The sequence below is a fragment of the Enhydra lutris genome, unplaced genomic scaffold (assembly GCF_002288905.1).
Source record: "Enhydra lutris kenyoni isolate GAN:26980312 unplaced genomic scaffold, ASM228890v2 scaffoldscaffold61, whole genome shotgun sequence".
Taxonomy (NCBI): Eukaryota; Metazoa; Chordata; class Mammalia; order Carnivora; family Mustelidae; genus Enhydra; species Enhydra lutris.
Genome location: NW_019154145.1, coordinates 4,617,053 through 4,687,977, shown reverse-complemented (window position 1 = coordinate 4,687,977; position 70,925 = coordinate 4,617,053). Strand labels below are relative to the sequence as shown.

At 50.4% G+C, this 70,925-nt stretch overlaps 1 protein-coding gene across 2 annotated transcripts; it reads left to right on the top strand.

The window, feature by feature from the left end:
* Positions 1–18,729: 18,729 nt before the first annotated feature.
* On the top strand, positions 18,730–36,637 carry LOC111158626 (ankyrin repeat and SOCS box containing 13). 2 transcript variants are annotated; one of them, XM_022520773.1, is made up of 6 exons: positions 18,733–18,812; positions 23,563–23,750; positions 24,874–25,024; positions 27,240–27,374; positions 32,956–33,147; positions 34,759–36,637. In XM_022520773.1, exons 1-6 carry the CDS (start codon positions 18,770–18,772, stop codon positions 34,884–34,886), a joined length of 837 nt encoding a protein of 278 aa, XP_022376481.1. In that variant the 5' UTR covers positions 18,733–18,769; the 3' UTR covers positions 34,887–36,637. The 2 variants fall into 2 exon arrangements, with proteins under 2 accessions (XP_022376483.1, XP_022376481.1); XM_022520775.1 differs by lacking the exon at positions 27,240–27,374 and having other exon boundaries at positions 18,730–18,812.
* Positions 36,638–70,925: the final 34,288 nt, after the last annotated feature.

The window sequence follows — 70,925 nt, the reverse complement described above, 5'->3', positions numbered from 1 at the left end:
TGGCCCCAAAACACTTGGGAGATGAAAGGAAGTCACAGTGATAATTATTCTGGGACAAGAGGCTGAAACCATGAGTTTCCCAAATAAGCCTTAGGTATGTGCATCTTCAAATTTACTAGGCTTGGTTCAAGTGGTGAGGTCATTTTGCCTTAAGACTAGTTGTGTGTAAGGGTTCATATTTCATCACATCATCACCAACCCTCTTATTGTGAGACTTCATACTTTCTGCCAATCTAATGGGTATAAAATGGCATCTCCTGGCATATCAAAGGTTTTATTTTCTTCCTCTGTGAAATGTCCATCCATATACTTTGCTTAATTTTTTTTCTATTGGTTTATCTTTTTCTCACACATTTGTAGAACATCACATTATACCAGAGATCAATCTTTGGTTGACTACGTGGACTGCAACTATATTCTTTCTGTCTGTGGTTTATCTTCTCAGTTTGTTTATGGGGTCTTCTGTCATACAAAAGCTTTTTATTTTAGTGTAAATTGACCCATATTTTCCTTTATGCTTTGTCCTTTTCATGTCTTAAGAAATTCTTCCCTATCCTTGTGTCATGACAGATTTCTTCTATGTAATAGTCATATTTTTGTTTTTTACACGGGGATCTTTAAATCCATCTGGAATTAATTTTTATGTGTGATGTGAGGCAGGATGTAAATTTTATTTTATTTTAAAGATTTTATTTATTTATTTGACAGACGGAGATCACAAGTAGGCAGAGAGGCAGACAGAGAGAGATAGGGAAGCAGGCTCCCTGCTGAGCAGAGAGCCCAATGCAGGGCTCGATCCCAGGACCCTGAGATCATGACCTGAGCCGAAGGCAGAGGCTTTAACCCAGTGAGCCACCCAGGTGCTGACAGGACATAAATTTTAATAATCTTTCTTCACATAGACATTTGACTCAATACAATTTATTAAATGAGTTCCTCTTTCCCATGGATACTTCTTCTATTGAGCACCAGGTTCCCTCATGTAAGTGAATCTGTTTCTGGAGAGTTCTCTTACATTCCATGTTATCATGCTATTTTATTACTGATTTAATTGCCAACTCACAGAAAGTTACCTGGCAGACAATCTAACTCCTTAAGACCTCTCAGTTCATGATTTGTGGGAGTCCCGAATACACTGTTTTCCAAATAGCTGTCTTATCAGATTTAAAAAAATAAAGTTATGATCTTATAAAATGACATTTACTTTTAAAATGTAACATGTTAAAAATTGCCTACCTTAAATTAGGTAATCAGTAACTATTTACTAAATAGAACTTTTAATTAATATCATAGATAAGTCTTACAATGGATTTGAATGATAATTGTAAACTTGTAATGGAGTGAGTATAGAGGGAACATACCTCAACATGATGAAGGCCATATGTGACAAGCCTACAGCCAACTTCACACCCAACAGTGCAAAGCTGAAAGCTTTTTCTCTAAGATGAGAAACAACATAAGGATGTCTACTCTTGCCGCTTTTATTCAGCATAGTATTGAAAGTTCTAGCTAGAACAATCAGGCAAGAAAAATAAAAGGTATCCAAATTGGAAAGAAGGAGAGAAAACTGTCACTATTTGCAGATGACATATTATATCCTAAAGATTCCACCAAAAAAAACAACCAAACAAACAAAAAACCAGTCAGAATAAATTCAGTGGAGTTACAAGATACAAAATCAATACACAAAGATCTATTGCATTTCTCTGCACTAATAACAAACTATCAGAAAAAAGAATGTAAATGTAAATTACATTTACAACCTCATCAAAAAGGATAAAATGGGGGCACCTGGGTGGCTCAGTGGGTTAAAGCCTCTGCCTTCAGCTCAGGTCATGATCCCAGAGTCCTGGGATCAAGCCCGAATAGGGCTCTCTCTGCTCAGCAGGGAGTCTGCTTCTTCCTCTCTCTGCCTGCCTCTCTGCCTACTTGTGATCTCTGTCAAATAAATAAATAAAATCTTAAAAAAAAAAAGGATAAAATGCCAAGGAATAAATTGAAGAGGCATTTCACACTCATGGATTGAAGAATTAATATCATTAAAATGCAAATGCAGTCTATAGCTTCAACGCAGTACCTATCAAAATTCCAGTGGCATTATTTCACAGAAATAGAACAAGTCTAAAATTTGTGTGAAACCAAAAAAGACCTTGAATATCCAATGCAATCTCAAGAAACAACTACAAAGCTGGAGATCTCACACTTCTTGATTTCAAACTCTATTACAAGGCCATGGTAATTAAAACACGATGGCATTAGCATGAAAACAGACATGTAGAAGGATTGCAGGGAAGCCAGCAGAGCGGGAGGACCCTAAGCTCACCTTGTTTCAGGGATACAACTAGACAACACTCACATTAGTGTTTATAACCCAGAAAATGACCTCCAGGCCAGCAAAACAAACTCCACAACAAAATGTAGAGAAGAGGCCACATCAAAGAGGGTGGGAAGGGCTGAGACACAGTGGGGAGCTAAACAGATCTGAGGGGACTATCCGTGGGAGGGAGGGACCTGCAGGTGCACAGAGGGGAGAGAAATACATGATCACGGGGAAGATGAATCCCCATCACGTCTGTGTTTAAAAAACAGATGGGCTGAATTTCATGAGTTCTTAAAACCAGGAGGGCTTAAAAAACCCTGAATTAAAAAAAAAATAAGTACTTAAGGTGAGCCCAGAAGGCAAGAGGCAACTGAGTCCCTGCCCTTAAAGAGACAGCACGGGGAACACCCACAGAGCTGCAGCCTTTGGAAAAATGCCTGGGGCCCACGGGAGGGAGAGCTACTTACTAATCTCAGAGCAGGTCCCAGAGAGGCACAGATCCTGGGAGGCTTCTTCAGGAACAAAGGAGCTGGCGGAACTCTTTTCCTCCCCCACCTCCCACCATAAATACACAGCACCTGTGGGAACCAGTAGCACCTGACGCTCACCACCTAACTTGCTCACAGTTTCCCCGGTGCATGCTATGGCAGATCCAACCCTCCCTCTTCCCCCGCCCCCAGCCAGGTTGGGCTCAGTCCTGCTGCTGTGGGGCCTCTCCCACAGGGGACCAGCCACAAACAACCCCCCCCCCAACCAGGCTGCCTAGCCAGCCCGTGCCTATCGATGACCTATGGCTCCAAAACACTCTTGGCCAGAGCCCGTCCAGGGTGGTGCCACAGGCAAGTGGCCCCCACATGGGCCAGTGCCACTGCACAGTGGTTCCTTCCCCAGGGACAGGGAAAGATAAGCACACACAACAGTCAGACTGGGACCGGCAATGGAATCATGGCAGACCACTGGTCTGACGGGAGGCCAGCAGAAGCTTCTCTGGGGAAACACACCCTGCAGTTTAATGCCTCGACAGCTCTGGCAAATGCCTGGTTGGACTTAGCTCAAGCCCCAGGGAGCCCCAGACTGGCTCTCTAACAACAGGGACCAAACCCTGCTCACGACAGGCAAAGAGAACCACTGCCTACGACAGCAGCAGGGTGCACACAACACACACAGGAGTCGCGTGTGAAGTGCCAGGCTCTAGGGATGGGGGACACTGCACTACGGGGCACTATAGGACCTCTTTCTCCTAAGGCTGTTACTTACAAAAATTCAGATGGAACTGAATTTCCTCACACACAGAAGCAGACACAGAGAGGTAGAGAGACAGAGGACTATGCCCCAAATGAAAGAAGAAGGCAAAAATCACAGCAAGAGATTTAAGTGAAATGGAGAGAAGTAAGATGCCTGATAGAGAATTTGAAGTAATGGGCAGAAAGATAGTCACTGGACTTGAGAAAAGAGTGGAGGTCATCAAATAAGACCTTTGGCAAAGAGATGAAAAAGAACAACTTAGAGTTGAAGAACACAATAGGTGAAATTAAAATACACTAGAGGGAATAAATAGTAGCCTAGAGGAAACAGAAGAGTGAATCAGTGACCTCATGGGCAGAGTAATGGAGAGTAATGAAGCTGAGCAGGTGAGAGAAAAAAAAAATAGGCAAAATGACAACAGACTTAGGGAGCTCAGTGACGCCATCAAACATAATTCACATTATAGGGATCCCAGAGGGAAAAGAGAGGGTAAAGGGGGCAGAAAATGTATTTGATGAAATAATAGCTGAAAACTTCCTAATCTGGGGAGTGAAACAGAAATCCAGATGATAGTACATATAAGGGAAACCCCATAAACTCTCAGTGGATTTTTTCAGTAGAAACTTTGCAGGCCAGAAGGGAGTGGTGTGATAGAGTCAAAGCACTGAAAAGGGAAAATCTGCAGCCAATAATGATGTATCCAAAGGCTATCATTCAGAATAAAGGAAGAGATAAAGATTTTCCCAAAGAGAAGTTTAAAGGAATTCATCACCACTAAACCAGCTCTACAAGAAATGTTAAAGGGGACTCTTTGAGTGGAAAGGAAAGAGCATAAGCGGGAATAAGAAAAGTAGGAAGGATAAAGGCAGTAAAAATAAGTGTATCTGTAAAAATCAGTCAAGAGACTCACAAAATAAAAGGATGTTAAGTATGACACTATATACCTAAAACATGGTGGGGGTGGTAGGGAGAGGAGAAAAGAATGGATTCTCTTTTCTATCAGTTGTACCAAAACATCCACTTAACTTGTTTCATTTGTACTGTTCCTTCAAATAAAGTAACTTGGGAAGAATGCGTTCAAACTAAAGTATCGACTTAATACAGACTGCTATGCAGAAGATGCTAAATACATACTTAGTGGTATCCACAAATCAAAAACTAGAAATATATATATGAAATAAAGAGAAAAGAATCCAATTATATCACTAAAGAAAGCCAATATATCATGAAAAAAAGAGAGTAAGGGAAGAAAGAAACAGAGAAGAATTACAGAAACAACTATAAAACAAATAACAAAATGGATGGGGCGCCTGGGTGGCTCAGTCCTGCCTCCTGCTCAAGTCATGATCCCAGGGTCCTGGGATGGAGCCCTGCGTCAGGCTCCCTGCTCAGTGGAGAGCCTGCTTCTCCCACTCCCCCTGCCCACTTCCCCTACTGTGTTCCCTCTCCTGCTGTGTCTCTCTCTATCAAATAAATAAATAAAATCTTTTAAAAAATAACAAGATGGCAATAAATACACACCTGTCAATAATTATTTTGAATGTCAATGGATTAAATGCTCCCATCAAAAGACATGGGGTAATGGAATAGATAAAGAGCAAGACCCATTTTTCTGCTGCCTACAAGAGACTCAGTTCAGACCTGAAGACACACGCAGATTGAAAGGGAAGGGATGGCAAGTGTTTACCATGTAAATGGATGTGAAAAGAAATATGAGGTAACAATACTTATATCAGACACAATAGACTTTAAAACAGAGAAAGACAATTGTCATATGATCTCACTGATACGTGGAATTTAAGAAACAAAACAGAGGATCGTAGGAGAAGAGAGGAAAAAAAACAAAACAAACCAAAATGAAACCAGAGAGGGTGACAAACCATAAAAGACTCTCAAACATAAGAAACAAACTGAGGGTTGCTGGAGGGGCCGTGGGTGGGGGGATGGGGTAATTGGGTGACAGGCATTAAGGAGGACACTTGCTGTAATGAGCACTGGGTGTTATCTAAGACCCATTACAGATGTTGAATCACAGACCTGTCCCTCTGAAACCAATAACACATTATATGTTAATTAATTGAATTTAAATTGTAAAAAGTTTATAAAAAAGAAATAAAATAAAACAAAGACTATTGCAAGAAACAAAAAGGGACACTTTATAATCATAAAGGGAAAACCCCAACAAGAAGATATAACAATTATAAATAAAAAATAAAATTATAAATATTATAAATATTTATGCACCCAACATGAGAGCACCCAAATCCATAAAGCAGCTAATAACAAATATAAAGGAACTAATCGAGAGTAATACAATAATAGTAGGAGGCCACTAACCCCTCCTTACATCAAAGAACAGATCATTTAAACAGAAAGTCTAACAATTATAAATAAAAAATAAACAATTATAAATAAAAAATAAAATTATAAATATTATAAATATTTATGCACCCAACATGAGAGCACCCAAATCCATAAAGCAGCTAATAACAAATATAAAGGAACTAATGGAGAGTAATACAATAATAGTAGGAGACTGCTAACCCCTCCTTACATCAATGAACAGATCATTTAAACAGAAAGTCAAAAGAACAAAAAAGTAACAGGAAAGAGTGGCTCTGGAGGACACATGGCAGCAGATGAATCTAACAGATATATTCAGAACATGCCATCCCCAAACAGCGAATATACATTCTTTCCAAGTGCACGTGAACATTCTCCAGAGTAGATCACATGTTAGGTCACCAAACAAGCCTCAACAAATTAAAAACGTCCAAAGTCATATGATGCATCTTTTCTGACCACAATGCTATGAAACTAGAAATCAAATAGAAGGAAAAAATCTGGAAAGAGCACAAATACATGGGTATTTTTTTAAAATATTTTATTTATTCATTTGACAGAGACCACAAGTAGGCAGAGAGGCAGGCAGATAGAGAGGAAGGGAAGCAGCCTCCCCACTGAGCAGAGAGCCTGATGCGGGGCTCGATCCCAGGACCCTGAGATCATGACCTGAGCCAAAGGCAGAGGCTTTAACCCACTGAGCCACCCAGGTGCCCCAAATACATGGGTATTAAACACCATGCTACTAAACAATAAGTGAGCAAACAAAAATCAAAGAGGAAATTTCAAAATACCTGGAAACAAATGAAAATGAAAACACAACAGTCCAAAACTTTTGGGATGAAGCAAAAGTGTTTCTAAGAGGGAAGTTTATAGCAATACAGGCCTACCTCAAGAAAAATCACAAACAACTTAACCTTATACCTAAAAGAGCTAGAAAAAGAACAAAATGCAAAACTGACAGGAAGAAGAAAATACTAAGGACTAGAGCAGACATAAATGAAGTGGAAACTAAAAAGACAGAACAGATCAATGAAACCACAAGCTGGTTCTTTGAAAAGATCAACAAAACTGATAAAATTTTCACCAGACTCATTAAAAAAAAAAGGAAAGAAGACTCAAATACTCAAATATACAATATCAAAAATGGAAGAGGAGAAATAACAATAAACACCACAGAAATATAAAGGATTATAAGAGTATCATGAAAAACTATATGCCAACAAGTTGCACAACCTCGATGAAATGGATAAATTCCTAGAAACATAACCTACCAAAGCTGAAACAGGAATACAATTTGAACGGACCGATGATCAGCAATGACATTGAATCAGTAATGAAAAAATTCCCAACAAACAAAAGTCCAGGAGGAGACAGCTTCACAGTTGAATTCTACCAAACATTTAAAGAAGAATTAACATATATTCTTCTTAAACTATTCTGAAAAATTGAAGAGGTAGGAAAACTTCCAAATTTATACTGAGGCCAGGATTTTCCTGATACCAAAACTAGATAAAGACACCACCACAAAAGAGAAGTACAGGCCATTATCCCTGATGAATATAGATGCAAAAATCCTGAACAAAATACTAGCAAACTGAATCCAACAATTAAAAAAAAAAAAATCATTCACTACAATTGGGTGACATTTATTCCCAGATGCAAGGTGGCTCCATATTCACAAGTTGATCAACATGCTACATCACACCAATGAGAAGGAGAACCACATGAATATTTCAATAATGCAAAAAAACACACAATGCCCATTCATGATAAAAACCCTCAATAAGGGGCGCCTGGGTGGCTCAGTAGGTTAAAGTCTCTGCCTTCGGCTCAGGTCATGATCTCAGGATCCTGGGATCGAGTCCTGCATTGGGCTCTCTGCTCCACGGGGAGCCTGCTTCCCTATCTCTCTCTGTCTGCCTCTCTGCCTACTTGTGATCTCTGTCAAATAAATAAATAAAATTTTCAAACAAAACAAAACAAAACAAAACAAAAACCCTTAACGAAGGAGGCTTAGAGGGCACATACTTCAACATTAAGGCCATGTATGAAAACCCACAGCTAACATCATAACTCAATGGAGAAAAACTGAGAGCTTTTCCTCTATCAGGTCGAGGATGGCCACTCTTGACACTTTTATTCCCCATAGTATTGGAGGTTCTAGTCACAGCAATCAGACAAAAAAAAAAAAAAAAAGGAAAAAAGTAAAATAATTGGTAAGGAAGGAGTAAAATTTGCACTATTTGCAGATGGCAGGATACTATGCATAGGAATTTTTTTAAAGATTATTTATTTATTTATTTATTTGACAGAGAGAGAGGGGTGAGTGGAGAGGGAACACAAGCAGAAGGAGTGGGAGAGGGAGAAGCTGGCTTCCCCCTGAACAGGGAGCCCAATGCAGCACTTGATCCCAGGACCCTGGGATCATGACCTGAGCTTAAGGCAGCCACTTAACTGACTGAGCCACCCAGGCACCCCTATGTATAGGAAATTTTAAATACTCCACCAAAAAACTGCTAGAACTGGTCAATGAATCCAGTGAAGTCTCAGGATACAAAATCATGTACAGAAATTTGTTGTATTTTTATACACTAATAATGAAGCTGCAGGAAAAGAAATTAAGAAAATAATCCAATTTATTACTACACCCCAAATAATGAAATACCTAGAAATAAACTTGACCCAAGAGGTGAAAGACCTGTATTCTGAAAACTATAAAACACTGATGAAAGAAATTGAAGATGACACAAAGAAATGGAAACACATTCCATGTTCACAGGTTGGGAGAACAGATATTGTTATAATGTCCATTCCGCCCAAAGAAATCTACGGATTCAATGTAATCTTTATCAAAATACCAACAGCATTTCTCACAGAGCTAGAACAAATAATCCAGAAATTTTTATGGAACCACAAAAGACCCTGAATAGCCAAAGCAATTCTGAAAAAGAAAAAGGTGGAGATATCATAATTCCAGATTTCAAGATATACTACCAAGCTGTTATAATTAAACAGTATGGGACTGACACATAGACACATGGATCAATATAATAGAATAGAAAGCCCAGAAATGAGGTAAGACTGTGCAATAGGAAAAAGACAGTCTTTTCAAAAAATGGTGTTGGGAAAACTGCAGAGCGACATGCAAAAGAATGAATATGGACCACTTTCTTACACCATATACAAACTCAACGTGGATTAAGTACCTAAATGTGAGACCTGAAACCATAAAAATCCTAGAAGAAATCACAGGCAGTAATTTCTCTGACATTGGCCATAACAACATTTTTCTAGATATGTCTCCTTTGGCAAGGGAAACAAAAGCAAAAATAACTATTGGGGCTATGTCAAATAAAAAGGGAGATTGCTAGGACGATGGTGGAGTAGGAGTACCCTAGCTCATCTTGTCCCATTGATACAACTAGATAGCACTCACATCAGCTTACATAACGCAGAAACGATCAAAGACTGGCAGAATGAACTCTACACCCAAAGGTAGAGAAGAGGCCACACAGAAGGAGGTAGGAAATGTGAAGACAGGACTGGAGACCTAAAGGGACTGTGGCTGTCTGCAGATGGGAGGGAGAAGGGAGAGTGGTGAAGGGCAAGAAACAGATGATCCTACTAGGGACCCTGAACAGGGAAGACAGACCCAATAACATTTGGCGTTAAGAGCAAGAGGGGCTGAATTTCACAAGTTCTTACAACCAACAGGATTTAAAGCCTGGAATTCTTAAAATCAGTGTGCTCAGCTCTGGGAGAGCTCTGAAGGTATTAGAAAGCAGAGTCCTTACCCTTAAAGAGGGAGCAGGACAAGCAGCCTGAGCAGATACAGTATAGAACCAGAAGTTGGAAAAATGCCAGGAGCAGATGGGAGGGAGAGTGGTTTACTCATCACAGAGCTGTCCCAGAGAGATAGGGATCTCAGAAAGACCTCTCCATGAAGAAGGGAGCTGGCAAATGCCATTTCCCTCCCCTGCTCCCCAGCATAAACACAAGGCCACCTGTGGGAACTAATGCCAAGCCACACTTGCTTACATGATGCTCTCCCCCACTTTGGTGGATCCACCCTTTGCAGTCACATATGCCTCCGTCCAGCACAGTGGGCCCCTCCCCCCAAAGATTAAGGCAAACCTCAGCAGCACTGTGTCTCACCACTGGCACCTTTTGCAGGCCCTCAGAGGCTGGTGATTCAGAAGCCTGAAACACACTTTGTTAAAAGTTTGGGATCCACCCCACATGCCCTTTGCAGAGCTGCTTAGGATAGCTGGTACACCAGCTGCGGCTCCAGGTGTCAATTAGCAAGCAGATCAGACTGTACCTTGTTAACCCCTCCCCCATTCCCCAGGGACCAAACACTGCTCACAAGAGGCAGAGAGAGCCACTTGAGATAAATGAACTGAAAAGAGGCAAGAACACAACAGGGCACATGCAACACACACAGGAGTCACTCAATGAAGTGCCAGGTCCTGGAGAACAAGGGACACAGCACAACAGGGCATTTCAGGACCTCTTCTTCATAAGGCCATTACCTTCAAGAGCAGGAGACATACTGACTTTTCTAACAGAAACAGACATAAAGAGACAAAATGAGGAGACAGAAAAATGTATCCCAAATGACAGCAAGAGACCTAAGTGAAATGGATGTAAGTAATATGCCCGATAGAGAATTTAAAGTGATGATCATAACGACTTGAGAGAAGACTGGAGGACATGTGAGACCCTCAACAAAGAGATGATAAAGAACCAATCAGAGATGAAGAACTCAATAAATGAAATTAAAAATACACTTGACGGAATAAGCAGCAGGCTGAATGAAACGGAGGAATGAATTAGTGACCTAGAAGACAGAGAGTAACAGAAAGTAACCAAGCTGAACATATGAGAGGGAAAAAAATTATGTGATTTGAGAATAGTATTAGGGAACTCAGTGACTCCATCAAGCCTAATAACATTTGTATTATAGGATCCAGAAGAAGAGAGAAAAGCTGGCAGAAAATTTATTTGAAGAAATAATAGCCGAAAACTTCCTTAATCTGGGGGAAGAACAGAAATGCAGATCTAGGAGGCAGAGATTGTCCCCCACCCCCACCCAACCATCAACCCAAGGAAGTCCACATCAGGTCACAGTAATTAAAATGGCAGATAAAAAGTAGTTATAAAGTTAAAAGTAGTTACAAAGTAAAAAGTAGGTATAAAGAAAATCTTAAAAGCTGCAAGAGAAAAGATGACAGCTACATACAAGGGAAACCCACACAAGGCTATTGTGGATTTTTCAGCAGAAACTTTGCAGGCGAGAAGAGGTGGCAAGATATACCCTAAGTACTGAATGAGAAAAATCTACAGCCAAGAATACTTGATCCAGCAAAGCTACATTCAGAATAGAAGGAGAGAAAGTTTTTTTTTCCAGAAAAACAAAAGCTAAAGGAGTTCATGACCACTAAACCAGCCCTCCAAGAAATACTAAAGGGGACTCCGGGTGGAAAGGAAAGACCATAAATGAGAGTATGAAAAATAAGTGTATCTGTGAAAATCAGTCAAGGGAGTAGCAAAATAAAAAGATGCAAAATATGACACCAAATACCTAAAACATGGGGGAGGGGGAGAGGAGTAAAGAATGGGTTCAAATTTAAGTGACCATCAACTTAATGTAGACTGCTATACAGAAAATATTTTACACAAACCTAATGGTAACTACACATTAAAAAACAAGTCATAGATAAACAAAGAATTCAAGTATATCATTAAAAAAACCTAGGGGGGTAAAAAAACAGCAAGCCATAAAAGATAGCAAGAGAGGGATCAGGGAAAAACTACAGAAACAACCACAAAACAAGTAACAAAATAGCAATAAATACATACCCATCAATAATTACTTTGAGGGGCACCTGGGTGGCTCAGTGGGTTAAGCCTCTGCCTTTGGCTTGGGTCATGATCTTGGGGTCCTGGGATTGAGGCCCACATCGGGCTACCTGTTCAGTGGGGAGCCTGCTTTCCCCTCTCTCTCTGCCTGGCCATCTATAAGAAACTCATTTCAGACCTAAAGACATCTGCAGATTGAAAGTGAGAGGATAGAGATATATTTATCATGCAAATGGGTATCAAAAGAAAGCCAAAATAGCAATACTTACATTGAACAAACTAGACCTCAAAACAAAAATTGTAACAAGAGACAAAGACGGACTCTATTTAATAATGAAGGGGACAATCCAATAAGAAGATATAACAATTGTAAATATTTATGCACCCAACCTAGGAGCACCCAAATACATAAAAACAGTTCCTAAAAAACATAAAATAACTAACTGATAGTAATACATTAATAGTAGGGGATTTTAACACCCCATTTACATCAATGGATAGATCATTCAAGCAGAAAATCAACAGGATTGAATGGCACATTGCACCAGATGGATTTAACAGATACTTTCAAGAACATTCCACCCTAAAACAGAATAAACATTCTTTTCGAGAGCACATGAAACATTGTTTAGTTAAAACACATATTAGGTCACAAGTCTCCACAAATTAAAAAAGATTGAAGTCATACCATGCATCTTTTCTGACCATAATGCTATAAAACTAGAAATCAACCACAAGAAAAAAACTGGAAAGACCACAAATACACAGAGGTTAAATAACATGCTACTAAACAACAAATGGGTCAACAAGAAAGCAAAGGATAAATGAAAAATTACATGGAAACAATTAAAATGAAAACATAGTGGTCCAAAATCTTTGGGATACAGCAACAGTGTTTCTAAGAGGAAAGTTTATAGCAATACAGGACTACCTCATGAAGCAAGAAAACTCTTAATCTAACCTTATGCCTAAAGGAGCTAGAAAAAGAGCAATGAAACCCAAAACCAGCAGAAGGAAATAATAAAGATTACAGCAGAAATAAATGAAATAAAAACTAAGAAAAAAAAATAAGAGAACAGATCAATGAAACCAGGAGTTGGTTGTTTGAAAAAACAGAAAAAATCAACAGGATTGATAAACCTAGCTATACTCATTAAGAAAAAAAGAAAAAGGGCTCAAATAAACAAAATCACAAATGAGAGGAGAAATAACAACCAATGTTACAGAAATACAAGGAATTATAAGAGAAAATTATGAAAAATTACATGCCAACAAATTGGACAACCTAGAAGAAATAGATAAATTCCTAAAAATATATAACCTTCCAAAACTGAAATAGGAAGAAACAGAAAATTGGAACAGACCAATTATTAGCAAGGAAATTGAATTAGTAATTAAAAAATTCCCAACAAACAAATTCCAGGACCAGATAGCTGTACAGGGGAATGCTACTACAAGGATGCCCACTCTTGACACTTCTATTGACCATGGCCCTGGAAGTCCTAGCCACAGCAATCAGACAAGAAAAAGAAATAAAGTGTATCCAAAATGATAAGGAAAAAGTAAAATGCTTAATTGACTGAGTCACCTAAGTGTCCCTCTATATACGGAAATCTGTTGCATTTCTGTACACTAAATAATGAAGCAGCAGAAAGAGAAATTAAGAACCCAATCAATTTACAATTGAACCAAAAATAATAAAACATTGGGGCACCCGGGTGGTTTAATCAGTTAAGCTCTGCCTTTGGCTTGGGTTATGATTCCAGGGTCCTAGAATCGAGCTCTGCATTAGGCTTCCTGCTCAGTAGGGGTCTGCTTCTCCCTGTCCCTCCGCCCCTCCTCCCTGCTAGTGTTCTCTCTCTCTCTCTCTCAAATCAATCAATCAATCAATCAATCTTTAAAATAAATAAATAATAAATAAATGCATCTTGAAAAATAATGAAACACCTAGAAATAAACTTAACCAAACAGGTGAAAAAGCTATACTCTGAAAGCTACAAATATTGATGAAGGAAATTGAAGATGACAGAAAAATATGGTAAGATATTCATGCTCGTGGATTGGGCCAACAATATTTTAACGAATATTGGTTAAACTGCTACCCAAAGCAATCTGCAGATTCAATGCAATCTCTATTAAAACAAACAAAAAAACCCAGCAGCATTTTGCACAATTAGATTGTTAGAACAAACAATCACAATTGTTAAAACAAACAATCCTAAAGTTTGTATGGACCCAAAGAAGATGTCAAATTGCCAAAGCAATCTTGAAAAAGAAAAAGCAAAGCTGGGGGTATCACAATTCCAGACTTCAAGTCATATTACAAAGCTGTAGTAATCAAAACAGTATGATACAGTATGATACTGGCATAAAAATAAACACGTAGATCAGACAGAACAGAACAAAAAACCCAGAAATTAACCCATAACTGTATGGTCGACTAATCTTTGACAAAGCGGAAAAGAAGAGGCAGTGGGAAAAAGACAGCCTCTTCATCAAATGATGTTGGGAAAACTGGACAGTCACAAGCAGAAGAATGAACTCAACTACTTTCTTACATCAGACACAAAAATGGATTCAACATAGATTAAAGACCTAAATGTGAGACATGAAACCATAAAAATCGTAGAAGAGAGCACAGGCAGTAATGTCTCTGACAATGGCTGAAGCAACATTTTTCCGGATACGTCTCCTGAGGCAAGAGAACTAAAAGCAAAAATAAATTATTGGGACCACATGAAAATAAAACGCTTTTGCACAGCTTTTTGTTCAGCAGAACTAAAAGGCAGCCTGCAGAATGAGAGAAGATATTTGTAAATGACATATTTGATAAAGGGTAAGTACCCAAAAACCTATGAAGAAAGAATACAACTCAATACCCCCAAAACAATTAAAAAATGGGCAGAAGTATTAAAAAATATTTTTCCCCAAAGACTACATCCAGATGGCCAACAGATATATGAAAAGATGTCCAATATCACTCATCACCAAGGAAATGCAAATCAAAACTACAATGAGATATCACCTCATACCTATCAGAATGGCTAAAAGCAAAAGCACAAGAAATAACAAATGTTTGTGAGGATGTGGAGAAATAGGAACTCTCGGGCACTGTTGGTGGGAATGCAAGCTGGTACAGCTACTGTGGGAGACAGTCTGGGGATTCCTCAAAAAGTTAAAAAGTTAAAAATAGAACTACCCTATGGTCCAGCAAATGCACTACTGAATATTTACCCAGAAAATACAAAACCACTAATTCAAAGGGATATATGCTATGTTTATAGCAGCATTATTTAAAATAGTCAAGTTATGGACGCAGCCCAAGTGTCCATAGATAGATGAATTGATAAAGATGTGCTGTATATGCATGATGGGATATTATTCAGCCATAAAACAAATGAAATCTTGCCATTTGCAACAATATGGGTGGGGCTAGATAGTACAGTGCTAAGTGATATAAGCCAGAGAAAGGCAAATATCATATGATTTCACTCATATGTGGTATTTAAGAAACAAAGCAAATGAACAAAGGAAAACAAAAGACAAATCAAGAAACAGACTCTTAACTGTAGATAGCAGATGGTTACTTGAGAGGAGGTGGGTGGGGGGATGGGTGAAATAAGGGAAGGGGAGTAAAGGTATGTTTATCTTGATGAGCACTGTGTACTGTGTAGACCTGCTGAATCACTATATTCTACACATGAAACCAGTATAACACAGTATGTTAACTATACTGGAATTGAAAAAAAAAACCTAGATGCATAAATCAGTGGAACAGAATAGCATGCCCAGAAATAAGCCCATGCATGTATGGCCAATTAATTTACCACTAATGAGTCAAGAATATACCATGGGGAACGGACAGTCTCTCCAACAAATGGTGCTGGGGAAACTGGACGACTCTTATAAAATACACAAAAATCAACTCATAAATGGATTAAAGACTTGAACGTAAGATCTGAAACCATAAAACTGCAAGAAGAAAACATAGGCTGTAAGTTCCTTGTCATTGATCTCGGTGATTTTTTTTTTTATTTTGACACCAAAAGCAAAGGTAACAAAAACAAAAATAAATAATCGGAACGACTCCAAAACGAAAAACTTCTGCACTGCAAGGGAAACCATCAGCAAAACAAAAAGGCAGTGTATTGGATGAGAATAAAATATTTGCAGATCATAGATCTGATAAGGGGTTAATACCCAAAATATATAAAGAACTCCTACAATTCAATAGCAAACAAACAAGGTGATGAAAGTGGCTGAGGACCTGAATAGTCCTTTTTCCAAAGATGGCGTACAGACGGCCAATATGTGCATGGAAAGGTGCTCGACATCGTTAATCATCAGAGAAATGCAAATGAAAACCACAGTGAAATTGCACTTCACACCTGTTAGAATAGCTATTATCAAAGACAAGAATAACAAGCGTTGGTGAGGATGTGGAAAAAGGGAATCCTTGTGCACTATTGGGTCAGTCACTCTGCAAATGACTAGGGAGGTTCCTCAAAGCACAAAAAATAGAACTCCCGTATGATCCAGCAACTCCACTTCTGGGTATTTATGTGAAGAACACGAAAACGGTCACTCCATGTGGCATTTTCTTCCAGTATAAGGCTGCTCCACCTACATGGTAACCTGGGTAGACCCCTTGGTCTTCTTAGCTGGATCTTCCGGAGAACTCGCTGTAGCATCTGCTTGTGGCTTCCCTGGGGCACCTTTATGCTTGGGAAGTGGGTTCTTTCCTTAAACCTCTGCTGGTTTTTCTTCTGCAGCGTCCTCACCTGTCAGCCTTCGTGGAATTGCGGAGTCGGAGTCTTGCTCTGGAGGACATTGGGGCTTCTGGGGGTGGTGTGGCTGGTTTGCTCTTCCATGTAGACCCCTACAGTCTCACGATCAACATTACGGCTGTTTGCTTTCTTATCATTTGTGTGTTTGCTGGACTAGCACTTTCAGTTTTCTTCAAGAACTTTGCCTCTGCATTCACACTTGGCTAATTGTTTTGTACAAGAGGCCTAGCTTTCAGCCCGTCTAGGTTTTTGTTTTTAATTTTGAGAGAGCGAGACAGCATAAGCGCAAGCAGGTTGGAGGGGCAGAGGGAGAGGGAGAAGAAAACTCCCTGCTGAGCAGGGAGCCAGATGTGGGGCTCAATCCCAGGACCCTGAGATCATGACCTGAGCCAAAGGCAGACCAATTGAGCTACCCAGGCTCCCCAGCTTTTGATTTAAAGCGAGATGTGGGTGACTCTTCTTTTCACTTGTACACACAGATGCCATTGTAGTGTTATTGATTGGCCTGATTTCAACATTGTTCCATCTCAGGGAAGAGAGAGGCCTGAGGACAGGGAGAGTGATGGGAATGGCTGGTGCGTGGATCGCTCAGAGCACACGCAATATTTATCAAGTAAGTTTGAGGTCTTATGTGGGTGTGGTTCATGGTGCCCCCAAACAATTACAACAGTAACATCGAAGACTATTGATCACAAATCACCATAAATAATGGAAAAACTTTGAAAAACTGCAAAAATTACCAAAAAGTGACACCAAGACACACAATGAGCAAATGCTGTTGGAAAAATGGCACGGATAGACTTGCTCAACACACAAACCTTCAATTTCTTAAAAAAAAAAAATCTGCAAAGTAAAATCAAATGAAATGCAAAAAAGGAAATTAACGCAAAAATAAATTACTAGTTAATGATGTTTTCAGAACAACTTTATTTCAACTTGGACAAAAATTAAGTTACATCCTATAGATTAAAACAAATTCCAGACTTAAAGACTTAACAGCAGAACAGAACAAAATAATTATATACATGTTCTGGCTCTTGGTGGGGAAATACATTCTGACCGTTGGAGAAAGAAGGAACACTCTCAGAGTATATATTTCTGAATATATATGAAAAGCTAAAACTTTTCTGCAATATTGCAATCAAGCAACAGAATGGAGAAAAATTTACAAAATAAGCTAATTAGGAAATATCTGCTAATATATTTAAGAAATACATACGTGTCTATGTAGAGACATAAATACAGGATAAATGTATGTGGTTTATAAATATATATGGTATATATAAATATACAGTCTGTACTAAGATCTAGACGATGCTTTAGTCAAGGAAGAAAAATCAAAGAAAATACGAACTATGATTCAAGGCATTGTTATAGAAAAAAATAACATCCCACAGCAACTAGATTTTAAAAATGTACATTGAATATAGAATGCAAGAAACTCACAAGAAAAATGCAGGAGCCTAGTTTTGTTGAACAAGTGGCAGTGAGGGGGCGAACACACGGCAAACAGGCTTGAAGTGTCCTTTGCAGGTCCGGGGCTGGGACTCCTCAGGGGCTTTGGTCAGACAAGCTTCAAACTCCCTTTCCATGCAAAGCCCGCGGTCTGGACGGGAGGAAAAGGTTCGAGTCGTCCAGGGGAGAGAGAACCCTTCTGCTCTCCACGGGTCCTCGCACCGGGTACGTCCTGATACTGTTACTTTCCAGTCCAAACTAACGTCTCCGCGTAGGCTCGGGGTGGGAGAGGCGACAAGGAACCTGGACGAAGTGAGACTTGCCGAACCGTGCAACCCGCGTTGCACAAGCAAAGCAAAGCGCACCTCACTACGCAGCCGTCCACCAGGACTTAGGCGGAAACCCGTGCTTCCATCCCGCCGCGGGCCCGGGGAAGGCATGTCTGCTCTGCCCTCGCCCCCCGAAGGGCGCGGGTGGAAAGTGCGGGGCTGGTCTTCCCGGACCCAGAGCAGAGCAGCTCCGCAGCGCCGCCCAGCCGCAGCGCCGCCCAGCCAGCAGCGCGAGGCACCGCCGAGAGCCCCGCGCTCAGGGCCGAGTCCCGGGCGTCCCGCCGCGGCCGAACTACAACTCCCGCGGCCCCTCGGGCGGCCGCGCCGCGCCCCCATCGGCCCGCCCAGCCCGCGGAGCTCCGCCCAGGTCGCGGGCGCCGGTGTCGCCGGGAGTGCGGACGCGCGGCGGTGAGCGGGCGGGCGGCATGGAGGCCCGCGGGCCGGACGGCTGCTTCCTGGGCGACGTGGGTAGGTGCGGGCGCGGACCGCGCCGGGAAGCAGGGGCCGCCGGGCTGCTCCCGGGCGGGACAGGTGCGTCCGAGGACGCGCGCCCGGCGATCGTGACGCGCGCTGCCCCCGGGGCGCCGGCGGGGCGCTTTGGTGGGCCGAGGCTGGAGCGCCGCGGTTCCCTTTCCCGAGCAGCCTCGGGGATCCCCGGGCATCTCCGGCGCGCTCTGCGTCCGGCTCCTCGACCCCCGCCAGCGAGTCGCGGAGCCAGTCATGGTCGTGACGCGTCAGTCGTGGGACTTCCCGACTGCAGACCCACCGAGGCGCCGCGCCGCGCACCTTGGGCAAGGCGCGGGGAGGGGGTGGGCATAGTCATGGCCAAGCTCAGCGCACCGGGGAGGTGCCCGGTGTGAGAAGGTCGTGGCGCACTGTCATGAGCATCCTACAGGTACACCCAATTGTCACAGAAGGCATCTGCTCCGGGAGGAGGAGATGCCCTTGCGACAGGTCACCCTGTGTTTAAAAAAAAAAAAAAAGAAAGAAAGAAAGAAAAGAAAAAGAAAAAAACCATCTCGGTTCTTCCCCGAATCTCGCTTACCATCTGGGCTACGGAAGAATAAAATGAATTCGAGGGCAAAGGGACATTCCCAGGGGGAAGCAAACATCTTTGCCAATGAAGTAATACTACAGCAGATGAAATGTGCCCAGAACTCACTTTGAAAACCTAGAAGCAAAAAAGAAAAAAAAAAAGAAAAAAATTGTCTAAAATACCTTTACCTTAGTAAAAATAGCATTGCCAATAAACGTGGGAAGTCCTAAGAGTCAGTTTCGAGTGTGAGGAGTTACAGTCCTAGCAAGGCAGGTGTTTGGTCTTGCAAAACAGCCACCTTCAACCAGATCAAAGGCATTTAATAAGCATCTGGTTTGACCCGGCATTCCACCCCAGGCAGGCACAAGACTTTGACCCCACCAGTGTGATCTGTGTTTGGTTCAGTTAAATAAGCAATGAACAGCTAACCAGGGCAGCCAAAACTAGTTGGCATATTTTTGTTCATGTAGAGTGCTTAATGACAGAGCATTTACTTCTGAGTGCTTTTGTTTTCTTTTTGTGTCGTTTAAGGAATCTGGAAGAGAAAAGCATACTCCAACAATGGATTTACGGCTTCTGAGGTTCATGGATATTTTTGACTGTCATTGTTTTATTTCCCTTAAAAAATATGCCCTGCCACTTTCATTCTCAACGCTAATGAATCAGCTGAATGTATTGGATCTGGGGACCTGCTATCCCAGCAGAAGCAGAGGTCCACTGTAGGAACTGTAACCCATTTTAACATTCTGATCTGAAATTCTAGATGCATAGTATACTTCCAAGCATTACATTTTTCATTTTTTAATAGAACACCTCAGAGAGGTAAAGACTGTACTTATTGAGGCCATATTGTAAGGCTCTGCAGAGAATTTAGGGCAAGTCATCTCCTAAGTGAATCCAGTATTCATAACTTTGCAAACATAATACAGGATGTTATGGACCCAACGTAAGTGTGCATTTTCAAAGTTGAAAAAGTGATCCTATATTCAAGATCTATACTCAAGAGCTGTACTTGAGAGGCTGCCAGAAGACGACAAAAGTGTTCCTTAAGGATTTGGGGGCTCTAAGCCAGATGAACCAATTTTTCAGTCATTCTTGGCCAAGAACTCCAAACTCAGCTCACTACTGTCTGGGGTAATCAGAAGGTCTGATGGAGAGGGAAAGGAGAGTTTCTGGGACCACCGTAAGAGCCCGGATCTGCTAGGTTATGTGCCAGCATTCGTCACCTGTCCTGGGGGAGCTGCAGTGGGTCCCTATGTCTGATGATTTAAAGGTACAACTGAGTTCACACAACGAGAAAAAAGCAAGGCTGAAGTTAAACACAGGAGGATTTTTTCTGGGTTCCTTGTTTTATGCTCAAAGGCTCACCCCTGTCCCATCAAATACATTCATCTCTAATCAATTTGTAGGGTTACTTGAGTGCTTCCCCCCCCCCACCCCCACCACCCCCAGTAGTAAGTCTCAAGACTGGGCTTAAAATACTCTGTAAACTGTGTTGTAAACATATACTTTCTCACCTAGGCTTGGTCGTTCCATTTATAGAGCATGGGAAGAGTTGATTTAGCAGAATTCCTAAGGGCTTAGGATTTTTGAAATGTTCAGTGACCACTGGCTTCAACTTAAAGTCCCCAGATTCATTAACCCCTCTCCAGAGAGCCCGTCTGTCCCCTGAAGCCATGCTCTGACTTCTTCTCTCTAGCTATGAAAGTCCTAGATGGCATCTTCGTCCCGTAGAAACCCGTTTCATCTGCACTGATAATGTTTGCTGTAGTCACCCTGGTTCGTTTTCTCAGTTAGATCTTCTGGACCACATGCCGCTTCACTTGGCATTTTTATGATTTGGAGATGGCTTCTTTCCTTACACCTCACAAACCAGCCTTCTAGCTTCTGTCTTTCTTTTACAGCTTCCTCGCCTCTCACCTTCCATGGAACTAAAGAGAGGTAGGGCCTCGCCCTAGATTGGGTTTTGGCTCAAGGCAATGCTGTGGCTGTTTTGATCTTCTGTTCAAACCACCTAAACTTTCTCCGCATCGGCAGTAAGGCTGTTTCCTTGTCGTATCATTCGTGTGTTCACTGGAGTAGCACTTCCCGTTTTCTTCAAGAACTTTTTCTTTGCACCCACAACTTGGCTGTTTAGTGCAAGGGACTTAGCTTTCAGCCTGTCTTAGCCTTCCACATGCCCCCGTTCCTGAGCTTAATCATTTCTCGTTGTTTTTAAAAACATTTTTTTGAAGATTTATTTTAGAGAGAGTGCCGGTGCATGTGTGCGAGTTGGGAGGAAGGGAGACGAGAGAGAATCTCAAGCAGCCTCCCTGCGGGGTGCAGAGCCCAACGTGGGGCTCTGTCTCATGACCCTGAGACCATGCATAACCTGAGCTGAAATTAAGAGTCAGGAGTTTAACTGCCTGAGCCACCCACGGGCCCCTCATTTCTAGCTTTTGATTTAAAGCGAGAGACATGGGACCCTTCCTTTCACTTGAACAGAGAGGCCGGCGTGGGGTTATTAGTTGGTCTTAATTTCACTGTGTGGTCTTAGGGAATAGGGAGGCCTGACAAGAGGGGGACGGGGGAACAGTTGGCTGGGGAAGGCAGGACACCCACATTTGTCGATTAAGCTCCCCATCTCCTATGAGCATGGTTTGGGGCATCCCCAGACAGGTAAGTAACACCAAAGGTTATGGATCACAGGTCACGACAACAAAGGTAATCAAGTGTGAAATACTGCAGCAATGACCGAAGTGTGACAGGCACAAAGTGAGGTAAAAACCGTTGGAAAAATTGCAACACAGGATTGCCACAGGCCTTCATTGTGTAAAAAAAATAAAAAAATAAAAAAATTAAAAAAACAAAAAACTGAATTACCTGCGAAGTGCAAGAAATCGAAGGCCTCCCTCGCCTTCCTGAGCTGCAGCCCCATCCTGCTGCGACGCTGGTGGTCCCACCCGGCTTTCACCTTCGTGGGGTTGCAACCCCTCACCCTGCCCACGGGTTTGGCTCCTTCCAGACCGACTTCATGGTGGTAGCTGCTTTTTACTAGCCCCCAAGGCAGGTGTGCCGGTGACTGGTCATTACCAAGGGGGAAGCAAACATCCTGGGGTCCCTTTCTTGAGGGAGTAGAAAGTCCCACAAGCTTGGCTTGTCTATTTTGTGACATGGGGAGAAGGAGAGGAGAAGTGAGTTGGGGAAATCGGAGGGGGAGATGAACCATGAGAGACTGTGGACTCTGAGAAACAAACTGAGGGTTTTGGAGGGGAGAGGGGTGGGGGGTTGGGAGAGTCTGGTGGTGGGTATTATGGAGGAGCATGGAGCACTAGGTGTTGTGCATAAACAGTGAGTCTTGGAACACTGAAAAAATTAAAAAAAAAAAGCTGTTCTAGGGGAATGTAGTGATAAGATGTGCAGTGTAAGGAGTGGGAACTGGTGTCATGAAGAGGTGTGTGACGTGATCTCGTCTTTTGAAGTGGTGTGATGGTAAGAATAGGTCGGTATTAACCCAGCATGGTCATTTAGCACTTTTTTTTTTTTTTTTTAAAGCTGAGTGTCTGGAAGATGCCACTGTACCCTGGGTTATGGACACTGAGGAAACACAGCTATAGTGGGTGCTTTCAGGTGGTTCACGGTCTCAGCTAGTTAGTGCCTTTTTGTCTGCACTTGGCCCAGACGGGAACCCTCATTCCCACATAGTAGGGAGGCCAGTGGGCAGCAGGGCACCAGGCTCCCCGTGACCCCAGACTCACCACGTTCAAGGCTCCAGAGCTCCGTCCCACTGCTCGTGCGGGCTCAGGAGGCAGCTGGATGGCTCCAGCACCACTGTGTTCGGGCCCAGGCCGCATGGAGGTGAAGAAGGGAGAGGGTCTTCTGGAAGTCCTTGGGAGAGAGGGGAGTTTTGAAGCTGTGAAACCACTGCCAGTCTCCCCCTCCCTTCCTGGGAGCTACAGTTGGGTCAGCTGTGCAGCAGGGACCAGGGTTCCTGTGATTGGCTTAGATCACTCACAGGGTGAGTCAGAAACTCAACGGGCTGAACCGTCCTGGCGCCCATCCCCCAGGGAGTCTGGGGGTGTTTGGACCAACTCTGATCACACGTGGTGTCTTGGGTTGCGTAAGGGTCCTTGGGGTTGCATGGGGTTCTCTGGCCCTGGAGGCGGCGGCGTGGCCCCAGCGCTCGTGTGCTCTCCCGCGCAGGTTTCTGGGTGGAGCGCACCCCTGTGCACGAGGCGGCCCAGCGCGGCGAGACCCTCCAGCTGCAGCGGCTGATCGAGAGCGGCGCGTGTGTCAACCAGGTCACGGTGGACTCCATCACGCCCCTGCACACGGCCAGTCTGCAGGGCCAGGCGCAGTGTGTGCAGCTGCTGCTGGCTGCTGGGGCCCAGGTGAGGGCCCTGTGGGACAGAGCCCTGAGATGGGAGGGATGGCACCTGCTCCCCAGAACCTAGGGAGGGAGGGAAAAGAATACAAGGCCCGGGATTAGCCTTGTGCTGTGCAAATGCACAGAAAGGAGAGAAACCCCTGGACGGGAAGGAGGAAGCCAGCAGGGGCCTTCTCTAGGTCCGAGGCACGCTGAGGCCCAGTGTGGTCATGGCTCGGCTTCAGGAGTGCACTGGTGGCCAGAGAGAGGCAGTCGTAGGCAGGGAGAGGCAGGGGGGTGCTTTGCATGGATGTGGGGGCAGGAGCAGGCCTGCACATCACACAGGCCCGGGAGCTGCTGCTTGGGTCCGGGAGCAAGGTTGTGGTCTCAGATAACTGAGTGCGTTGCTGCTCTCCATGGAAGGTAGGGGTGGGCTGGCCCAGAACACAAGGCTCGGGTTTGTTTCCCCCGTGTAAACACTCCTGCCAGGGCGCGCCGGGAGCCGGTGTTGTCTGGCTGGCGGAGCAGGGGGCTGCGGGGCACTGGGAGGGGCCGACTGGACACCTACAACCTGCAGCCGCTTGAACCCAGGCCCCAGTGTGCGTCCTGAGCCGCACCGGTCCCACCGCCACACGAGCTCCCCAGAGCCTCGCCTCTGATGGTGGCCCCCGAGGAACCGGAACACAGTGTAGTGTGTCCCCGAATAACAGCGGAGTTCTAGACAGACCCTGCCGGCTGATGGAGTTGCCTTCTTCCTTCCCGATGGTGTTCGGCTGGAGGGGCCTCGTGAAGCAGACGGCACTCTGAGCAGGAGTTCGGACTCACTCTCCTCCTGCGTCCTTAGCTTGCAGTCTGGGGCAGGGGGCAGGTGGCAAAAGGGAAGCAGAATTGAGCCTGTCTCAAGAGAAGAGCCCCAAAGAGGATGCCTCCCACGCTTGCCAGGCTGACGGGCACTCCCGACCCCCATTCCTTTGTCTTTGAACGCCCTTGCCTGGCGCAGTACCTTAGCGCACACTCGGACGCTGGTGCTCCCAACAAGGGCCTTTGCAAAGATGAATGTGCATCAGGGGAGAGAGCGGGTCCCGTGGGCTTCCCCTCTGCCCTGATGCCCACCCTGACGCTCCCCACTCCTTTCTCCCTCCCACCAGGTGGATGCCCGCAACATCGATGGCAGCACGCCCCTGTGTGATGCCTGTGCCTCAGGCAGTGTCGAGTGCGTGAAGCTCCTGCTCGCCTATGGGGCCAAGGTCAACCCGCCCCTGTACACGGCATCCCCGCTGCACGAGGCCTGTATGAGCGGTGAGTCCATGTGAGCAAGCAGTGTAGACGGGAAGCCACAGGTTGGCTAAGGAGTGTGCCCAGACTGCTTCTGGCTCCTGGTCGGGGGGTTGCCCGACTGTCAGAACCTCCGCGTTTTCTCCTGAAGATGGTTTTCACCCAGGAGTTGGAGGGCTGTGGTTTCCAGGGCGGGGTTCTGTTTCTCAGGGTGCCCTCCAGTGCCTTTCAGATGTTAACACTGCAAGTCCCTCCCCCTGCCATGCCTCCTCTGTCTCCCCAGCCTTTTGCCCTGTGGCTCCCTGTTCTGGTTGGGAGAGGAGACCCAACATATGCACGAGGACAGGTGCTGGTGGGGGAGGAGGTGCACCCTGGAGGTTCGGAACAGGTGGGATTTCATCTGCTCCTCGGGAATGGATAGGTTTCAATGGAGGGTAAGAGGAAGGCCACTCCGTGCACAGAGAAGGTGACTTGTCCAGGCTTACTGGGCCCAAAGTTCCCAGTGGAGGGTCAACAGAGAAGAGTGGAAATTTAGGGCAACACCGGCAGATGGGAACTCATTAAATGACAGACTACGGAGTTTGGATTCTACTCTTCTGAGCGAAGGTTGTGAGCCCCTGGCCGGTATTTGGATCGATGGGCTCCGTGCTGGTCTTGGTTACGGGGGGTGGGGTGCGGGGCTGTGGGGGTGAGGCGTGCTCTTCCACGGCTCTTCACGGAGCCACTGTCCTCTGTGGCTTCCCACCCCGCTGCCCAATGAGGTTGGCTTTTGTCACCCGGACCTAGTGCTGAGACCATGCCACTGCCATCCAGGTCAAAGGAACATTGTACAGTTCCAAGGACACTTTATGAAACCCGCGACACTACGTGTGATTGTGTCGTTGGTCCAGTCACTCCTCGAAGTCCTTGGGGGACCCCCATGGCCAGAGGGTGGAAGCCAGAGTCTTCGGCCCAGCCTGTGAGGGGGTGGCGGCCTGGGTCTCACTCAGAAGCTCTCCCCGCCCTCTCCCACCACTGCCCCACACCACCCCATTCCCCCAGTACCACCTAGAGCTGCACAGTGCCCCCTGCCATTTCACACCTGCGTCTCTCTGCATGTGGCCTGAAATCCCCACTTTGCAGAATGACAGCTGGGACAGGAGTCATCTCCTGCTTCTGTGTTACCTACCCACTGTCATATGCACTCTCTGGGGCTCTCTCTGGGCTGATACGTGTCTGGATTGTTTCTGGTCATTGATTTGTCCTTCTGCGTGGAGGGCAAAAGGGACACCTTTATAAATTTATGTTCCGCTCTTGGGCAGATGGGGGAGGGGGGAGAGCTGGTCTTGTATCTGCTTAATTGCCTCAAACTCAGAATGATCCTTCCGCTAAAGTAGCGTAGTTTGGGGTGGCACATCTGCTGCTCCTCGGTAGAGGCATGAAGGGGTGGGTGTGTCCTGACATGGAGAGGGGAGCCGGGAGTGCAAGGCCCTGGGAGCCCAAGGGGGACGGATTCACTTAGAAGGCTTGGGAGAAGGATCGGCAGGGTTTATAGTACGAGGGAGAGCAGGGCACAGGGTCAGAGCCGACTCAGGAGCAATGCTGATGACGAGATGGACTGGCCAGGCACAGGGGCCCCCAGGAGGGGAGGGAGAGGACTGTGCCACAGTCAGGACATCCCCAAGAGCATGGCCGGCAGAGGGCTGGAGCTGCCAATGATAGAGCAGGAGACAGTGAGGAGGGAGGATGCAGCCTGGGGCAGAATGGACCCCCACGCAAACCGAGTTGGAGATGCTGGGGAAGAGGCAGGAGAAACCCCGGTGGGGACAAGGGCAGGGGACCTACGAGGTGGGGAGGCTTAGGGAGGTTCATCCAGGAGCCGTGGCCTCGGGCTGGCCACTTCGGAAGCTCACGCCCAGGCTTGCCGCCCGCACACAGCTCAGGAGGCAGCCCGGAGGTGGGGAGCTTTTTCCTAGCTGCTGTGGAGCCGAGTCCGGCGGTTCAGAGTGGTATTCCAGGCTCTCCCCCAAGAGGGTCCGCTGTGCCCTCTCCCCCTGGTCCGCTGCCTGGCAGCCTTGGTAAACCCTGCAGGCTCCGAAGGAACCTTCTTTGGCCCCTGGGGCCACACGGGATTGTGAATGGTGTTTGGTTGAGCCACAGCCCTGGTGCCCCCTTCCTCCCCCTGTAGCCAGGCTCCCTTGGGCTGACGGCAAATGCACACATTCATTCATGGTTCCCGTCCTTTCCCATGCGCTTGAAGGAAGTTCTGAGTGCGTGAGGTTGCTTATTGACGTCGGGGCCAACCTGGAGGCTCATGACTGCCATTTCGGGACCCCTCTTCATGTGGCCTGTGCCCGGGAGCATCTGGACTGCGTCAAAATGCTGCTTAACGCAGGTAGGCCGGCCTTTCTCCTGCGCTGCTCAGGGTGAGTGTGTCCTGATTCTCCCTGTGCTTCTCGGGGCAGGCGTGCTGGTGTTTATACCTGCGTGACTTGATGCAGGTGTTTTGGTTACCTGCTCCGTGTGCCGGCCATGAGCGGGGCAGTGGAATCAGACAGACCAGCTTGGAAAGTGGCTCTCCCACCCGCACAGCTGAGACCGTGGGCCTCTGTGTCTGTATCTATAAAGCTGGAAAGAATAAACCCCGTTTCGCGGGGTTGCTGGAAGGACTTGTACTCACGTTTCCACAGGATCTGCTGCTCGATAAAGGCCAGTCCTTATTTTGAGTGGGCAGGGGACCAGCCACCGTGCCTGCCTGATGAGTTTGCATCTAAATCAGAAAGAGGTGGGGGGCTTCGTGGGAAAGGAGCTGGCAGCACGTTTGGAATCCGGGTCCTTGTTCAGGCTCAGGATGGGGGTTTCTCAAGGCAAAAAACAAAAAATGAAAAAAAGCACAGCCCGGTCCAGTGAAGGTTGGATTCAGGACCTGCTTACCATGGCAGTTTTTAAAACATAGCCAAAGTGGGTGCTGGCAGGGAGCTTTCATTATGAACCCAATGTAAATATTTTGTTGGAAAATTTTAGCTCAGCCATTCTGGGTGCAACTCAGGATAAAAAACAAAACTGGTCAGAAATAGAACGATGACGTGCTCTCTCCGGACAACAGTCATTTGAGCTTAAGTTACATGTGCTTTTCTGTTCGGGAGTCTGGTTCGCTTTCATGAGCCACTTTTACGTGTTTTTAGGGAAAAAGACTCATTTTGTGTCAGGTTAGCCATTGGGGTGGTTTTCCTTCTTACACAACGATAAACCGTCTGGACGAGGAGTAGTCTGAGGCCTTCCAGCCAGTCACTCCGCTTTGCGGTCGACCGAGGGTTATTAGCTGCTGTGACTGCTGAGCTGAAATGGCCACGTTACGGTCAACAGCTGTCCCCAGAGCGCCTGCTGTGCATGCGCTCAGGACACCTGGTGCCCTTTCTTCTTTAGTTCCTTTAGTAGTGGCTGGAGGGGAGAGCATCGAGTCAGGGCCCTGAACCCCAGCACCCGTCTGTATCAATTAGGACTTTATGGATCCAGTTACTCCTGTAAGCAGCCACGCGCAGGGGCGGAAGGGAAGTCTTGGTCCAGGAGACCGAAAGGATCAGGAGGAGGCAGGTGTCAGGGTCACTTTGCCCCAAGGGTGGTCTGCATCCTCAAGCCGGCATGTCTCTGAATCTTGCAGGTCTGCTGTCCCCTCTGCTGGCTTGAGCCTATGCCTGGCGTCCCTGATGGGCTGAAAATGACAGCATCAGGGTCGGGCTCAAATCCACTTTTCTTCCCCAGGCTTCGGGTAGTTTTCTCTAAGACTGAGAAGCAGCTTCTCCAGCTGTCTCCTGCACATTTCCCCTTAAATCTCAGGAACCCACATTGGGTCCTGGTTCTGAACCCAACCTAGTCTCTTTGTCCAGGCTCGGCACATTCTAATTGGCTCAGGCCCAGGTTATTTGAACCAATTCCTGGGGCTGGGGAGAGAGGGATTAACCAATCAGGGCCCATTCCCGGGGATAGAGGCCAGGCCGTCCCCCTGCCCTAGCAGCCACCCTCCCCGTTCCAAGGTGTGGGCTCAGTGGTGCGGGCTGGTCAGTCTGGGAAGGCGACCGGGGCTTTCCAACACCTGGGGCATGGAGTGAGGGACAGAATGGAGTGCCCTGGGGAAGGCTCCCCCACACAGCAGTGGTGACCGCCACCACTAGACCGGTGGCCCTGGGCTTGACTGTCGCTGTAGGTTTAGATGGTCGCCTTTGACAGCTCCTCCTTCCTAGAGCAGAGGGACGGTTTTCAGCCGCGGGAGACGGCACACCGGAAAGGAGAGAGAAGAGGGCAGCATGTGGGCTCTAACGAAAGTAGTGATTCTTCACGTGGTGGGGTGGTCGCAGAGCCCTTGGAAAATCCACGGGAAGCCTCAGACGCCGGGGTGGGCACGGAGGCGCAGGGTCTGGTGCGGAGCGGCAGAGACTGTAGCCGCCGCAGGGAGCGCGCAGAGGAGCGGGGACGCAGAGGAGCGGGGACCGCAGAGGAGCGGGGACGGTGCTGCGCACCTGCTCTGCAGCCGGTGCCGGATGGTCCCGCTTCCTGGCGCGCGTGGCAGGCCCTGGTCTGCGCGTGCGTAAGGCTTTACTCTGAGTCCGCTTTGGTCCGGTTGTGCTTTGAAATCAGAAATCAGACTTTGACCCCCTTTTCCCTGAAGATTGAGGTTGAGAATTTTTAATGCCCCGATGCCTTTGGTTGTTTTGCTTGGCTTCCTCTCCCCTCCTCCCCGCTTTCTCCATCCCTTCCCTCCCTCCTTCACTCCCTCCCTCCTGCACTCCCTCTCTCTCTCTCTCCCTCCTCCTCCCTCTCCCCTTCTCTCCTTCTATTTCCCCTGCCCCCCCATCTCTTCCTTCCTCTCCCCTACAGTCCCTCTTCCTCTCCCCACCCTAGTTTCAGGCACATCATCATCAGTCCCCACAAAACCACCTTCTCCCCCTTTTTTCTTTCCTCTGTCCCTGCCCCCCAGCCCCCATTTTAATGTGTGTTCGCTTCCTTTCTCTGTGTTTTGTAAGCTACACCAGGAGGGTTGAGTCACGTATTTGTAACAGACGGTGCTGTGTTCCAGACTCTGCCTTCTTTGCCGTTTGTACTGTGTGTGCCCAGGTCTGTGGTTCGCCCAGCTGCAGCGCATGCCAGTGTCCCCTCCTGATCTCCCTTCCGTGTCACCCCCAGTCCAAAGGAGCCCAGAGCAGTCAAAACAGCCTGTTTTGTACCTTGGGATGCCACCTTGTGGAAAGAATCACTGTGCGGTGGTTTTGTAGCCTGAAAAGCAAGGGGGGTGTGAGTCTGAGAGCTGTTCCTACCACTAGCTTTCTCCTTGACGCCTGTGGCCCCGTCTTTCTTGCTAAACAGAGACAATCTCTTCCCATCCCGCCTGGCAAGATCATTGCCACAATTAATGACCTGCGACAGCTCCTGCATTTCGCAGTCTGTACACTTTACAGTTTAATTTTCGTCACCAGTTTGCGGCTAGCATTCATACTCCTATTTGCTTTATGACTGCAGCTGTAGAATTCCTTATTCTTCCAGGTGGCTGTTGGAAGAGCGCCCCCCAGCATGTTGGGGTTTCATGGGGAGAGGTTCTTTTTTTAAATTTATTTTATTTTTTAATTAACATATATTATTAGCCCCAGGGGTACAGGTCTGTGAATCGCCAGGTTTACACACTTCACAGCACTCACCATAGCACATACCCTCCCCAATGTCCATAACCCCCCTCTCCCTCCCCCCGCCACAACCCTCAGTTTGTTTTGTGAGATTAAGAGTCTCTTATGATTTGTCTCCCTCTTGATCCCATCTTGTTTCATTTATTCTTTTCCTACCCCCAAACCCCCCACGTTGCAGCTCCACTTCCTCATATCAGAGAGATCATATAATTGTCTTTCTTTGATTGATTTATTTCGCTAAGCATAATACCGTCTAGTTCCATCCACGTCATCACAAATGGCAAGATTTCATTTCTTTTGATGGCTGCATAGTGTTCCATCGTGTATATATACCACATCTTCTTTATCCATTCATCTGCTGATGGACATCTAAGTTCTTTCCATAGTTTGGCTATTGTGGACATTGTTGCTATGAACATTGGGTGCACGTGCCCCTTCGGATCACTGCGTTTGTATCTTTAGGGTAAATACCCAGTAGTGCCATTGCTGGGTCATAGGATAGCTTTATTTTCAACTTTCTGAGGAATCTCCATGTTGTTTTCCAGAGTGGCTGCACCAGCTTGCATGTCCCCGAACAGTGCAGGAGGGTTATGGGGGGATGGTTCTTCAACGATTGCCTTTCAGCATTATTTTTGTAGTGCGTATCTGCGGAATTAAATACTTAGGTAATGTAGCTTTCTTCCTGAGGGATTTTTTTTTTGCCTTGACCTGACTTGGGAGTTGGGCAGAGAACTTTTCTGGGCTTGTATTATCTTGTTGGGGTGCTTGCTATGTTCTTAGGATCAGGCAGTGATGGCTGTTATGGATGTAGTTTTTAGGTTCTACTAGGGGATTAGAACTGTTCTAAGTCATGGGTTCCTGGGTGGCCCAGTTGGTTAAGCATTGGTCTTCAGCCCAGGTCATGGCCCCCCAGGTCCTAGGAGTGAGACCCTGTTGAGCTTAGTGGGGAGCCTGCTTGTCCCTCTTCCCCTCCCCCAACTTGTACAGCCTTGAGTTCTCTCTCTGCCTCAAATAAATAAATAAAATCTTTAAAAAGAAACCCTTTTAAGTCAGAAACCAGAATTTCCAAATATTTTTGAGCAGTGGGACAGGAACTCTAATAGCCTTACATCCCTTATTTCTTCTAAATTTATCACATGGAGATATGTTGGTGATCTGACCTCCTCTAACCCCACATTGCTGATATTAATGACTGTGATTGGAATCTCTTTTTGGGGGCATAACTTCCCTAATGCTGGGCTATTTGCTTGGCTTCTTTAAGATACTTTTCTCCTATCCCCTTTCTCTTATAACTTCCTTATCCATTAGGAGCAGACTTCAAAGAAGTTGGTTTAAAAAAAAAATCCTGAGGGTCCAGGAGATCCCCTTGCATAGAATTGGTGATGGCCGTGCCCTATGAATGATGTTTTACACAAATCCTATTTTCATCAAAATATTTTTTGATGCACCTAAAATATTATAATTAGTACTTGTTCACCTCTTTCTGAAAGTCTGCTGTTTTTTAAGATTTTATTTGAAAGAGAGAAAGAGAGAGCATAGACAGGGAAAAGGGCAGTGGCAGAGGGAGAAGCAGGCTCCCCACTGAGCAAGGACCCCCCCCTCCGCAATGTGCAGCTCGATCCCCAGACACCAAGATCATGACCTGAGGTGGAGGTGGACACTTAACTGCCTGAGCCCCCCAGGCGCCCCTCTGAATGTCTACCACTATCCTGAGAGCAGGTGGGTGGCAGAGCTTACGAGACACCTCATCTCTTACCTGAACTGTGGAAGATGTTTGGGGAACATGACCTGTGTTTCCTTTGAGCTTCTCTTTTGTGAAAGCATATTTACTAGGAAGTATTCCTTCCTTCCTGCAGCACAGCTTTCCAGAGCCTCTGTCCTGCACCTGACGCAGGAACAGTGTGCACGGGAGCGGGAACAGCAGGGAAGTTTCTGTAGCTTCCCCCGAGCTCTCAGAGCCTCAGGATCCATGGGCACAGCCTGTATGGGGTCATAGAACTGCCTATTAACCCACAGGCAAGTTTTCTGTTTTCTTTTTCTTCTTTCTGGTTCCATTTCCAGTTCTCTCACTTTCCTACAGCTGTTGGTCTGTAGCTCTCCTACCAGCAGAAAAAAAAAGTGATTACTGCTTTGGGATCTTGAAAAAGATCCTGAAAAGGCCGTAGAGAATCTGTCTTGACTTTCTTTCCCGGCTGGGGCATTGCTTTTGGACACTGTGCGGAGCGAGAAAGTACCACCCGACCTTTCTGCTGGCTTCTCGGCCTCTGCTTGTGATAATCGTTCTCCACTCTGGACCGGCAGGGGCCAACGTGAACGCAGCGAAGCTTCACGAGACCGCCCTGCATCACGCAGCCAAGGTGAAGAACGTTGACCTCATCGAGATGCTTGTTGAGTTTGGAGGCAACATCTACGCGCGGGACAACCGGGGGAAGAAGCCGTCCGACTACACGTGGAGCAGCAGCGCGCCGGCCAAGTGCCTGGAGTTCTACGAAAGTGAGGCGGCGCCGTCCCTGTCACACGGATGTGCTTGGTTGGGTTCGCACGGCACGGGGTAGCCTGCAGGATGCTCCGACAGTCTGTCCAGTCATGTCCGAGCAAGCCAGCCATCCTGGGCCCCTATGAATCACCCCCACCCTCCAGGAGACAAGGACAAAGGATCTGGCTGAGGACCAGACTTCTTTGGTGCAGATTCTTTTTTAAAAGATTTTATTCATTTATTTGAGAAAGAGAGAGGGAGTGCCCAGCAGGGGGAGTGGCAGGCAGAGGGAGAGGGAGAAGGGGAACCCGAAGTGGGGCTTGATCCCAGGCCCCTGGGACCATGATCTGAGCCAAAAGCAGACACTTAACCGACTGAGCCAGGTTGGTTGGCTAGCACCTAGCCAGGTGCCCCTGGGTACAGATTTTTTTTTTTTTAAGATTTTATTTATTCATTTGACAGGCAGAGACCACAAGTAGGCTGAGAGGCAGGCAGAGAGAGAGGGGGAAGCAGGCTCCCCGCTGAGCAGAGAGCCCGAGGCAGGGCTCGATCCCAGGACCCTGGGATCATGACCTGAGACGAAGGCAGAGGCTTTAACCCACTGAGCCACCCAGGCGCCCCATGGGTACAGATTTTCAAATGATTTTATACTGCCTTACCACCACAAGAGGCTTACAGACGCCTCTCAGTTGGAGGGAAAAATACCCAATTTACTCACATGTTTGCTGGCCCCACCCAACCGAAATCCGTCTGAACTTAGAGGCAGACGCCACCCATATGTGTCAAACATGTCCTGGAGGGTATTTCTTTTCCTGTTCCAAATAACTGGGGGCATGAAGTAACAGGGGAAAATGAATTTCTCCAGGATTTCTTTTTTTTTTTCCTCTCAAAGAATTTTTTATTTCATAAATCTTCATTAGTCGAGAATACGGTGTTTGGCGAATTTGTATTGTTATCAAGCAGATGTTTGCAGCATATGTGGGATTTTAAAGGATCAAATCATTGTAAAAGCTGACTCTGTTACGCAGGTGCCTTGGTGGCCGGGGCCCCCAGGGACCTTCTGTTGTTGGCCCTGGTGTGCTCGCCCTCCCGAGCCACGGCTGCAGGCTCCTCCTTTCGTCCCGAGGTCCTGACCCTCAGCCTGCGAGCCAAGCTGTGTCTGTCAGAGCCGTTCTGTGGTGTGTGCGTGTTGTCCCCGAGTCCCTCTCTGCCCCGCGGCTCGGGCGGTGAGAGCAGGGCCTGTGGCCTGGGACCTGCCCGGCGCTGGCCCTCACCCCATCCCTCATCTGTCTGGAAGTTTGAGAAATGAGCCTGCTAGCCACAGAGCAGTCCTTTGCTGATGAATCTGTGTGCCAAGTTCTAACATTACAGAAAAGGGGTAAAGAAAAGCCTCCCCAGAACCTCACAGAATGAAATCCCAGTGGACGCTACCCAAATTCCATTTCCCAATCTTCCTTTGGGGGTCCTTGGCGTCCCTCCTGGTAGCCTTCCCGGAAGGCACGCAGGCCCCATCCTAGCCCGAGGGGCGGGGGAGCTTTCCAGGTCTGCCCTGGCATTTCCTGAGGGGGAGGGCGGTGTTGCTCCTTCCTTCTGCTCACCGCGCGGGATTCCTGTTTCCTCTCTTCCAGAAACACCTCTGACCCTGTCGCAGCTCTGCCGGGTGAGCCTGAGGAGGGCCACTGGCGTCCGAGGCCTGGAGAAGATCACCAAGTTGAACATCCCTCCCCGGCTCATCGACTACCTTTCCTACAACTGAGCCGCAGGCCTGGGACATAGGAGCCGGCCGGGGGGCCGGGGTTGGGGGTTCCCCGGCTGCCAGCCTTGCCGAGCCTAGCGGCTGGGCCACAAGGACTGGCCTTGTCTGCAGCCGCCCGACTGCTGGAGCCAGAACAGCGTTCCCCACGTCCCGGCCGACTGCCCTGCTCTGCCTCCTCTGCACACTCGTGGAGGATACTTCCAAGGCCCTGGGAAGGCCCGGACTCAGCTTCTGCAGGGAGCATGGCCCTGTGCTGGCTCGCCTGGAATTCCGCTCTCTCCTCGGTCCCAGCCATCTGGTGTCCTCCTTTCACTGACCTTCCTCAGGGGGACTCTCAGGAAGGACTCTTCTGGGAGCACAGGAGAAGGCCATGCGGGGCTGAGGGTCCAGGGCCCTGCCGCCCCGAAGCCCGGGGCACCTTCGGCACTAGTGCGGTCCTGGGTGTCCGAAGGGAGGAAGGACCCTGTGCTGCAGAGGTCAGGTCCTGACCGTGTGGCTGGGGACAGCTGCTTTGATGACATCCTGCTACTTGGACGCTTTTTTCTGGAGTTGTGCTTGGCACTCTCCAAGGTTCCCCTGTGCCCAGGCAGACCTGACACTCAGGGGGCTTTGCAGGGGTCTTGGTCGGGGAAGCCTTGGGCAGATTACTCCCCACACCTAGCACAGGAACTCTCCATGCCTCAGCTCTGAAGAAGTTTATGTTGGGGATACAATCTTGTATTAGAGCAGACACAGGTTGCCGCACTGAGGTTTTGTTAACAGGTCTGCAGAACCCCAGAGGACGTGAAGGAGTGTCTGCGTGTATTCCGGGAGAAGCTTCCAACGTGAAGGACCGTGAGGACCCCCTCTAGGGAGGACCGCTCCTCTGGATGAATGGATTCTCTCCTTGCCCTAAAGTGCGCTCACTCCCGGAAGCTCTGAAATTGGCAAGACAGGGAGATTGCCGGCTCCCCGGATGACCAGCCTCTGACTCGTGCCTTTTGTAGGTACTTAGGGACGTCTGTGATGCTGGGACTGTCCAAGTGCTGAGCTGCGTAGGAATCAGACTCTTTCCCCAAGGCAGGGGAAGAAAATGTTTTCCGGTTTGTTCCCATAGTAACAGAGACATGAGCTCTACGCTCTCGGCCACGAGACGAACCCTTCAGTAGTACAGTCACATGGCCTCTGTGTCAGATTCTTTCTCCTGATTTAAAAACACAAAAACCAGGCAGTTCAACTAGAGGACGTTTGCATAATTCGTGCAGGTGTATTTGGTTTCTGGGGACACGGGGAAGGCACCACTGGGAAACTCGGCTGGGAGTCGTGCCCGAAGCCACCGGTGTCCCGAGCTGCTCCCAGGGGAGTGTGTGGGGCAGAAAGAGGCTGCACTGGGGAAGCCAGGTGTGGGCGCGTCTCGTCTCCTTGAGGTTCCTTGGTGGGGCCGCAGATCTGGGGAGAGTTTCACGGTGGTGGCCAGTGGGCATTTTCTGGCTTGAAAATGACATTGGTGCATTGTCAAGGTGGTGCCTCGCTGAGCACTGAGAATGGGTCACTCCCCTTCCAGTGCCATGTGAGATCCGAGTTCGGGGAGGATGGGTGTTTTGCACTTACTAACAACAACAGCAATGAAAAAATCACTGGGTTCTGCCCATCCATCTGTGTAACAGAAACTGGCCTCTAGGCATGAATGCTGCTGCGCTTTCTCCCGTGGACTAGAGTGCAGAATCTGTCCCCACACTCACTGCTCAATAAAAATTGTTTCATAGAGTCCATCCTGACGTTCACACAGTCCTTTTGTTGGAAGCAGACGCACTGATGGGGCCCTGGCTTTCTCCCAGATTCCTGTCTTCCTGCCTCTCTGTGTCCTGGTGCTGATGTCAGTGACTAGGACTTTAGGGCCTCCTGTAGCTTTTCTCTGTCAGCCTTACCGAGCTGTAACCGACGTGGATCCCACCTGCAACCTGACCGTAGATATGTTTCTCTGCTCCTCTGAGCCCGAATCTTCCCAGCCACGGTGCAGGGAGGAAAGGTCAGAATCTGATCATTTAAAGGGCATTAATAATCAAGTCCTGAATTGTACGAATGAGAACATGAGGCCCTGATAGCCTGTGTTTTTGTGAGTCTGAAGTTAGGTGATTAACAGAGGCCTTGAAAAACATAAAGTGCTCCCCACACATCACAGTTAGGTGGGTATGTGTGTACTGTGGCTTTATGGGTGTTTGTAGAGCTTGTAGCTGTGTCAGTGATTCTCTTCTGACTTTGGGACAGTCCCACTTATTTCAGGAGAAACATCAGAAGACCTCTCTGTTGGCATTTTAGCACTCGACGTGCAGCCAACAAATCAGGAGACATTTGTGGCACAGATAACAACGGACTGGTCATGAAAATACAGAAAGATCTAGAAATCGTAAGAGAAAGATTAAGGTGCCTGGGTCGCTTAGTTGGTTAAGAGTCTGCTTTTGGATCAGGTCCTGAAACCAGGGTCCTGGGATCGAGTCCTGCATTGGGATCCCTGTTCAGTGGGGAGTCTGCTTCTCCCTCTGCGCCTCCCCCGCTTGTGCTCTCTCTCTCTCTCTCTCTCTGACAAATAAATAAAATCTTAAAAAAAAAAAAAAAGATTGATAACCTGACAGAAGAAAGAAAACAGGCAAAGACTCTTGACAAGAAATTTTTTTTTTTTAAAGATTTTATTTATTTGACAGACAGAGATCACAAGTAGGCAGAGAGGCAGGCAGAGAGAGAGGAAGGGAAGCAGGCTCCCCGCCGAGCAGAGAGCCCGATGCGGGGCTCGATCCCAGGACCCTGAGATCATGACCTGAGCCGAAGGCAGAGGCTTTAACCCACTGAGCCACCCAGGCGCCCCTGGACAAGAAATTTTATAAAAGAAACCTCAACTGTCCCCTGATGGGAAAGGGTGGTTAGTAATGATCAGGGAAATGCAAATTAGGGACTGTTCAAGTCAACAAAAAGATAGCAGTATGTAGTGTCATCCTGATGAAAATCGACAGGTTTGACAGTAATGTTGTTGGGTCTTATGGGCGTATAGGGCAGGGGCTGCTCGTGGGGTACAGACTGAGAGGTGTATTTTGGAAGGCAGCAAATGATGTCTGGGACCATTAGAAGTACATACCACATGTACCCAGAATTTCTCCTTTTATAAACTTACTTTAAAGAAACTCAGGCGTATCACAAGGAGACTCCGTGAGGAGGTTAGTGCCACAGTGTTGGTAACCATGAAAGGCCCCATTAGCCGGGATAAGTTGGAGAATATAGTCATAGACAGCCTGTCCTCTAATAAGCTTAAGGTGGATTAGAGCCCAATGCTTTCACAGTAATCGATCTAAAACTTCTAAAGGCAGACAAAAAAAAGTTGCCAGCCTTTATGTATGTATGATACAACTCCATCTGTATAGACTGAAATACAGAACAGCCTGAGTGACTAAGGGTGCTGAGTGAATAGGAAATGCACGGAATGATGGAACCGCCGTGGTGCTCAGGTCGCCTCTGGGCCAGGAAGTGGGTGTGTGACTCCAGGAGAGACTCCAAGGGAACTTCAACTATGTGCTATTTTGTTTCTTGAAACAAAGTTACGAAGCAAATACAGAAGGCTACTCTTTCAGGCTGGGTGGCCAACAGACACTTGGGTCTGTGCTGTCTGTATGTGGGAGTTTACTGTTTTCAGAGTAACAATTTAAGGCACAGAGGAGGAACAAAGGCAGAAATGTCTTTTTATAAGAAGAGGAAGAGATCCTTAGAGCTGTTAGAACATGATTCTGTTTCAGAATATCTTGCGGCCTCTCACTGGCAAGGAGCACCTGTTTCGGTGATGAGACCTTGTCTTTTGCAGCAGGACCTGACACTGTATTCCCTCCATGCTTGTTTTTGGGCTGAGGAAATGGGTCACAGCTACTTTCTTAGGGTAGATTCTGAAAGCCCTGAGTGCGCTTGTGGCCTCCAGGACCCCCCTGCCTCTCGTCCAAAGGGCAGTATTGGCTAAAACCCCTTTCCTGCTTACCTCACCTGCTCTGGGATGGCCCACCCCCAGGTGATTGTGAACCTTCTAGATATGGCTCTGTGCAAAGTTCCCAGCCTCAAATCCTACCCTTTGGAGATACGGGAGCCTGAAGAACCGGTTCAGTAGGAAGACCCCTCGTCCGGCTCTGGGGTGCTGCCCACCCCCCACAGGTCAGAGCGGGGAGGCACAGGGAAAGAAGGGGTCTCCTAGCACCCTTCACTCTCCTGCCCCTCTGGGTCCCTTCCCATCGCCAGGGAAGGAAGTGGAGTCTCCTCCTTCCCTCCTTCCCTTCCTGATGATTGCGTGCCCAGAGATGCTGCGCGTGGTACCCATCTGTACTTGGGATGAGTCTGTGCAAATCTTTGAAGTTGTTTGGGACCAAAAGAATGCCTTGGCACATCCGTCCCCTCCCTGGGGTTGCTCTGTTAGAGCTGGTCGTGCTTTCTTTCCAGGGGGCAACCACCCTGACTTGTAAGCAGTTGAGTTCTTTATTCAAGAAAACCATCTTCAAACTGGCTCTGCACACAGCTCGGCTGTGGGCTCTTGTGAGCGGCTGTGCTGTCTCACACTCGTCAGAGGGCTCGCGAGGGTGCGAGCAGGCTGGCTGTATGCCCACCCTCTGGGCAGGTCTAGCATTTATGGTTCTCCCTGTAACAGCCTGGAAAGTACTTCCAGACCCTGGAGTCTTTGCTTTTTCCTTTTCTCGGTGTCGGTACCACATGGCATTGGCAGCTGAGCCCCAGGCATGTTGGTGTGAAAGTCTTGTGATCTCTGCCACTCTGAATGAAAATATGTCTTAAGCTGTCCAATCTATATAAGGTGCCTCCTACAAGCCCAGTGCCTCACAACCACAAGAGAAGGGAGAGAAGACTCCTGATAGGCCTCCCGCCCTCACCCCCACACACTTACTTCTTTATACAAAGTTTTTCTTTCCAGCAGCTGGTCTCCAGGTGTGCGGTTCTTGTGAACCAGACTTCAGAGCAGAGAGGTTGCAACTGAACTCGGAGCCAGGAGGTACAGTTAGTTCAGCTCTCTGCTTTCTGTGCGACCAATAAAGAAAACTCCCATTGCTGCTTCTTGTTACTCCAAATCCCAAGACACATTCTGCGGTGTTAAAGACAGAGCATTAGATGGGACAAGAGACAGGAACCTTTACTCAAGCCTTGGTCCACTTTCCACACCCACCCACCCGCCAGCCCATCCTCCCTCCAACCATCCCTCCGTCCCTTCCTATCCATCCATCCATTCCAACCAGCCAGCCAGCCAGCCTTACAACCAACCCCCACTTCCACGCATCCAGCCTTCCCTTCCTCTATCTATCCACCCCTTTCCCCCCCCATGCATGTACCATCCCTCTGTCCACTCAGCCATCCCTTCCTCCTTCCCTCCACGCATCCGTCCATCCCTCCTTCCCTCCCTCCATCCATACACTCATCCTTTTTCCTTTTATTTTTATTTATATATTTATTTTAAAAGTTATTCTATTTTAAGTTCTCTGCTGGTCACTAAGGATTTTAAAAGATCCATGAGAACAAACCTCAGCCCGGAAGGATTTCAAAGACCATTTCTCAGGGTACAGACTTGGGAGCAGGTGCTGAGTCTAGAAATGTAGCAGTTAGGGCATGAGCCTCAAACAGGACAGAAGAGCCAGCTCTGCTCTTGACAGGTGGGAGAAGAGAACCGCCCCCAGATGCGGTTCTCAGGTCTTGGGTCAATAAATGCAATTGCATTCCTTTTTGTATTCCTGGTTCTGTGTAGCTTACAAAGCTTTATATTTTTAAAAAAAGATTTTATTTGAGAAAGAGAGAGAGAGAGAGAGAGAGAGAGAGCATGAGTGGGGGATGGGACAGAGGGAGAGAGAGAAGCAGGCTCCCCACTGAGCAAGGAGCCTGACGTGGGGCTCGATTCCAGGACCCTGAGATTGTGACCTGAGCCAAAGGCAGAGGCTTCAATGGAGACCCCAGGTGCCCCTACAAAGCTTTATTAAATGTCCATAATTGGCACTATTTTTCTAGAGTGAAGGATTCATTTGATTTGTGCCTTTTCTCCCAAGCACAGAAGCCAGAGAATGAAGTTCAGTCCTGTGGAATTTTATGAGTAGAGAGTTTACAGGAATCCTTTCTTGTGTTTATGGTTTCCAAGACATGGACAAGACTTTTCTACAAGCTAGACCAGGCACCCAGGGAGCAGGGGGACATTGCCGTGAACCTGTGGGAATGTACACTTTGTAGAACGCGTATGGGTCATTTAAAAAAAAACTGAAATAAACGGAGCCATGAAAGAGAAATCCATCACAAGCTACTTTCAATGTGTCTGATCTTTAGTTGTTTTTTTTTTTTTTTCTCGTCTTTTGGGGTAGGGGTCTGACAGGTCCCCTTTTCTTTTATTTATTTATTTTTTGGTCCCCTTTTTCTTTTAAAAAAAGTATAAAATTGTATTCAAGACACATAGCAAATAGATGCTTCAGCCCCATCTTCTAGACAACTGGAAATGGGATAAGAAGGGTAGCTACGGGGGGGATGAAGGCTGAGGCATGGTGGAAGGGGAAGGAAGAGACCCATCGAGCAGGTGGTGGGACGCTGGGCCATGCTGGGTGACGCCAAGTTTCTCAGCTGCCCTTTGCAGCCTCCTCTGAGGGAACGCCAGCCGGAGCTCCATAGGAATGGGGGCTTCCCACTCAGGCAGGCTGACATTCAGGTACAGCTTGGGATAAACCCAGCACTGGCCAGAGCAATCCTATCTGAACGCCTGGATGACATCAAACCCCGAAGCCCACATCTGCCTCTCCCTGCCCCGGCTCTTCTGCCAAGTGGTGACTCCTGTGACCTGGAGCTGCACCTGAAACTCGCCGGAGGCCGTGACCTAGTCCCTGGGTGGCCCCCGTCCCTGCAATGGGGCAGCAGAGTGGCGAAGACTCAATAAAACCAAATGCCATCTCTGATTACAAGGAAACTGTGACCCAAGACGGGAGGCTTTGTTCCTATTTTGAGGACAAAGATCCCAAGTTCGCAAGCCGGCAGTATTCCTTTTCATTCTAGAAATGTTTAATTGACCTAATTGCTTATGATGGTCAGGGTGTTCTGTGGGACTCTGCCCGGGTCACAGAGGGAGACAACCCAGAGTAAGGCAGCCCATTGCAAGCACAGGGCTCTGCTCGGGGCTGCGGGGAAGAATCTCAGGAATGAGCAGCCACATCCCATTTGGGAGCACGATGGGGTCCAGAGGGTGGACGGTCAAGAAACACGCCTGGGTCTACTCAAGACGGAACGCAATGAGATACGATTGCAGAGTGAGGTTGCTGGTTCATACCGAATGGAGAAACAGCCGGAAGAGGTGGGAGGAAGGCACTTTGGGGGACTTGGAAGGGTTCGAGAAGTTTGTCATATGGGTTGTTTTCCTTGTCCTCGTGGAAAGTGCACTTCCTGAACTACTGTGCATCACCGGAGAGGCCAGTCTGAGCCAACAACAGGGGAAGAATAAGAGAGATTTAAAAACAATAGTATGTTTCTCGAGCTATGGGGCAAAAGTCGGATGAGAAGCAACAAGGTAGGGGCTAGAGATGCTGGAAATCCCGCCCAGCAGCTGAATCACAATCCGGAGTAACATTCCGGGGGACTGGAGAGACACGGGTTCTGCGAGGGAGGTGAGGGTTACACTGACCAGGCCAAAGGATGCCCCGGTAGCGGGCAGAACGTGATTTCCGGTGCCTTTGTGAGGAGCCTTTGTGAGGAGACGAGCGTGTGGGCTGCGGGACCGAGTCAAGCGTGCGGCCCTCCGCAGGGCAGGCGCGGTCCCCTCCGCTGAGCGAGCCTGCGTGACCAGAGAGCTGGAGGGAGACAGAGGCCGCTCTCTCCACCGGAGCTGGGACATCCCTTTTCTCCTGCTCTCGGACCAGACCAACCCCACAGCGCACTCCCTTCTCAGGCTCCACGACCATGGGACTATGGAACTCGTACAATAACTGGAACCCTTCCCTCGATCTTTCTCGATCTCCGTCCTGTGAATTCTGTCCCCGGAATTCCACGAGCCACTGCTCTGCAGACCTCTCCGTCCTCACTCAACACGGCGAGTCCTGTTGGACACGATACCAAGACCCAGCACTTGCCAACAGCGCAGTGAACACCTGGCATTTGGGTAGGTCTTGTCTTTGGTAGGTTAAGTCTGTCACCTACAAAGCATTGCCTTCTGTCAGGTGTAGCGCAGGAAGGCAGCGAGGTCGGGAAGGGCTCGGCATCCAAGGGAGCTGAAGCAGCAGATCCAGCCCCGATCTCCCGGCGAGGCTGTGGAGGCCGGTATGCAGCCCGGAGCCTTCCGTTCCCGGGGCCTGCAGACCCGCAGCACCGTCAGCCCCCCGGAGGGCTCGGAGGGCTTGTTAGGGACTTCGGAGCCCTGCTTCCCCCCGAGCCCCTGCCTCCCCCCGAGCCCCTGCCTCGTGGCTCTGGGCTGGGGTCGGAGGAGGGAAGCTCGGGGCTGCTCTAGCTGCCGGGGACAGGGAGAAGCCAGGCCTTGAGACAACTGCCCTCCCTCCTCACTAGACTCTCGTTTTAGCTTCCAGCCTCGGAGCCAGCACTTGAGGGAGACCTGTGGACTCCGCTCCAGGCCTCCTCCGGGAGGCCTTCGGGACCAAGGTCTCGGAGGCCGAGTCCCCGGAGACGTGCCCTGCGGGCCTGGGCTAGGAGGATCGCGTCGCTGTCTTCCTCACCGTGTGTTCGCACGAGCGGCTGCAGCCCGGCACACGGCGCCCACAGGCGACAGCTCGTCACCTCAGGCCAGGTGCAAACTGTCCTCCTCGGCTGTTCTGGCCGCTGGAGGAAATCCCGCCACGTCAGATCCATCTCTGTCTCGGCCATGAATAAGCACACGCCGCTGGGGGAGGGCAGTTTCCTGCGTGTTTCTATTTCCAAGCAAATCAAAGCCCCTCATGATGTTTGGCCCTCGGGCAGCTTCCCGAGGTGGAGAGGAGATGCCGCCTTCTTTCCGGAAGGAAAAACTGTGAATAAAGACGTAGCCTGTGGGGGGCGGGGCGTTCCTGTCCAGCAGAAGGTCACCTTGAGGCAAGGCCTCTCCTTGAGTCTCCTGCTCACATTGGGAGGCAACCCCTCGGCTGTACCCTATTTTCGCAGGAGGCCCTTTTGCCCAGACTGGGACATCTGGTCCCCCAGGGACAACAGAATGCTCATCTGGGCTTGTGATATGTTCCCAGGGGAGCACGGGGCATGGCAGGGGCCTGAGGTCAGGACTGGTTCTTACAGCGCTTAGGAAGCTGCGGCCAGAGTAGGGGCCCATCCCTGGCCCCACGCAGCCAGGTCCTCAAACACGGCTTCCACGGCATCCCCTCTGAGGCCGGAGATGGTGGCTGTTCCCATCCTCTGTCGGTCAGGGGAGAAGGGGAACGTGAAGTCTTAGCTCCCCTCTAGGATCTTCCCATCTAGGAGGGCTGAGAAGCCACAGAAGCAGAAGCAACATCCATGTCCATGGAAGCCGGAGCAGAGCAAACGCCTCCCAAGGGGGAGAAAGTGCTCGAGAGCTCTTAAAAGAAAACAAAAAAGTATATACCTGGAGAATCTTCATGAAGCAGGGAACTCGGAACTTTGAAAATTGGATAAAATGCAAGTAGGGAGAGGGAGTGCGAGAGAATCGAACAGGCAGACGGAGGTGGGGGACAGGAAAGCTTAGGTTTTTAGGATGATTTAGGATGTATTCGCCTGCGAGGGGACCCCCAGAATCAAAGAGGAATGTGTTCTCTCAGAGATCAGGGACTTAGCTGTGGGCAGGCTCCAGGATGGGTCATCAAGCCCCCCACCCTAGCCCATCCCAGCTTGTCCTCCAGGCATAGGAGGGCGTGACATCCCCACAGGACAATGTCCAGAGGAAGAACTGATATCACCTCTTTTCTGTTGTTCTCTTGTGGCAGGAGGGGCACATTCCTAAAATCTCCACAGACAACGTCCCTTATCTCTCTACAGCCCGACACCCCACTCCCTGCCCCACTCAGCAGACACAGGGTAGATTTGAACTCGAGTCCAGTCCTGAGCCAATCGCTGACAAGCAGTCACTGAGACTTGTTCAGACTAATCCCTGCAGGGGGGAGTTGGTGTTGGGGGTCCACAGGGACTGGGACACAGAGGAAAGACCACCTGCTGTGACACTGGGCATCTGATCAGCAAACAAGATGGAAAAGAAGGCCAGGCTGTACATGCCGGGGTAAGGAGGCCGGGGAGACAGGGAGCGATAAGAACAGAAGCGTGCATGCATGTTCCGGAGGGCACGGGATCTGTGAGAGGTTCTTTCGGGAGCCGGCCGGGGGTGGGGCGGGAGAAAAGTGAGGAGGGTCGTGCCTGCCAATGCAGTGTACCATCCGCTGGAACGAGGGACTAACTGGGTTAAGTCTGGGGGTGGCAGGTCTTGTGAACCCAAGCCTGGGCTCCTGGGAACATGGGAATTGCCCTATAAAATAACATAGGGGCGCCTGGGTGGCTCAGTGGGTTAAGCCTCCGTCTTCGGCTCAGGTCATGATCTCAGGGTCCTGGGATTGAGCCTCGCATCGGGCTCTCTGCTCAGCAGGGAGCCTGCTTCCCTGGCCCCACCTGCCTCTCTGCCTACTTGTGATCTCTGTCTCTGTTAAATAATTAAATAAAATCCTAAAAAACTAATAATATAAAGGGATGGAGGGTGGGGCTGGTTGACCAGCAGTGCCCACCTTCCCCCAACCCCCCGCCCCACCTCACTCAGGTTAGGACCCCGGTTCCTGCTCTGCAAACAGGTGCCAATCGCCCGACCGGGTTGCTCTGAGATCGCGCATCTGACCTTGCTGGTCAGCGCGAGGAGGCAGAGGCCGTGAGACAGCTAAGTTGAAAATGGACAGATGACTCACAGACTTCAGAGCTGGAGGAAATGAGGGCTGGGGAGCCTTGATCCTGGCCCTGTGCTAACTGGTTAGCCCTCTCCTCAGACTGCAACATTAACAGAGCTGAGATTCCCGGGTTAAAGAGTTTCCATTCTCCCCACGGGGGCTCAGGATGGCTTGTCCCCGCCAGCATTCAGCAGCTGGACGCGTCTTTGTTCTCTGACTACCGCCAAATGGGGAGCTTGCTCTCTACTTATATGTAACCCAAATAAGGACAGGAAGAGAGTCCTGTAAACTTTACTTGGGGACATCGGCCCCCTGAAAGTGACCCCATGGTTTCTGCATGTTTCTAGCAGCAAGCTCAGCCTGGGTCTTCATTCTCTCCTGTAGAAACTTTGCTGTCCCGTCTTGTCAGCCCTGTGACTGGGGGCTGCTCAGGGTGGAAGGAACGGGACCCTCCTCCTGAAAGCCTGAGTTCCACTTTGAACCTCCTCTGAGGCTCCGTTCTTCAGTCTCTGTATGAGTCAGGAGAGCCAGCAGCTGTAACAAATAGCGCCAAATCCCAGGGGCATAACACGGTACAGTTTCTATTTCCCCCATGGCACGGAGGAAATGGCCATGTGGCTCCTTGTGGTCGTTAGGACTCAGGGTTCACTACCATGTGGGGCCTTGGGATTCTCCTCTGAATCTCTTCGCACAGATAAGGGAAGAAGAAAACACGTGGTGCTCCCCTTCCTCAGCCTGGAGGGGACACCCATCGTGGCCACTTACAGTCTATTGGGGAGAACAGGTTCCACCCAGTTGGAGGGATGCTGAGAAGGTAACATCGCTGTGTGGGGGGAAGGTGAAGGCGCAGATACTGGGGAATCGCTAGGCTGAGCGCCACTGGCCCAGCAAACAGAAAACCATGTGTATTGAAGCACGCCAAAAGCAACCTCTTCATAGAATTTCCCTTGGTGGTGAGGGGCCAGAGTTCAACTCACGGGCCATAGTTTGCCAACCCCTAGTGTCAAAGCTTAAATATGCCGGAGCCAAAGATTTTACAATTTTCTTGACTTTTTCCACATGTGGAGCTGCTACAGCTCCAGCCATCATGTCCTTATTCCAGGCAGGAAGAAGAAGGAAGGATCAGGGACAAAGACTGCTGCTAAGTAAGCCTTGTTTCTGGGAGGCCCTGCCCAGCAGCTTCTGTCTCACAGGCCTCCCCACTTCCGCAGAGAGGCTGGGACGAACGGTGGTTTCTTCTCCCCGCTCGGTCTGGGCTCATTGTCATCCCAAACAACACACGTTTTCTGTTATTACGGAAGAAAGGAAGAATAGGTAATGATTACTTAAATGAATAAAACTTAAGAAAAATAGTAAGTAGCACCTAGCAGCCCCTACCACCACTGCTTTTCTTTTTTTTTTTTCTTTTACAAAAAGCTTTCCATGGAATCCATCAGGAAATCCTCTGTTTTCTCATTTCTGGCCACCTCTGACTTCACTCCGTGCCGAAATCCTGAGAGGAGAGGACAATCTTCACAGTCTAATGCTGCAAGAAGACTAGAATTTTCTGATCCTTGCTGAAAACAACCACCATGAAACCCCACCAAACTCAACGGCTCCTTTTAGGCTGCATCGGTTTCCAGGGAGAGCAAGAGCAGAGGCAGGGGAGCAAGGACGTGGTGTGGGGCCAGGAGCAGCTTGTGGGGAAAGACGGAGGCTCCCGGCCTCCGGCAGGACTGCAGATGCACCGTGGGCACCCGGGACTCTGTCCCACTTGATCCGGGGTCTGGGGAAGCAGATTCCATGACGTCTCTTGATCACCACTTGAAGCCTCCCTCTTCCAAAAGCATTTTATGACCAGGCAGGAGTTCTTGAGCCTCAGGTCTTTCCCAACTGCAGCACAGAGAACGTGCAGACTCGGGGAGACCAAGTCCTCCAGGACCGCAAGTGTCATAGTCTCTCTGTTCTCTTTGCCGTCATCCTTCTCTCCTTCCCAGAATGAGTGTTTTTTGTTTGTTTTTTAGAATCTGGGGACAAGGATAGGACGAGACGTTAGCATTAGAACCCGGGAGAGCTGGCACAGACGAGGTGGAGACTGTCGTGCCCCCTCTGAGCCTGTCCCGCTGATGTAGGGGCTGTGCCAGAAGGCTCTTACATACACTCTCGGACAACCATCTCGGCCCCTTCCCTCTGGCTCTTTTCTCTCTGGCCTTCCCTCCCCTGCCTCCCACCTTCTCTGGCTGCATTGCTGGGCCTGACGGTTGCACACAGAATTGCGTCCCCCCAGAGGCATCGGCAGGAGCCCCCTCTCCCAGGGGGCTGTACGGGCAATGGGCTGGTGGGGAGGTGGGGAGGGCAGAATGAGCTCACGGAGGCTGCGGCCCTGCCCTAGGGAAGAGCTCTGCTCAGCAGGGGAGAAGCGAGGATGCAGCATCTGCCCGCCAGGAACCCAGCCCTCCCCAGGAACCAGCTCTGGGACTTCCAGCCTCCAGAACCACATGGTGAAACGAGAGTGGCCTGTGGGGTAAGTTGGCCTGGGCTGTGGGCTTCTGCTCCAACAGCCGGAGCCGACAGAGACAGCGCCCGTCTGGGCGTTCTGGCAGTTCTCCAGCTGGCAGTTCTGGAGGGAGCACACTGGTGCTGGAGATCTGGGGCTCTGGGACTGGCCTCTGTACCTGTCGCGGTCACTGGCACCCCATCCCCACAGACATCCCTGGGAGCACCGGGAGGCGCCCTTCACCACTCCCCGAGCCGGGAAGCCCATTGCAGGCCCTAGAGAAGGCTTTATAGTTGCCAGCTAAAATCCTTTTCATCTTTCAGGGTTTCAGCTCATTTGGGACCCTTTCAGCATCTCCATAAATTCACTCCCTTGCTGGGTTTCCACGTGTGGCTTATACCTCGCCCAAAGCACCTCTACCTCGGTGACAGTCTGATCACACACCATTCTAGTAATTCACTGACAAGCTTGCGGGGTTTCCCCAAACCGTAGGTGCCTTGAGGATGGCGAGCCCCTCCTGTTTCTCATACCCACGATCCCGGTGCCAGCGCCCGGCCCGGGTCAGAGAAGCAGCTCCCGTGTGCGCGCTGAGCGAGGCTCGGGAAGATTGAGGTTGTGCAGGAGTGTGGGTGTCCCAGCCCCAGCGCCCCGAGCACGCGGGTGGGTGTCCCAGGCCTGGTGCCCCGAGCACGCGGGTCGGAGGTCTGCTGCTCCCTTCCCGTCGCTCCATTGTACGCTCGGCGCCGAGCCCGGAGCCTGAGCATCTCAGCAGCTTGTTCTCATTCCCAGGGAGGCAGAGCCGTGAGCGACAGGACTGCAGACCACGTCCCGCGGAGATGTTACGAGGTCCCAGAGTAGCCGGTGGTTCAACAAAGGGGCTGCCTTCTAGCGGATTTGAAGCCTGGGGTTTGGATTTTAGTTGCAGCGTGGGGTGGATGGGTGAAGAGGTCCCCGGCCTGAGCTGGTTCCCTGGACAAGGCCGTAAGCCCTCCGTGAAGATCTCCAGAACCTGCCAGAAGGAAATAGCTTCTGGCCCAGATGCTGGTCAACACCAGCTTCGCTCCCACAGTAGCCGGAAGCTCAGTTACCCTCTGGGCTCTCTAACCTTCAAACCGGCAGTGTCCAGGGTGTCCTGGGCTCCTGACCAGTCTGCAGAACCTCGCCCTCAAGCCACGGTCAGCAAAAACTAGAGACCGAGCAGGGTGACTCCTGTGGCAGAGATCCGTCCTGCCACGCTGGGTGGTCAGGGGTGGGCCTGCTCCAGGAGGATCACGGAGGGGGTCATCTAGCTTTTTTCTGGAACCTTCTGTGCATCTCCACCAAGGCCAGTCCCCTTTCTCTCCAAGGAAGAGAAGTCTTCCTCCTTCCTCCCTGTACCTCCCCAGGCAGTGTGCGGACCCTGGTCTGCCCCCCCACCCCTCCCCGTCGCAAGCACCGCCATCCCAGGCCGCCACCAGAGGGCGTCTGGCCCATCTTTGAACAACTCAGGGTTTGCTTTGAGAGGACGGTGAAGCTTTTGAATCATCAGCCTTTCCTCTATCCTTGGAGCTAAAGAAAACAAGGCTACTTTTTCTGCCACTTGGCAGCCCGGCCAATAATACTGATGGTGGTTGTGTGTCTTCCCCAGCCTGGGCTGCCGTCACAAAACACCACAGGCTGGATGGCTTCAACAACAGTCATTTCTCACACTTGTGGAGGCTGGACGTCCGAGATCAAAGTGCCAGCAGAGTTGATTCCTGGTGAGAGCTCTCTTTCTGGCACACAGATGGCAGCCTTCTCTCTGAGTCCTCGTACGAGCTCTGGTCTCGTCTTCCCCCCATGACCTGATTTAACCCTCATCCTCTCTCAGAGGTCCCGCTTCCATGTACCGTGGCACTGGGGGGTTAGGCTTCAACACAGGACTCTGAGGGGACACACACATTCAGTCCCTAACATTGTTATTATGAAGCTTCCATTTCTTATTTTTTTAAATGTATTTATTCTTAAAATTCCAGTAAACATGCTGTGTTATGAGTTTCAGGTGTATAAAACATTGCATCACCAATTCTAGACCCTACTCTGCTCTTCATGATAAGTATATTCCTAATGTTCTTTTTTCTTTGTTTTCTTTCTTAAATTCCACATGTGAGTAAAATCATATGGCATTTGTCTTTCTCCTACTGGCTTATTTCACCCATCATACTACCCTCTAGACCCATCCATGTCGTTGCAAATGGAAAGATCTCATTCTTTTTTATGGCTGAGTAACATTCCATTGTATGTCTCTCTGTGTGTGTGTGTGTGTGTGTGTGTGTGTGTGTGCGCGTGTGTGTGTGTGTGTATGACATCTTTATCAATGGACACTTGGTCCGCTTTCATAATTTGGCTATTGTAGACAATGCTGCGGTAAACAGGGATGCATGTATTTTTTCAAAATCAGTGTTTTCATTTTCTTTGGGCAAATACCCAGTAGTGGAATTACTGGATCATACAGTAATTCTATTTCTAATTTTTTTGAATTAATTTAGTCTCCTTCGTGCCTGCACCAGTTGGCATTCCCACCAACAGGGCACAAAGTTCCTTTTTCTCCACATTTTAACCAGCACATTTTACCGCTGTTTCTTGTGTTTCTGAGTCTCGTCATTCAGACTGGTGTGAGGTGGTCTCTCACTGTGGTGCTGAGTTGCATTTCCGTGATCATGAGTGATGTCGCGAAAACACACATCTTTGCGTGTCTGTCGGCCATCTGGAGGTCTTCTCTGCAGACATGTGCGTTCATGTCTTTTGCTCTCTGAGTTTTCTTCTTTCTGGGCTTCGCGTCTCCCCGCCTCTCATGTCTGCATCACAGGACTTCGCCTTCCTGGTCTGACCACGCTCCCTTGGGTGTCCGCCCCGTCTCAGAGAGAAATGAACCCATCACCTTCTTGCCAACACACGAGAATGAGCTAATCATGTTCCTCATCTCTGGACACAGTTTTACTTTACTAAGAGCTTCCTAGAGGCAGGGTCCACATTGTGACTGCTGTGAGTCCTACATAATTTTCTCTCATGGTCTCCTCTGTTAGTAAAAATTTAAAAGAAATTTTTAAACTGTGTTGGCACAAAGGCAAACTTAACCCAGGCTGGATTCATTATTATTATATATTCATGTTTTCTTCTCATTTTAAAAGAGCTTAAAGTTAACTATGGGCCTGAGGCACTGTCCCCACTGTGCCCAGAGACAAGGGACCCTGACGGTCTTCACCCCTGAGCAGGAATTTAGTCACTGGGATGGTGGCTAAGGGCTGCCCCGGGGGAGGGGGCTGTTCTGGGATGTGGTCACTGGTGAGGGCAGAACCAAGGGGGAAGTTCTGGAGGTGAGCTTTTTAATGTCACCAAGATCCTCCTATAAGCTCGGGGTCCTCCACAAGTCCTTAGCTCTCATAAATGAGCCAAGGGTTCACCCCAAAATACTGGTCAGCCACTGGCAGGGCACACATTTATAGCCTGAGTCTCATTCTCATTTAAGACCTTCTTAGCCTCACAGGCCAGTGCCCCACAGGGGTCAGGGGTGCGGGAGGGTTAGGGCAAAGCCTACCAGCAACGTTGGTCCTCGGCCTGGCGTCTTAGTGTTTGGCCACAGGGGGGCATCAGTGAGCCGGCCTGCAGCTGCCATTGCCCAGGCGGGGTTCCACCTGGGCAACTCTGTCTCTGGAGGTCCGTCTGGCTCCAGAGGCCTGGTGCGGGTTTGCCCCGCTGCCTGAGGCCTGGGCCAGAGCAGGGCCCTCTCCCTGCCACCCTTAGCAACCTTCAGGACTCTGAAGACACTGAAGGCCACTCAGTTCTGGGAAAACACTGAGAGAAAGGGGAGCTGGACTGCCACCTCCCGTGTCATGGTTTGGCCCTGGGAAAGGGATGTCACCTCCCTGGGCCTTGGCTCCCTCTCTGAAACCCTCAGGGTGGACTGTGACAATCTCTAAGGCCACTTCTGCTCTCAAACTGTAATTCCGCTGGAAATACTGCAGGGCGGGAGTGTCTGATTTGCACACCACACACAGCCCTTGGTCGGCTTTCCTGCGGCTCCTTGGCCATTACCTTGGAAAGGTGACCTTAGACAAGTCACTTTCCCTCTGTGGGTCTCACCCGCCTCCTCTGTAAGAGAGAGGCCTTTTAAGGGGGTATCTTCCGACCCAAATGACCTTGGCCTTCTCCCACTTCCCTCCCAGAGGGTGGCTGAGACAGGGTTGGCTGGGGCCCCTCGGAGAAACTGGGCTGGCTGCCTGCAGGCCACGTGCACCTGGAAACTAGGACCTTCCACCTTCCTGCAGTGGAGGCTTGGGAGTACGGAAAATGGGAGGAGAGCTGAGCTCCCCTTACATATTCCAGGGTCCCACCCAACAACACATCTTCCAGCAAGAGCTCTCTCTTCGCTCTGCTCAGAGCCCATGCCAATGAGTAATACGATTATTCCCTTTTCATTGAAGGGCCTCGGCAGTGTGTGTGTGTGTGGGGGGGGCGTTCTCCTGCATTCAAACATCTCCCTGTCTCCAGTACCCCCACCTGCCGTGGTGCACAAGAATCAGCAGGTGGGGGGGGGGGTGATTAAGAACACGGAGGTCTGCGTCTCCAAAGGCAAAGGAAACAAAAGTGAAAATGAACTTTTGGGACTTTATCAAGATCAAAAGCTTCCGCACAGCAGAGGAAACAGCCAACAAAACAAAGAGACAACCCACGGAATGGGAGAAGGTATTCGCAAATGACAGTACAGACAAAGGGCTGATATCCAGGATCTATAAAGAACTCCTCAAATGCAACACCCACAAAACAGATATAATCACGTCCAAAAATGGGCAGAAGATATGAACAGACGCTTCTCCAGTGAAGACATACAAATGGCTATCAGACACATGAAAAATGTTCATCATCACTAGCCATCAGGGAGATTCAAATCAAAACCACACTGAGATCCCACCTTACACCAGTTAGAATGGCCAAAATCAACAAGACAGGAAACAACATTTGTTGGAGAGGATGTGGAGAAAGGGGAACCCACTTACACTGTTGGTGGGAATGCAAGTTGGTGCAGCCACTTTGGAGAACAGTGTGGAGATTCCTTAAGAAATTAAAAATAGAGCTTCCCTATGACCCTGCAATTGCACTACTGGGTATTTACCCCAAAGATACAGATGTAGTGAAAAGAAGGGCCATCTGTACCCCAATGTTCATAGCAGCAATGGCCACGGTTGCCAAACTGTGTAAAGAACCAAGATGCCCTTCAACGGACGAATGGATAAGGAAGCTGTGGTCCATATACACTATGGAGTATGATGCCTCCATCAGAAAGGATGAATACCCAACTTTTGTAGCAACACGGACGGGACTGGAGGAGATTATGCTGAGTGAAGTAAGTCAAGCAGAGGGAGTCAATTAGCATATGGTTTCACTTATTTGTGGAACATGAGGAATAACACGGAGGACATTATGAGAAGGAAAGGAAAAGTGAATTGGGGGAAATCGGAGGGGGAGATGAACTATGAGAGACAGTGGACTCTGAGAAACAAACTGAGGGTTTTGGAGGGGAGGGGGATAGGGGGTTGGGTGAGCCTGGTGGTGGGTACTAAGGAGGGCACATATTGCATGGAGCACTGGGTGTGGTGCATAAACAATGACTCTTGGAACACTGAAAAAATAAAATTAAAATTAAAAAAAAAAAAGTCATTAGGAGGAAACAAAAAAGAACATGGAGATTCAGGCCCTGTTGCTGAGAGGGACCTCACAGGGCTGGGGTGGGTCCAGAAATCGCCCTTCTCTTCCCCAGCCCACCAGGTGGAATCAGGCCACAGAAATGTTGTTGGAAGAACAATTTGCATTAGTGGGTGCCATTTTACTTCTAGCCTTTCTTTTCTGTTTCTTTGTGTTTTAAATCGTATCTCAGTGCCTTGGAATCCTGGCAAGGAGGATGTAAAAATAGCCTTTTTCGGAGCCAGCCTTTCCCCCCGTCTCCTGTTTAGTCTGGGGCCCAGGCTCCCGGCCTGTTGTGCACGCGTCCCTGACCCCCTCCAACCCCATCGGATAGGACCCGGAGGCCTGCGTCCTGCCCCTCCGCGACCCCAGGCCCCGGGGGGTCGCTCTAGAGCCCAGACGCCCAGTACTCGGGGGAAGAGCTCGGTCCCACTCACCTGACCCACCTCGCGGAGCCCACACCGCTCTCCACGCGGCTCCGATGCCGCACCCCTTCAGCCCGCCGCCCTCGTCCCGGCTCCCCGGACGCCAGGCTCCAAACCAGCCCTCACACCGTCACAAAACCAAGAGGAGACGCACAAAATGTATCGCGGCCTCAAAGCCCAGAACCGGTTCACTCGCGCAGCACCTGCGGCGGCGCAGGGCGGGCTGGGCCGGGCCGGGGGTCTGCGAGGCCAGCGTGGGGACGCGCGCCGCGGAAGGGACGGTCCCGTCGGGAACGGAGCACCCCCTCTGTCGCCCACCTTTCCAGCAGGCAGGGCGGCCCGCGCGCACGTGGAGCCCGCGTGGTCCCCGGGGAGCGGGGCAGCAGGCTGCTGCGGTCGCGCCTTCGGAGCCTTGAGCGGTGGGACCCCGACGCCGCAAGCCCCTTCCTCCGGCTGGAGCTGGACGCCCAGCAGACGGCGGGAGGGTGGAGGGTGGGGAGGTGGGGTCCGTGGCTGCCGCAGGAGGACTCTTCCCACGGAAGAGCCGCAAGGGTTCACTCACTCTCCCATTCACGCACCCAGCATTTGAGCATTTCATGAGCACCTACTCTGCTCCAGGCTCATGAGGAGACTGGCAGGTCCGGACGAGGGGCGGGAAAGCACGGGCTCTGCGCTCTGGTACCGCGGCTCCGACGAAGCTCCACCTCCGCCCGGGGCGCGAGACCGTCAGGCCACCAGATCCGCGTCAGCTGTGGCGGGCGTCGGCGTCAGGGGGCCGTGCTCCCAGGAGGACATGCGAGGGCCTCCCGCAACTGTGGAGAAGAGCAGCTGGTCCGGCTTGACCGAGCCAGCCCCAAGCCCTCTATTATGCCCACCTGATCCCTCGGGGAACTCAGCCTCCAGGACGTGGCCATCCATATACTTTGTCTCCACCAGCCCACACACCCGCCTTTAAACACTACACACTTTGTAAGGCTCAGACCAGCACCTCCCTCCTCCCTGCCTCTAAGATGAGAAGGGGGGCAGCCTCCCAAATGGAGCCTTGCCCCTTGGACAGCCCTGCCTGTCTCCACATGAACCTCCCAAGGTTCGTGTCCCCACCAGTAGCATGAGGGTAATTGTTGCTCTTAACTCCCAAATTCTCAAAATTATTCAATTTTCATTTTATTGTAGTCTTATACAAGGTATGGTTCCAAGTGCTTACCATGCCGTGAAAGCCTCAGACTATCCTTATGGGGTAGAAGTTACTGGGATTCCTAGTTTGCTAAGGAGGGAACAGAGGCCCAGAGAAATCAAGGAATGTGCACAAAGTCACACAGCTATCAGAGGTACGTTTGCAAGACCACCTGGAGGTTGGACCGCAGAGCTCAAACTTTCCATCACCCGAGGCGAATGGAGATATAACATTGTATCAGCAGCGCACAGCCTGAGAACCCACATTATAACCATTGCCTGGTTACACGTCCCAGAGCGGAAAAGCCTCTGAGCCCCCCTGCTCTTAGACCCCCTTGGCTTCACCTTCAAAAAGATGCTGAGTCCTGCCCCAGCCTCCTCCTCCTGCCTTTGGGTGATGATCTGGGGTCACCGTGCAGTTTCTGTTGCAGAAGCACTGCATGGCGACTGCCCCGCGGGAGGCCAAGGATCTTGCTCTGGAGCAAGGCAATCTGAGTGCTTTCAGGAAATTTCCTTCTGACTCCAGCCCCGTCTTGAGGTGTCAAGGGTCCTTCTTGCATTAAGGTCTCAGAGCTGCTGGGTTTCTGCTGGGTTTCTTATGACTTATATCAGAAGGCCTCTCTGTCCAACATGTGTTGGGCAAATCTTCTGCCTCTAGTCCTGCCAGGCTCCCTGGACGCCCTAAGAATCAGAATCTTTGGTCCTCAGAGTAAAACCCAATCTCCTTAGCATGGTGTTCAAGGTCCTGCCGCCTGCCCCGGCTTTCCTGTCCAGCCTGTCCTTTCCTGGCCTCCTGCCGACCTGTGTGGCAAAGCCAGCACAGGGAGTCTTCTTCCGGCTGCCTCCCCAGCCGGCCCAGCTCATTTACGGCTGGGTCTGCACCTGCCCCAGCTGATAGCTCACATTCCCCCTGCCCTGGGAGCCTCCTTCGACGCTGACTCCCACCTGAGCATCTTCATGTTCCTGTGGGAAACTGGGGAAAGCCGACAGCAACAACTGTCTTGCAGGAGAGGATCCAAAGTAAAGACATGAAGGGATTTTCCGTCGATCCCTAAGAAAATCTCCAGGGCAATCCAAACTGCAAGCCCAGTCCCATGGTGTCCTGGGTGGAGCTGTTTAGGGAGCAGGAGGGCCTCCCTTCCGGTGTCCACAGCAGCGCACTGAGAAGGAGCACACAGAGGGCTGATCAGGGGTCCCCAAATGCCAAGTGGCCACGCTCCCGATGGGCAGGCATCTCCCGCCAAGAAAACCTACCTTCTCCCTGCCTCCCCAGGATCCTATATCCAGCTAGAGGGAGGGAATGCATAAAAATGAAAAAAAAAAAAAGAAAGAAAGAAAGAAACATGTCCCCCAAATCCCGAGACACCCTTTATTAGAGCTAGCTGAAGGATTAAGTCACTGGGGGAGACCACACAGTTTTCAGCCCGGGCTCGTGTGCTTAGAAACACACCTGGTCCCGAGGGGAGAAAGCCAGGCATGAGAAGAGTGGAGGGCGAGCAAATGGAAACTTGGCAGCCGCACACAGGCTACAATTCGGGGCGGCTGCCAGACAAGGAAAACTGAGAGGGTGTGAGCAGACACGGCTGCAAGGAGAAGCCTTTTCCAAGAAACTGTAGAGGGATCTCCTCCTTCCAAGGGGCTTCGGGCCTCTGCAGACATGATCTCATTGCCCCTCCCCCCACAGCCTCCGGGGCACCTGGGGGTCTCTGCCCAGACCCACGTCCAAAGAAAACTCAAACCACCACTTCCCTGAAGAGGCCTGAATCTGACGTTTGCTCAGCAACAGCGGGAGGACCACAAGGATTCTTCCGAGTGCTGATACAGCAGAAGTTTCCCGAAGCTTCACAAGGCCTTGAAAACACTAGAAGTCTCTCAGGACAAAAAAAACGACTGGGGAAAAAGCAGTTATTTAAAGAAGAGAATTGTCTCATTCTGTGCCAAGAGGCCACAGGAAGAGAGAGAACGGGACCCAGCATATTGGGTGGGGTTCTTAGCGGTTCCCTCGTGGTGAGCATCAAATGAGTGTCACAGAGTGTGTCCAGAAGAAGAGACATTGGGTGGCTGTGGGCGCTCCAGCAGGGCTTGGTGGGGCCAAGTATGGGGTGTCTGTCCAGCTCTGTATAAGGGATCTCCATACACCTTCTTGCTCAGTCTTCTTAACAACTGTGGCCGAGGGTTGGGGGAGTTTGGAAGCACACCCCCTCCGCAGCCCTTAGCACGGTGCCAGTGATGTAGGAAAATGTTGGCAGTTGGGAGAGAACAGTCGAGAAAGAATTCTTGAGATGCCTTCGGTGCAAAAAGGTGGTTTTATGAAAGCACGGGGACAGGACCAGTGGGCAGCGAGAGCTGCACTGGGGGCATGAGGAATGGCCCATTATATGCTCTCAAACTGGGAGAGGGTTAGGGAGAGTGTAAGTCCCTAAGGATTTTGGACGCAAGGTGTCCAGGACCTTGATGGGCTAGCTGTTGTTAGGAAAAGGTCATTTGCTACTGTCTAGTAATACCTTCGTCATGAGAACATTCAGATGTATATCATAATGTTGGAGGAGGATTTCTAACATATATCTTGGGGGTTAGAGATAAAGTTTCCAAAGGAAATTTTATATGTTAAGGAAGACTCACAGGACCCTGGAGCTCAGGAGAATGTCAAGCTAAGATTGCCTGTTGTGCTTAGCGAAGGATTAACATTGAGGCAGCTGAGTTCCTGGAGGAAGGTCGCTTTGCCTGTCCCAAGGACTTGTCAGTGGGCTGTAGGTTGTAGGAATTTAATTTTTTTTCTTTTGCCTTTGTTCTCCACGTCACCAGGCAGGCATCGAGTGGGAGGGCAGGGACACTCGCATTTGGGACAGTTGGGAGAAAGGGGTCCTTTCTGGTGCAGCAGCACCTCGTTCCCCTGTGGCTGACCTGTAAAAACTCCAGGAGCCTTCTTAGCAACTGGTCAGGGCATGAAGCAAAAATGCCGGTGGCGATGGTGTGTACCCCACAGAGAGAGAGACCTACGGCTCTCAGCCCTCTTTTCCCACTCTGGGGTTTATTTTGGCTCTGGGCAGCAGACCCTTCTGGGGATAGAGGAACCTTGTGGACCTGGCAGGCAGGAGGCATGGGAAAGCCACAGGGTTAGTGATGAGATAGTGCAGAACAAACTAACCAAAGTACTCAGTGTAGGCGGGGTCGGGCATGGTGGATTTCAGGGCCATTTCAGGGCTGCCAAGGGCAGTGTGCGGAGCCAAACACACCCAGGTTTCTAACTCCTGGCAGACGTCGGTTTCCTGAGAATTATTCCACAACGTGATCCCACAGCTTTAGCTACGTGGCCCTCGTTAGGTCCCCTTCCTTCCCCTGACAACCACAAGGAGCAGCTCTTAGGCTGGGGAATTGGCCCGTGATAACGAGGCTTCCTGAAGACCAGGAGAGGCTTCCATTTGGCCGCGTCTCACCATCTGCAGGAGGCTGTGGGTTCTCTGCTGCAGAGTCGCTTCTGGGTGACCAGGGGTGTGAGGTCAGGAAAAGGAGCCACGAGCCTGATTCTAACCAGCACAGCTGTTTGGGAACTCCGACGCCTCGCACCCAGCGTGGCCTTCAGCTTTCTGGGTGACACCCGAAGCACAGAAGACGTTCCTGTTGGAACTGCTCACGCGCAAGAAACCGTCAAGGATTCAGCTTTCCTTGTCCTGTGGCCTGACCCCCCATGCGGCCTGACACAGGGCTTCCTCCTGGCTGGCTTCAGTTGGTCCCCTCAAGGCAGGGAACATCTTTGAATCCTCAGTGCCTAGCACTGAATGTCACATAGAGAAGGTTCTAGATACATTGGGTGAGTGATGGGGAGGAACGGAGAAGTCACTTTTCAGAGGAGTGGGGCCAGGAGGATGGGACGGGTGAAGAACTTGTGCTTCTCTGACTTCTGGTGCTCCCTGAGACTCCCCCGGATTCTCCTTTTGCTTCTTTCCTAGACTTTTACTTAAGGTGCCAAAGAGAGAGGGGATTGGTCAGAGAGGCGGCAGAGTTCTCTTCTCAGGGGCCAAAAGCCAGACCGATGGCTGTGGGCAGCGGTGGGGGCAATAGCCCGTCGTGAGCCTCCCACCGAGTCCTGGCTCGCTCTGGGGACCCCGGCTCCGGACCGCTCCCACCTGGCCTGTGCACTCTTGAGGGCTGCTGGGGGCCGGTGAGCCATTTATTCCTCACGCTGCACCTGTCACTTCCTAGGACGTGGATCAGACACGCACGCAGAGACACACCATGCACACTCCCATGCGCAGACCTGGTCCACCAACAAGAGAACGACACCCCATGCCAGGCCTGTCCCTGGCCTCTGGAGCACCCCGCTTCAGCAGGACCACGGGCGCCCGGGGGACAGGACAGGTGGCGAGGTTTGCTGAGATGCCTAAGCATTTCAGGGCGAACCTAGAGTCCTCATTCAGACAACCGATGGCCCCTTTGCTGTTAGACCCCTGGCTCTGCGCTGACCGGGGTCATGGGCAAGGGTATCTGTGCGGAGAGATGAGGAGACAGAAGTCAGGCCCTCCATGCAAAGCCGGGTACATCCTGTTGTCCAGCATGGTGAGTGCCACGGACCCAAGACTCACTGTCATCCAGACAGTCACCAGGGGCACAGAGGACAGCCTGGCCCTGCTGCCTCCCCGGACAGCAGTGGAGGGGGTCCAGGCACGGGAAAAGTTGGACTGGGTTTCTTCTCCCGGGCCTTGATTTTGTCCTCTTTAGAAAGGACCTGGCAGCTTTGCTACGGTCCCTTCTCTAACCTGTCCACAGGCAAATTACCAAGTTGAGCTGCTGCCCAGAAGGAAAATGAGACTTGGATGTGACTTGGGGTCCAGGACCGCTGGCCGCATCTGTGAGAAATGTCAACCCCGTGAGAACCTTCCGGTGCTCTCTTGCCCTCCTGCTCAGCCATGCATTCCCGAGCAGCCGCCGGAGGCCCCGCCCTTGCCTGACGGTTGCTGCCCACGTGCCAGGCACGGGCCCAGGCCTGCCCAGCGGCCCCCACAACTCTGAGAACCCCAGAGACTTGTGATGGTTGTGACTGTTGAACTTGGGTTTGCAAGTGTGTGATAAGTGTGAATTGTGTGTTGACGGTGGGGAGGCGAGCCGCACCCCCATCCGCGTCTGCGTGCACCGTCCTGATGGTGCCCCGCTGACCAGCTGCTCCGCAGTGAGCCCTGGAGTTGCTGTCGGGGGCAGTCCCGAGTGGGCAAGCATTGCAAGGTCGGGCTGGGGTCACTCACCCATCACCCCCAGGAGAGAGGGGGCCCCTTCCCCAGCCCTGCATCCAGCCCCCGAGGCAGAAGACCCTAGGCTTGACACTCACTGGACCCCAATCTCTCCTCTGGGCTCTCACACTCGCCTAAGAGAAGGACTTGGTGATTCTACGTCCTCGGGGTGTCCGGACTCGGCAAACTTGGAGGTAGCGGGCCGGATCACTTACTGTCCAAATCAGGCCCTTTCTGTAGTGATGGGGGTCCGCGGTGATGACGCCGGGCATGGAGGGACCCCAGACCTCGCGCAGGGACAGGAGACCCGCACTGGTCTTTCCGGGCCTCAGTTTCCCCCTGTGGCCAGATGGTGTTATTCTGACTTGACCTGTTTCTGCCTCTAGTTCCTCAAATACACGCCAGCAACTGCACAGGACGTCTGTCTCGTTTCTGGGGAGGGGGCGCGGGTGCTTCCCGCATCCTGGAAGAGCTCCTGGGAGGGCGGGCCTTCCAGCGGAGCTTACCTTCCAAGGAGCCGAGCCGCGAGGCCAGTCCGTCCGCATGGCCGCTCCTGGGCCCTGAGACCCGTCGGGGTCTTCGTGGTGAAATACAAGAAGCTACTTCCCCGTCTCCGTCTCCGCTTCCTCCCGCAGAAGAGCGACTTCTCACGCTCGCAGCCCCATAAATCTCCCGCGGAACCGCTGGCTCCCACGCCGCGTTGCCAAACTAAACAGCGCTCAACGCAAACAAATTGGACAAAGGTACAAATGGTCTAAGACCGAGACAGACCCTCCTCAGTTCCACTCTTGCGGGCACTGGGGTTCATTTAGCCAAGCCCCTACACCCGTCTTCCCGGCGTGTTTTGCCCCCACCCATTTTGCCTTCATGAGAGGTGTCACCGTGTGCTTCGAGGCTGGGCGCCCTGCTGGCCCCTCGGTCTCTCTAACTCCATCAGGCCATTGCTCTTTTTAGGTGTCCTGCACCCTCCCTCCTTCCTCTGCCTTCGGCCCCATCCCCGCCGGCTGCTGTGGGCCTGCCCAGCTCCTCCAGACCGAACACCTTGTCCATCACGCCGTCCCCTTCTGCTCAGGAACCTGCGGCCTCCAGGTGTGGGGCAAGTCGGGATGTTGGATGCGCCTTTTGGGGAGGCTCCAGGATATCTGGGTGGGGGACGCCAGTGGCAGTCTGGTGGGAAGGGAGGGCTAAGGACACGTCTTGGGGCCTCTTTCTGCGGCAAGCACCGTGGGTCTCCTTCTTCGGGATAACGATGCTACGGGTAGGAAAGGTTCCAAAAGATGGCTTTAGCAGAGTGCATCAGGGTTCAGTGAAGAAAATCTACATCCGGTGCACAGGGCGCTTGTCGGCCACAGCACAGGATCACCCAGGTGTGGGGGAGCTTCTTTCTGGACGCTCTTGGTCCAGAGATGGATCCGTTACTCTCCAAGCCCCATCTCTTCCAAGGGGCAGCTCGTCCTCAGGCTGGTCCCCCCATGGTGGTGGCACGGGCTTCCCTCTTCACCTCTCAGAGGAGGGAGAGGGGCCGCTTCTCCCAAAGGAGGATGCAGCCCTGCATTCCTCTCTGAACGCACGCACTGAGTTTTTGCGTCCACCCTGAGCTTCTGTGGCAAGAGAGAAGTGTGACCTGCTGTGACTTGCTGGCCGTGTGCCTGGGCATATGTCCTCCTGGGCTCGGGGCCGTGTCAGTCTGCTGCAAACCGCAGACGTGGGCACCGCATGGAGGATGAGCCGGATCAAGGGGTGGCTTGCGTGAGGGCAGTTGGTGGGGATTAGGAGTGAGCGTGGGGACACTAGAGTCCTCCCGCCTGCCTGGCCCCCAAATGCTGGGCTTCTGGGCATGACAGCGCTGGTTCAAGACAGAGGGTGGCGTTTGAGAAATGGTGTCGGGTGGGGGGACTTCTCTCAGAAAGAACCACTTAGTCTTTGGAAAGGGGGAATGATGGTTCTGGAAGGATCTCCTCTCGGAGTTCGGCTTGAAGCCAGGTTCCCGAGAGCACGTCAAGTCTATGGGAAGAAAAGGAGGGAGATACAGGATGCGGGTTCTCTTGTGCACCTGTCCCGGGACAGCCTGCCTAGTGATGTCCGCCCGGCAGGACTGGAGTCATTACCCCACCCTGCACACACCTCCCCCTCTTTCTTGGCATTATGGCAGTTTAAAATCAGCTTTCTGTATGACCCTTGAGACCCGGCTCAAGGTGACCACGGAGTCAGTGAAAACCTCCAGTGAATCTCGGTTTCCCCAGGCAAGAAGCCCGGAGGGAGAGGGTCCTCGTTACCAGCCTTCACCTTGAGGAACAAACTGGTAACATGATTTCCTCAGAACTGGGTATCCATGCTTTCTGTTTCTTTTCTGGCAGAAAGTCCGGAAAGGCCCCTGCCCACCCAGTTCGTGCTGACATGTGACCTCCCCATTCTTCGCTTCCTGTAGGCAGGAAACAGCGGGCGGCACGTTGCTTTACTCCACATCCAGACGCACACCATTTCCTCCACTGGAAAACACATTAATCCGTGTAGCAACGGGATGGTGTGTGGACTCTGAGGGATGCTGTGTTCTGTGGGTCTTGGGAGTGGCTGTTTTCGGGGGCTCCTGCGTACCCTCACAGCCACCACCCTGGGGATCACACGGTGGCCCCTGGGAGGCAAGGGGTTTGGTGGCCCTCAGGTCTCAGAGCAGGTGGATCCCTTGAGCCAGTGGCTGTGGGACCCGAGAGGACTGGCTCTTGGACACCAGAGGACACCGTTGCCGAGGGTGGCCGAAAGCCGAAACAGGATAACCCAGGGCGAGTTGAATCAGATGCTGTCGACCCAGGGGGGACTCTCGAGGTCGCCGGATTCCCTCCTGTGAGCTGATGCAGAAGGATACTGAGGCCCAAGGAGGGGGACAGGACTTATCCCCAAGTTAAGCACTAGACAGTGATGGATTTAGACCCATTGCCTCCTGATGTCCACTCCTGGGCTTGTTGTTACAAATACATCATGTGCAGAGACACACGTAACGTTTTAAAGAATTCATTGCTCCAACACTGGGCGCCGATGACTCTTCGGGGACCTAAAGGCAGACATCAAGGCAGCCCGGGGAGTGTTATCATGTCACTGTCCCTGGCCTTCCCCTCGCAGCAGGACAGGTGCTCAGCTGACACAGATGCCTTCAGGGGGCTCACTGGCTTGGGAGTGGCTCCCCAGTCTGTGTCTTGGGGTCGGCGGGGGGGTCTTCCCTTAAGATGCTTTGAGAAAGTCTGACAGGTGTGAGAGAGCTGAAGGAAGACCTTAACATGAGCTGGTGAGGTATTCCCGGAGGCATCCTGTGTCCTCGGCACTTTCTTCGGCAACGCTGTGGGCACAGAAGGAGGTGAGAAAGAGCGAGGGGGTCTTTATAGGGTCTCCCCGACAAGATCCGCTCTCGCTCGTCCACACGGTTGTTGCCCGTGACAGCGGGAGCGCCACCTTCCCATCGTCCTTGCTCCCTGTACCTCCCGCGAGCCCGTGGGCTTCTTCCACAGCAGGTGATGCTTTCGGGGGGAGAGAGATGTTATGCCACAGGTTTTACGAGGAACGGGACTCCTGCGGGCTGACCTTGTTCTGGGAATTGACGTGGTCTGTTCACCCAAGTTCGGGGCGTCCGGCTGCCTGAGGCCAGTTGCTGGGATCCCACACGGGTTGGCAGTCCCCCTCAGGCCTCCGCAGACACCTCCCCTTCCGGGTCTTCCTCAGAAAAGTCTCATGAAAGAAGATCCTCGAAGACAAGGATCTGAGCCTCATTCTGAGGCCGGCAGGGAGGATCTTGGCCAGCAGCGCGTACCAGGTCTGCGCACCCCCATGCGGGGCTTGAACTCACGACCCTGAGATCAAGAGCAGACGCTTCGCTGACGAAGCCACCCAGGTGCCCCCAAAAGGGAGATTTTTACCTTTCACCGTAGTCAACACAGAAAGAAATAAGGAACGGAGAGCAAGGTCGGGGTCCGCTTCCCTTTGGAGGCGTGAGCGCAGGGCACACGGACAGGTGACCGGCGACGGCAAGTCCTGCTGTGACTTGCTGGCTGTGTACCTGGGCGTATGTCCTCCTGGGGCCACGCTGGTCCCCGTCCTGTGCGAAACACCTCTGTGCACGCAGATGCTTCCGGGAGCGCCTTCGGGCTTCAGCAATCCCACAGATGGCGGAACCTGCGTGTCAGGAGCCTCAGCACGTGAAGCACCTCCAGGTGTTCTCATTGTCCGACCCGGGCAGCGTCCTACTGTTCCCCAACCCCCTTCCTCTCCCCCAACCGGAGTTGAAGCAGAGTCACGGCTTTCTGAACACTCTCGGTAATGAACGTGACAATTAATGACCCAGTTCAAGGCTCTGTCCCACTCTTGTGGACCTCCTTCGAGGATCTGGTTCTTTGTATTAGTTTGCTAGGCTTCTAGAACAAAATTCCACACACTGGTTGGGGGCGGGTGTGCTTCAGCAAAATGATTTCCTCACAGTCCTGCCTCAGACCCGAAGTCTGAGATCCAGGGGTGGGTGGGCTCCTCCCGAGGCTGTTCACGCCCCTCCCCTGCCTCTGGGGGCTCAGGAGCTGTCCCTGGCGTTCCATGACCTGTAGAGACATCACCCCGATCTCTGCCTTCATTGTCACACGGTGTTCCTCCTGTGAGTACCGGGTCCAAATTCCCCCTTTTTATAAGGATATTGGCTCGTTGGGTTAGGACCACCTGCCTGCAGTGTGACCTCAACTTAAAGGATTACACCAGCAAAGACACTATATTTTTTAAAAAGATTTTATTTATTTATTTGACAGACAGAGATCACAAGGAGGCAGAGAGGCAGGCAGAGAGAGAGGAGGAAGCAGGCTCCCCACAGAGCAGAGAGCCCGATGTGCGGAGCGATCCCAGGACTCGGATCATGACCTGAGCCGAAGGCAGAGGCTTTAACCCACTGAGCCCCCCCCAGGCGCCCCGATGGTTGCAGTTCCAGTGCCAAGACCTTCTGCTCTAGAATCCCCCCTGCTCAGGGAACATCAGTCTTCTGTTCTCTTTAGGCCTTCAACAGATTGTGAGACCCTCAAATGAACGTGTCACCCTGATTAGTTAATGTTAGTAAGGGCCGTTCGATAGCGTTGGCACATCAAAGAATCTTTTTGACGTCAGGACCCAAACACAGAGATTTGCTCAAAGCCAGATCAGAGTCAACAGCTTGGCTCTGTCTTTTCCACCAAGCTTCAGCGCCTTTTTTGGGAATTTCAGCTCATCATAATTATGATGTATTGTAAATGTTAGCCTGCCAGACCCCCACATTCCAAGCCCCTGGGGAGGATGCTGGTGCCGGGGCCTCCTGGGTTACCTGCCATTCCGGGTTGAGTCGTTCACGACAGCAGCTCTGCAGAAAGGAGCTCAGCAAGACATAGAACGTTTTCTGTCCTTTGGGACACTTGAAGGGTTTATGTCGTAGCTCTAGAGCTAAGAGTGCCTGGAAGGGGGATGGACATCTCTGAGCACCTCATGCGTCAACACCGAGATGTCCGGCCTGTGTTGCGGATGAGGGAACACGTGAAGAGTTGAGTACTGATGTATGAACCCCTTTCTTTCAGGGGCCAGAGAAATGAAGGTCAAGCCCAGTGAGATCCTTTGGGGAACACAGAAACCAGGAAGCCAAAGCCAAGGTCAAATCCGCAAAGTGCCAGCCGCCCAGCTGAAGTTAGGGAGACGCGCCCGGGTATGCTGGGTGAAGATGGATGGGATCTGGAGTGAGGGCAGATTAGGAGCCGAGGAGGGCTTCAGATGGTCCTGGGATGGCTCTGAAGAGCCCAGGCCCGGCTTCTTGGGTGGGTGGTGCAAGGTCAGGCTGGGGCAAGGACCTGGGCCGAGGACCTGGCCCAGGAGGAGCTTTAGCTGTGGAGGGCATAGTCCTGTTCCGCTAGAATTTCTGAAGAGTATGGGGAGCTCTGCCCGTACCAGCTCACTCACGCAATGCCTGGCATCCCAGCAATCACTCACGAATGAGCTGAATTATTGAGTCTTCCAGCCAAGGGAGAGAAGGGTGCAGTGCTGACACAGCCTGCTTCTTGTGGGAGGAGAAAACAGGGGCATGAGAACAATATTTGTGGGGTTCATCTCGCCCAGACAACACATGCAGCAAAGAGAACCATTTCTAGTGGCCCCAGGGCTCTTGTGAGAAGGGTCTTAGGCCCAGTGCCCTTCTCACCCCAAACTCTTTTCCTGGTGCCTCGGGTCTCTCCAGACTTCAGTGGGTCCTTTCTTTCTTTCCAGCTTTCTCTCTCCTTCTTTTTTCTGGTTCTTTTGGGATTGGGTACTTCATAACATTCCTCTGTGGCTCACCCGCCATCTTGGGAATTTCTCCTTTGGGTCTGCTGGCACCGAGGGACTAGGAAAGCCCAGTCCAGGTTGTTTTTCTGCATGCCATCACGATTGCTGGAGAGGAAAAACAGGTCCCTCCCCCGCTTCCATGTTCCCTGAACTCTCTCATTGTCCCCCCACGCCCCCGCCACCTTCCCTCTTGCCTCAGGCTATAAGATGATAAGATTTTTAAAAAACGGAAAGAGAAAAACTAAAATTAGGCTTATGTGACCAACGATTCTGCTCTGAGCAATGGAAAAATAAACCATACCCACATTTATGTTTTTCCCAGGATCTGAAGAACAACCTTGGCTATTTGGGTAGCTGGCTATTCCTGGTACATTTCAGAAATAACTCCTGTTTATTTATTATTGGGTATTTATAACAGTGTTTCAGAGTAGGTTTCCAATAGCCCCATGAAGAAGTGTGGGCTCCAGCACTGGCTGGGGTGGGGTGCGGTAGGGAGGGATGCTGTCCCTGCGAGGAACCACGACATGACCCTCTCAGCAGCACTTCTGCCTGCAGAGGCCACAGCTGAGGGAGGCTGTGGGGGGCTACCTGAGCTTTGTTTCTCTCCTGAGGCTTCCCAGAAAGGACGTCAGAGCACAAATCGGATTACTCGGAACATTTGACGGAGTACGTACACACACACACACACACACACACACACACACACACACCCCACACTCTGGGCTCAGGCAGAGACTAGAGGTGACGTTTCTGGAGGAACAAAAGGATGGTGGATTCCTGAACAGTCAGCCACAGACCTGAGCCTCCAGGAATGCTGACAGCTCCCAGGCACTGACATCATCCCCACCCCCGGCTCTGGGAGGAACCCTCTGACCCCCAGGTCTTAGGGCAATATATTTTTAGCCAGAAAACCCATCCTGTGGCATTCCCGTGCTGCACTCAAGGGAGCCAGAATTTCCAGAGAGGGCCCTTTTGAATTTATGGAGCCCCCATCTCTTCTTCTGCCTGCGATGTCAGAGATTATTAAGGTTGGAACGTTGGAGTCCATTAGTCTGCTGCCTTCATTTGATAGATGAGCCTGGAGAGGCTGAATGTCTTGTTCAAGGTCAAAGAGCCGGTTGCAAATCTGCCCTCCTGTCTCTTCCACCTCACCCCTCCTCCTGCTCTTTGTCTGTTACAGCAGTTCCCAAACCATTTGTTCTTCTGACCCATGAACTCTCAGAAGTTACTGAGGGTCCCCAAGACCTTGTTTACATGTGTCGTGTCTATCGATATGGCCCCTGTTAGAAATTAAAGCTGAGAAATTGTAAAAATATGATCCATTCATTCCTTAAAAATACATTTTAATAAACCCATTGCATGCTAACATAAAATATTTTATGACTAATAGCTGTGTTTTCCAAAACAAAAGAATTTAGCCAAAAGAGTGGCATTATTCGACATTTTGCAAATGGTTTTAACGTGTGGCTTAACAGAACAGTGGGACTGTTATATCTGCTTCCGCATTCGATCAGTTGCAGTATTACCTGTCATGCTGCCTCCAGAAAACCCCACTTTTTTCCATGAGATTGAAAAAAGCAACTTCATGTCTTTGGATTATTATGAAAATGTCTTGGACACCCACAGGGGTCCCTGTACCACACTTTGAGAACCAGTGATCTATACCATCTCTGTACTTGCCTCATCCTTAACACAGCTGCTTTCCCGAGGCTCATTCAGTCATTCAAAGAACACGCAGTGAAGAAGTCACAGGTGTTAAGCTGGAATTTAAAGACAAAAGCCTCACATGTGATCTCGGTCCAAAAACTCAGTCACAAAAGAAACAGAACCAACTTTGTCTTTCTTAACGACATATTGTCTGATTTCGTTCCCACCTCCTGCCAGGCTGCTGGGAAACAATCTCAGCCCTTCCTGGGCTTTGCCCATCCGAAACCTGTGGAATCTTCCTGGGGTCTTGTTTAGTGCAAAAGCCTTGGGTTGGGAGTACTGTGGCCCTTGGAGCTCACCGTCCTGTCCAATGACCATTTCAGCCCCGGGCTTCCATGTCAGGAGAGGGGTAGAGGGAGTCTTGGCCGTTTCCATCTGTCTCCCTCAGAAGAGGCGAGAATGCGGGGGCACTGTTCCCCCATCCCCTCCCACCCCAGAAATCACAGATCTTCTCCCGCCCTCCTACGCTCTCCCCCTGCTTCCTCCCTTACAGGCCAGCGGAGTCCTTGGCCAAAGGGAAATCGTCCCTGCACGTTTCTTCAAGACGTTCTCCACTTCTCCCAACAAAAGGCAGAACAATGTGCAGGTTATTTCCGATTCCTCTCCCTGACTTGGGCCTCTCCTTGGGATTAAATAAGTTAATAATAAACATGCCTGTCACACACTAAGAACCCTGTAAGTGTTGCTATTAATATTCTTTGAAAATTCTTCTAGCTTCATTGGGATATAATTGACATGTGACATTGTGTAAGTTTAAGGTACACAACCTCGTGATTTGATACACGTATGTGACTATTAATAGTCTTGCTACTTTTGTTCAGCGCTAAGGAGGCACAAAGTTTGAATAGGGAAAGGGGAAAATGCAGGAAGGGAAAGCCTCCGGGGTTCACATGTGCGCCTGTCCCATGACAATGACACACGGTCCCCTCTTCTCTAGCTGCCTCTCGATGCCAAGTGGAAGGCTGAGAAGCGCCCCCAGGCCCCCTTTCCTCCTTAGCCACTCTTTTCTCTTGGGTCAGAGCACATCTTTACTTACAGAGAAGTGTGCTCCTCCACGCCCGGGTGGTGGGGAGTCATTACCATGGAATGTGAGAATCAGCGGGGGCTTTGGAAGGTTCCGCAGAGTCCCTGGGTCCCCCAACACAGCCCTGCTGAGCCCCCTTCAGAGATGGGCAAACCCGCAGAGAACCCTCCCCCCATTTCTCTTCAGGACCTCTTTCCTCCAGGCAACCACCTGCCAGGACTTTTCAGGGGCAATAGCTGTGAGCTCAGTGTGTCGTGGAAAGCGTCCCCTAGCAGTCTGCTGGGAGCCGCGGGCCAGTTCAGGCCATACTGCGGGCGGGCGGACCACGGACAGCAGGTCCGTTTTGTAGACGGTCAGTAATGAGTCATGGACTGACAGGTGCGAACGGGCAGCGCGCTTCTATGTGCGGACGGACAGCGTCCTCTGTGGGCTGCAGCGGGGAACAGCCACCCGCCCGCCCAGCGGGGCTGGAGTTCACGATGCTTCTGTCTTCTCCCAGAGTCTTCTCCCAGACTCATTCCAGTCCTCATTCCGGCTGCCCATCCTGATGGGGCTCCTAAGGCTTGGTCATGACTAGTGGTGTGTGTGTGTGTGTGTGTGTGTGTGTGTGTGTGTGTGTGTGAGAGAGAGAGAGAGATGTGTGTCCAAAGTCGCACTATGGGGGGAGCCTTCTGTCTCTCCTCCAGGCTGTCAGCTGCAACCCCTCCACCAGGCCTTGGAGGTGAGTCGGCAAGAATGTGGTTGGTGGACTCTGGAGCCCTTTTTTAAGTGGAAAATGCCCTTTGCATTTTTCTCAGGGTGCGAGGTTCCTGGCTGGGTGCGTGGCAAGCCCAGAGAGAGCGGCTGCTGACGTCCCTTGGGATGCGGGGCGGTGGGGTCAGGTCCCGATGGTGCCCTGCGGGCCGGACACCCTGCTCACGGGCTGCTGGGCGGCCTAAGCCTCGTGTTCCTTGAACAGAAACTGGAGAGGAGCGGGATCCATTCCAGGCACCCCCCCCTCCAGGTAGGAGCAGAGAAACGGGATTGGGGCTGAGCCCCGCGGCCCCAGGCTTCCCGCACACGCGACATGACCTGTGGGGGCCGGTCCAGGAGCCCGCGAGATCCCAGCCCAGGAAGAGCCGGGCTGTCTGGTTCTGAGCAGACCCGCGTGAGGTGAATC

Coding starts and splice junctions, on each gene's coding strand:
- LOC111158626 (XM_022520773.1), top strand. CDS start 18,770: ATGGAGGCCCGCGGGCCGGACGGCTGCTTCCTGGGCGACGTGG. Junction 23,751..24,873: donor TGCTGGCTGCTGGGGCCCAG/GTGAGGGCCCTG, acceptor CCCTCCCACCAG/GTGGATGCCCGCAACATCGA. Junction 25,025..27,239: donor GCACGAGGCCTGTATGAGCG/GTGAGTCCATGT, acceptor ATGCGCTTGAAG/GAAGTTCTGAGTGCGTGAGG.